General features: G+C 32.5%; 9 protein-coding genes and 1 pseudogene across 11 annotated transcripts in view; 5 read left to right on the top strand and 5 right to left on the bottom strand.

Annotated features, from left to right (window-relative positions):
• LOC122608978 (AT-rich interactive domain-containing protein 2-like) overlaps positions 1–3,249 on the top strand; it is a 3,362-nt gene extending 113 nt beyond the window's left edge. Inside the window, exons 1-2 of the mRNA XM_043782045.1 lie at positions 1–1,122; positions 2,246–3,249. The exon at positions 1–1,122 is cut by the window's left edge and continues 113 nt beyond it. Coding sequence (XP_043637980.1) covers positions 16–1,122; positions 2,246–3,073 — 1,935 coding nt within the window. The 5' untranslated portion in view covers positions 1–15 and the 3' untranslated portion in view covers positions 3,074–3,249. The remainder of the gene's footprint in view (positions 1,123–2,245) is intronic.
• A 2,011-nt stretch (positions 3,250–5,260) lies between these two features.
• Positions 5,261–9,516, bottom strand: LOC122586914. Its single transcript, XM_043758980.1, has 3 exons — positions 9,261–9,516; positions 8,637–8,804; positions 5,261–8,531 (listed from the first exon to the last, which is right to left on the bottom strand). The coding sequence occupies exons 2-3, from the start codon at positions 8,776–8,778 to the stop codon at positions 5,815–5,817; spliced, it is 2,859 nt and encodes a 952-aa protein (XP_043614915.1). The 5' UTR covers positions 8,779–8,804; positions 9,261–9,516; the 3' UTR covers positions 5,261–5,814.
• Positions 9,517–23,770: 14,254 nt separating this feature from the next.
• LOC122580176 (uncharacterized protein At1g76660-like) lies at positions 23,771–26,550 on the top strand. Of its 2 annotated transcripts, XM_043752460.1 has the most exons (3): positions 23,950–23,999; positions 24,983–25,099; positions 25,249–26,550. In XM_043752460.1, the coding sequence occupies exons 2-3, from the start codon at positions 25,082–25,084 to the stop codon at positions 26,347–26,349; spliced, it is 1,119 nt and encodes a 372-aa protein (XP_043608395.1). In that variant the 5' UTR covers positions 23,950–23,999; positions 24,983–25,081; the 3' UTR covers positions 26,350–26,550. The 2 variants fall into 2 exon arrangements, with proteins under 2 accessions (XP_043608387.1, XP_043608395.1); XM_043752452.1 differs by lacking the exon at positions 24,983–25,099 and having other exon boundaries at positions 23,771–23,999.
• A 6,480-nt stretch (positions 26,551–33,030) lies between these two features.
• On the top strand, positions 33,031–34,661 carry LOC122584984 (BTB/POZ domain-containing protein At5g41330-like). The gene has a single exon (XM_043757080.1). The coding sequence runs from the start codon at positions 33,138–33,140 to the stop codon at positions 34,563–34,565; it is 1,428 nt and encodes a 475-aa protein (XP_043613015.1). The 5' UTR covers positions 33,031–33,137; the 3' UTR covers positions 34,566–34,661.
• Positions 34,662–34,693: 32 nt separating this feature from the next.
• LOC122584985 lies at positions 34,694–39,007 on the bottom strand (annotated as a pseudogene).
• An 887-nt stretch (positions 39,008–39,894) lies between these two features.
• LOC122610121 (short-chain dehydrogenase TIC 32, chloroplastic-like) lies at positions 39,895–42,343 on the bottom strand. The gene is made up of 8 exons (XM_043783120.1): positions 42,120–42,343; positions 41,790–42,021; positions 41,382–41,461; positions 41,058–41,208; positions 40,865–40,943; positions 40,675–40,759; positions 40,548–40,594; positions 39,895–40,228 (listed from the first exon to the last, which is right to left on the bottom strand). The coding sequence occupies exons 1-8, from the start codon at positions 42,223–42,225 to the stop codon at positions 40,070–40,072; spliced, it is 939 nt and encodes a 312-aa protein (XP_043639055.1). The 5' UTR covers positions 42,226–42,343; the 3' UTR covers positions 39,895–40,069.
• An 888-nt stretch (positions 42,344–43,231) lies between these two features.
• Positions 43,232–45,395, bottom strand: LOC122601546 (short-chain dehydrogenase TIC 32, chloroplastic-like). The gene is made up of 8 exons (XM_043774303.1): positions 45,205–45,395; positions 44,854–45,085; positions 44,432–44,511; positions 44,150–44,300; positions 43,948–44,026; positions 43,749–43,833; positions 43,623–43,669; positions 43,232–43,537 (listed from the first exon to the last, which is right to left on the bottom strand). Exons 1-8 carry the CDS (start codon positions 45,308–45,310, stop codon positions 43,379–43,381), a joined length of 939 nt encoding a protein of 312 aa, XP_043630238.1. The 5' UTR covers positions 45,311–45,395; the 3' UTR covers positions 43,232–43,378.
• A 1,685-nt stretch (positions 45,396–47,080) lies between these two features.
• Positions 47,081–48,761, top strand: LOC122585549 (general transcription factor IIE subunit 2-like). Of its 2 annotated transcripts, none has more exons than XM_043757679.1 (2): positions 47,081–47,188; positions 47,774–48,761. In XM_043757679.1, the coding sequence occupies exon 2, from the start codon at positions 47,811–47,813 to the stop codon at positions 48,687–48,689; it is 879 nt and encodes a 292-aa protein (XP_043613614.1). In that variant the 5' UTR covers positions 47,081–47,188; positions 47,774–47,810; the 3' UTR covers positions 48,690–48,761. The 2 variants fall into 2 exon arrangements, with proteins under 2 accessions (XP_043613614.1, XP_043613613.1); XM_043757678.1 differs by having other exon boundaries at positions 47,081–47,203.
• Positions 48,762–54,744: 5,983 nt separating this feature from the next.
• LOC122586150 (short-chain dehydrogenase TIC 32, chloroplastic-like) lies at positions 54,745–58,174 on the top strand. The gene is made up of 6 exons (XM_043758256.1): positions 54,745–55,072; positions 56,465–56,696; positions 56,787–56,866; positions 56,946–57,099; positions 57,202–57,280; positions 57,703–58,174. The coding sequence occupies exons 1-6, from the start codon at positions 54,961–54,963 to the stop codon at positions 57,997–57,999; spliced, it is 954 nt and encodes a 317-aa protein (XP_043614191.1). The 5' UTR covers positions 54,745–54,960; the 3' UTR covers positions 58,000–58,174.
• Positions 58,175–59,302: 1,128 nt separating this feature from the next.
• LOC122586151 (probable aquaporin PIP1-4) lies at positions 59,303–61,232 on the bottom strand. The gene is made up of 4 exons (XM_043758257.1): positions 60,803–61,232; positions 59,902–60,200; positions 59,674–59,814; positions 59,303–59,581 (listed from the first exon to the last, which is right to left on the bottom strand). Exons 1-4 carry the CDS (start codon positions 61,125–61,127, stop codon positions 59,486–59,488), a joined length of 861 nt encoding a protein of 286 aa, XP_043614192.1. The 5' UTR covers positions 61,128–61,232; the 3' UTR covers positions 59,303–59,485.
• Between the last annotated feature and the right edge of the window lie 10,371 nt (positions 61,233–71,603).

The raw sequence follows: 71,603 nt of genomic DNA, 5'->3' as shown, positions 1-71,603 counted from the left end.
TCTTGATGTCAAAAAATGGCTTATAATTCAGAGTTGAAAAATGGGTCTGATTTGAATTTGAATGAATTCGAGATTCCGAAAAGCTGTAAAAGTGATGGATTGTTTGTAAACCAACATCATGATTTATATGTAAAGTTTGGAGGTTTGGATGGTTGTACTGATTTTAGTGAATTTAGGACATTGTTTGATCAAGTTCTTACATTTTTCTTGAAAGAAGTTTCAGTTAATAGAAATCGTTTTAGGCCTTTTCCGCCGAAACTTGGTGATGGACAAGAGGCTGATTTATTCAAACTGTTTTTGACAATTAGGAGAATAGGGAGTTATGAGTTGGTTTCAGAAAATAGTTTGTGGGAATTTGTTGCAAGGGAATGTGGGTTAGAAATCGGGCTTGTTGCGTCTTTGAAGTTAATATATATCAAGTATCTGTTAGAATTGGATCAATGGTTGATGAAGGGAGGTTTTAAAGATGATAAAATGGATAATATGGAAATAGGTGTAGTTGAAAAACTGGACCGTTTGTCACGTCAACTGGGAACATCTTTGATTGATGTTGAAATTATTGAAATTGGAGAGGGTATGAAGAAAATTGTGGGCACTTCGAGGTTTAATGGAAATGAGGACGTAATGAATCTTGAATTTTCGAGAATCAATGATGATGATGATGAAAAATTTAGTGAACAAAGGTGTGAGTTATCTCCAAAAGCTGTCAACAAAGTCGGATTTTCAATGGTCAACGACGAGGTCACTAAAAGTGAGTTAGCACCTGATAATGTAATCAAGAAAGTGGGACTTTCTGTAATTCATGATGATGATAATGTTGTGAAGAAAGTGGATACTAATATGCTAATTTGTATGGATGATGATGGAGACGACATTGTTTCCTTTAATGTCAACAATCAGAAAAGAAAGAGGGAGGAAGAATCTTTGTCGCTATTGGAAATGCTAGATTGGTTAGGACATGCCGCAAAAGATCCCAATGATAGAGCCTTTGAAATTTCACAAAGAAGTTATAAATGGAAGAATTATACGAATGATAAATTATGGAAGCAAGTTTTGCTTGCTAGACGTGCACTTTTTGCAGAACTTAAGGTTGATTTAGGCTACGATGCAAGTGGTTCACAGGTATAACTCATTCTGTCGTATATGTTCAACGTTTATGATCATTATTCCCATTTTAGGTTCTAATCTTACTATTAATCAAAGGAGTGTAGTTATTTTGCCCATCTATGATATTCTGAATTCTTATTTGTGTCTAGTTTATTGCAATCTGTCATGGGTAAGTCTTGGATTAATTACCTTGGTTTAGAAACTAAAAGTCAAGTCGGTCAGTCAGGTTTTGTAAATCCTAATATTGCTCAACTTTCAACTCACCAAATTTTAGAACATTAAAATAAACATATTATGTTGAAGAATTGTCACTTCTGTTTTCACCATTTAGCAAATTTATTACGTAGGTCCGTTCATACTGTGCTAAAGGAATTAGATATGCAAATCATTGGGCCGGCTTAAATAATGCATAATATCGAGAAACTGAGTAAAAATTCTGATCTTGGAACTAAAGTTTTTGTTTGGCTTAAAGTCCCTGCTTTATTTTTCCATCACCTTTGCTTTAGTTATTATGGTTAGTGCTGTACTTGTTCTGTGTATGTAAGTTTCTTTTGCTTTATGATTTGTGTGCATTCATATTATATAAAACCTACTTCTGCAAGAATGTTTGAATAGTTAGTATATGTGCAATGTAATATGTTACTGAAGATTATGAACCCTAATTTAGTAGTCTTCTGGCTATAAGTAATTTTGATACAATTTTGCATATAATATATATAGCAACCTGATTGTTTTCATAAATTAAGAATTTGCTCAGACAACAGAAATTATAAAAGTTATTTGGGCAATTAAGACCCATCACTTTTCATATTTGGTAATTATGTTTGTAAACACAATTTTTTAGATCTGTTATTTAACATTGGAATGGATTAGGATCTACATGTCGTTTCCCTTTTCTATGATCTACATATTTAACATTGTCTGTTATAAAAGTTCTCTTAAAAAGTGAACTGCAATCTAATATTCTGTTTTTGTGGCGCACAAGATATATATGAATAAAAGGATGAAATTTTTTTAAGTGGCAGGCTAATAAGCAGTTGTCTATTGTGTAAAGAATCTCCTTTGAGTACTATTTGATTGTTGTATTTAAGTTAAATTTCGACAAATTAATGCAACCTTTGACTTTTCAAACACGTAGAAAAAGAACCAGAGAATGCACCCTGCAATGTATGATGATGATGACGATAGAGTTCAATCAAGATGTGGTAGACGATCCGCTTCTGCAATACCAATCCCCTCTCGTTTGAAACGTCAACGAACTGAATCTGGAAAATTTTCAACAGACCGAATTCATGAAATCTTGGTACCGCAGGACCAAGATTATAATGTGGGACCACTTTATCAAGCCAAAGTACCAACATGGACCGGTATGGTTTTTGAAAGTGATCCCAAGTGGCTTGGTACTCGAATGTGGCCCCCACCTGATGACCCAAATGGAGAACACGAAAAGGACATTGTGGCAATCGGGCTAGGAAGGGAGAGCTCATGTGAGTGCGTGTTTCCTGGGTCTGCTGAATGTGTGCGGTTTCACATTGCTGAAAACAGGTTGAAAGTCAAAATCAAACTTGGCCATCTTTTCTATAAATGGAAATTTCACCAAATGGGCGAGGAGGTTTCGCTTTCATGGGAACCAGAAGAAGAAAAAAGATTTAAAAGTTTAGTTGTTAGGGCACGGTATGAGTTATCTCATAGCACCAAGAGCAGGCGTGAGATCATGAACTTATTTTGGAGAAAAGCTGCAAATATGATTCCTGCAAAATTGAAGCGAAATCTGGTGAGTTATTACTTTAATGTTTTTGTTATAAGGAGAAGAAGCTACCAAAACCGTGTTACTCCTAAGGAAATAGATAGTGATAATGACGAAGAAGAGGTGGGGTCCGTTGGTGACACATTTGGTTATGAAAAGATTCATGGGCTGTTGCTAAAATGCTCAGAGAATTTGCAGCGCACAGATCTGGAATCTTGATTTATACAAAAGTTGTTTTTTGTCATCTTCACTGTGAAATTTTCATTTAAGATCTTTTATACTAGGAATCTTAGAGTCATCACATTGGTTGATGTTTTCAAGGTTTTATAGTTTTTTGGTTAAACTACAGTAGAGTGGTTGAACTTGTTTTTAGAAGATGACATTTTTTTATGGTATATTTGGTCCCATTTTCTTTGTTAATTTACAGATAAGTAGATCCTTTTTTCTTCGCTGTGATGCAAGTTGAATATTTGTAGGCAATCGAAGTTCCATTCTGGATTTCTTTTACACTCATGAGTCAGATACTTTTCCCATCAAATTCTACTGAAATCTTTGAACCAAATGTATTCTTTGGTTTGATGACTTTCCATAAGGATGGTGATAGGATTATACCACCATGCACACCTTTTACACATATGTTGAACACAGTTATCTCTTGTCAGAGCATTGGTAACGCAAGTTCAATGAACGTTGTACAACGCTGAACCTCCAAGTGATATTACACTGTCACTAGAGGACTAGACATCAAAAAGAGCAACAAACTTTCTGGTATGTTAATTTCAAATTGCAGACAAATGATGTGTGGGATTAGTTTGCATTTAGTCATTTACTGTCAAAATATGACGACATAATATGGTTATGGATTTTTCTATATTCATATCAAGATAAATGTCAAATTGCAGACAAATGATGTGTGGGTTTTTTAATGTAAAAAGGTTAAAAATAAAACCAATTTTACATACATGTGATTATTTTATTATTATTATTTATTTTTTTGTGATGATGTTGATATTTATTATTAAAAATAAAACCAATTTTACATACATGTGATTATTTTATTATTATTATTTATTTTTTTTGTGATGATGTTGATATTTACTCAATCAAACATCAACTCATATGCAACTGACATTCAGTTGTCTTCATGACCATCAAATGTCACTAATATAATATGAGATTTAATTACTTCTTAGAGTTTAGGATTTAATTACTTCTTAGAGTTTCGTAATTTTATTTTTAACTAAATATAATATGAGAACTCAAAACTATAAACAAGAAATTGCATAGATGATATTCGAGATCACTTGAACGATCTCAAAATAAGTAGCAATAGTTGTCTGGATCTTTTTTTAACGGCCAACGAATAAAGCACGGCTACCTGGGATAATTCAATGTAGAAAGGCGACCCCATGCCCGCAAACGTAGACATCGCTAGATAACCCAAGTCCATCACGAGGCTCATGAGGTCCCAGCCAATGCTTAAACCCTTGACTCAACACTCCCTACGAAGGTTATTGGCAATTGTTAGGAACCTTTGTGTTGGTATTTTTATATCTAATTTTTTTCCAAAAGTGGGATAATTATTTTGAGATATATTATAACAGTACGGTAGACAACTTTTTTGAGACCGGAAAGTAGTATTTGTTTTTCAGGGACCTAATGGGAATGCTGCCAAAACAATGTATTTTTTTTGGTACATTGTCATTGAGTATTGACTTTCAGGGGGGAAAAAAAGTAAATTCATTTGCACAATTGAACATTGTCATTAGTGTTGACTTTTGGAACCATATACTTGACATGACATGAGTTTTTTTTTTTTTTTTTTGAACAAACATGACATGAGCTATTTGAAGTAGAATACTTTCACTCAAATTCCATTGTCACATTATGCGAGATTATCATGTTATGTTTCAGAAAATTCTGTTTTGTAAAAGTATGTTCAGAAATTCTGGTAGCAAGTTTAGTTCAACTTCATAGCAAATCATGCATCAGAAAGTAAAACTTCAAAGCAAAACTTGATTTTAAGTTTGAAAATCCATACCCTTCAAGTTAATTTAGTGATTTAAAATATTAAATCTTTTTACATCTAATAATAGTCATTTACCATTTTCTTTAACCTAATATTTGTTGCCATTGGTGTTAATTTTTGATGAATCAAGCTCCCTGTTGCCACTTGCCAGTGGTTGAGATTGAACAACTCTAGATATTCTACAAATGCCTCCATAAAAAAAAATCAGCTATGCTTGGAAGCTTAAATAGGTGAAAGATATTCATTTGAAAGCATTCTCACTTAAGTAGTTAATTTGGACAAGCTCAAATGACTAAAGTGTATTTCATGTTTTTAGCAGCCATAATCACATGTATTAACCCACTTAGTTTCCATATGGGATGGAAAAGGTCAATACAAAATCAAGTTAGATCATTAGATTTGAACTGGATATCACATACAGAAACTTATTTCTAAATGCCCTACGAACAAAACTGGAGGATATGAAAAGGGGGGAAGCTTTCCCCATAAACCATCGAAATTATTGTGTTACTTGTTGTGGTCGCTCCCAGATGGTGATGTCTGGTACAAAGAAGATATTGCAACCTGTGTTTCACGAGAAAGAAGGAACTGCGAAGCGCAGATTAAAAATATGCAAAAATAGGATAAAATTTCTGTAAATTATTTAACGAAAGCTCTTACTGTAAACAGCGTATAGACATCCTAAATTCGTACAAAAATGGTCAATCCAAACACAAAGTTACTAAAAAGGCAAAATAGTTATGTGAATCTTGCATTACCTGCATTAGACTTCCGATCTCCTTGGAACCCATCTGACGACAAAATGCAATCACTTACTAGAGAGATGGTGAAATAGAGCTGAAAATGCGGCTCAGATACTCAAAAATGGTATAAAATTCTCTAAATCCAGTAAAAATAAATAAAGATTTATTGTAAGAACTTGTGTATAACTCTATGGTGAAGTATGAATTTGAACATTGGCTAGAAGTCTAGTAAGTTTACTAAGCGTTTCACGTGCAGATACAGTATCAGGGTGATCCTCGCCACATATAGAAGTTCTAATAAAGATTGCTTTCCGAATTAGGTCATCCCCGATATCGAATTGTCCTCCTCTTAGCATCAATTTTGCCCTAATTTCAAGAACAGTTGCTCTTGAAAGGGCTAAATCTTGCCATAAACTAGGGTTTAATTGCGCATCAGTTTGAATCGGTTTCCAACATAAAGATTTATCCAACCATTTTTCCACAGGTGTCACGAGTGCCTCATCGGCGGCTTCAAGTGCATTGGTGCACAACCGCAAGAGTTCTAAAGAAGCAGTACAACGAGAAAACCGAATAAATGTTCTTATAGCAAGCGGTAAGATTACTTCTTTCACGAGAAATGGCAATTCTGCAGCTTTTGTCTCGATTACCACAGGGTCGGTCCCAAATCCCAATAACAGGAAGCATGCTGCCCAAATATGATCCGAGTTATGTACGATTGTACCTCGGGTCACAATAGTTTGCACCACGGCATGTGCTGTCCCTGGGGAGCTTCTTTTACGTGCATACATTTTAACCAGCTGGTTAAACTGTATGTAACCATCTTTAGTACAACTCCGAGCAAGGTTGAAGCGTAAAAGGACAGAACACGCTTCGGTTTCAGATTTCTTGTCATATAAAGAAGAACACCCACACGTTAATGACTGCAAAATCTTCCTCCATAGCCTAGTACGGTGATGTTTTTCTGGGATCCGTTTAGCGGCTACAGCCAGTAATGAAACCGGAGTTGGCCCAGGTGCAAACCAGCCACTAGCAAGAACCATTCGGGTTGCCAAGCTTCGTGGACCATCAGCATGGTCAAATATCGAGAAACAAACCTCAATTAGCTGCAAAAGAAACATATTTCGCCTTAAGGTATTACTTTCCCTTTCTCTTCCACTTGAAGGCATTCGGTTAATTGTTTCCAAAAGTCGACTAGGAGTGATCGGGAGCTCAGATAAAACCGCTCCAACAATAGCTAATCCTAAAGTCAACCTCCCAAGCTTTTCTTCAATCGTACGTAATGCGTCGATTTCAGACACTGCAACCGGGCGGTCATTTATGTTTCCTTGCATTAGAGACATCGCCTCAACACCTGATAAGTATGAAAGCCGTAATGGTTCCATATTAATCAACCGGGAGAGTCGTGTGGATATAAGTACATGAGTTTCTCCACCAAAACGAGGAAGAAGATCGATCACGTGTTTATGATCCCACCAGTCTTTCTCGGATTCTAAGTTGTCAATTATTACCAAAAACGGAATGTTTCTCATAAGCTCCTTTCTTATTCTGGCTATCGCAGTTTCTTCATGTTCTTCAAAGCTTTTTGTTCTACTCTTCTCCAAACCCGACTCAATCCCCACATCAACTTCTAAAAAAGACCATAAATTCAAGTAATTTTGTCGAATGTATCTGCTTTCACCCCCGATCCATAAAACCATTTTGTACCTTTGATGAAATCGATAGGCGAATTCAAGAAGTAACTCTGTTTTACCTATACCTGAGTCACCAGAAACACAAGCTATCCCCTTTCCGTAGACAACTTTCATAGCCCGTTTCCGCCTACCAGGTTTCGGTTTTGGTGAAAAGTCAGCATTTTGCATCTCGATTTCCTTCTCTGATTCCTTCCAAACCACTGGTTCTTTTCCTTTTCTTCTTCTACTTCTAGGCTCAGGAGTTTTTGGTTCTCTTCTGTGTTCATCTATTGAATTGCTCCTCCCCCAGTTATGAATCAGATTCTTTCGTCTTGGTCTTGCTTTAAGTTCAAAATAGTCCCGTTCCCTTTCCCCAATGACATCACCGAAAAGCATGAATTCAAGCTCAGAAAGTTCCTTTTTTCTCCCAATAAAGTTGTCATTCCGGGGATAAGGAAACTCTTCTTTCTCAACTTTTTCACTCCATTTTGTTAATCTATCGACAACACTTCTCCGGCCAAGTCTCAATGCCAAAAGGGTCACAGCACGAAGAATACAATCCCGCCATTTCCCATCACGGGCCTCAAGCTTCCATTCATCAACACGGGTCAACCCATTGACTGCGTCTTTCCATTCGTTTTCTAACCCACCATACAAAAGCCATAGCTCACCACCATGTCTTTCCCATGTCTCTCCTCGTCTCTCCACTATATCTCTAACAAGACAATCATCTGGGCCAACATCAAAATAAACCGGGACCAAATTCTTTTTACTCGCAAAGAATCTTAGCTCTTCAATTGTATACGGGTTTCTGAATGATTTTCTTGTTAAAATAACGACCCCAAATGTAGAGGCGTCCATGGCTTTCTCTACAATGTTATGCTTTCTAGAGTTTCTACATTTTGCTCTATCTGTAACGAAACAACTCAATCCTTGTACTTCTAAATCAGCTCTAAGCCAATTTACAAACCTTGACAGTAACGGCTTTTTACCATGAAATCCTATGTAAACATCAAAGCTTCTTAATCTTGTTGGACCGTAAGAGGTTGAGGGCGGCGTGTATGAAGAAATTGGGCTTCGTGGGACTTTCTTTGACTTTTCTCTATGTTCAAACGCCTCATTCTCATGGCAGGTAGCGTATAGCTGCTGATTGCTGGTGGAAACACCTGTTGAGGAGGTTATCAGCCGAAAGTTTTGAGGATCACTTGATGTACTTGGCGGGTGTATAGGCCCATCTGGAATTAAAACATAAATTTGTTCAACTATTTGAAAGTTAACAACAAGCATAAAATAGAATTAAAATTTGCGACAACTAATAAGGAAGTCAAAGTTTATAGTACCATCAGCGGGCTGCCAAGACAATGATGATCTCGGGGAGAAAAAAGGCGACTGATTTGCTGATAGAAAAACTGAAGATGAAGATGATAAATTCCTCAAAGTTGAACCAAGTCTAGAGCTTTCGTCTCGTAAATCCATTTTCATACAATCTTATAACTTATTCTAGTCATCTGAAAATGAACAAAATAATGATATGTATCAAGAAATTGGTCTAAAATGCATCCTAAAAGATACTTGCATACTCGCATATAATATAATACCATCATATTTCTGGCACAAAATGCAGGAAATTTAAAGACATAAATAATCATTCAAAAAGCACAACAATTTCCATTTGAGATTCATATATTTCTACTAAAATAAGAAAAAACAACTAAACATAAAAGCAAAAAACAACAAATAACATACATATAAAAATCAATATTATTCATACATATTTAAAGAAAAATAAAATTAAAACCATGAATAAGGTGCAAAGATCTTGGGGCAATCAAAAAAATTAAAGCCCAATGGCATTAGAGATCTAAAGAATCACTTACAAACACAAAGAATCTTGTAATAAAAAAAACTTAATATAATATTATTTCAGATCTGGAAAAACAAAAAATAAAGATAAAAATCCTTACTTGCTTTGTAGCCATGAAATATCATCAAATATTACTCATAAATATCGAAACTTTTTACAATTGTAACAAACCCCAGTTGCTCAATTTACATAAGAACTAAAAACTTAAAAAAAATCTTGAATCTTCTTGGTTTAATATGAGATAGTCAACTGTTACATCAAATGTATCAGTTTGAATGTGAAGATGGTGACAAGTACCCTAATCTTTTAACTGTGGAAAGTGAACTACCAAAAAGCAAGCTTTTGCCATTTTAGAAATAGATTTGAAAATTGACAGAAACCCCTTTTTTTAGGGAGTAAAAAAAGGAAAATAGATATTCTTTTATTAAAAAATTATTTAGTAGAGATTAAGTATTTTGGGTTTGCCTATTTTGTAAAACTGAGAAAAACAAAAATTTTGAAGGGTTTTTGGTTCACAGTAACCAATCAAGTTCAAACCAGACTAAAGTGTACTAAACCCTTGTTTAAGACCTATATATACATGTGTGTATGTACTATATGTATAGAGTAGGAAATAGAGAAATGTTTTGGGCTGACAACAGAAAGAAAAAGAGTGAAAAGAAATCAGAGGATTATGTAAAGTATAGGACCCAACAAGTGGACGGATCTGACGAGGTTATGGTTGTTTGTGTCAAAGGTTCAAACTTTTTTTAACATGGTTTGTATAGGATAAGTCTACAAGGTCAAACATGGTACTAATCTGTCTGTCATATTTATTTTTCAGTATTGAATCGATAGTGTTTGCTATATCAAAGTTTTCTGTTCATTAGAATTAGAAAAAATAAAAAATATTGTTGATACTCTAATAATAATTAGGTTAGAGTATATCTTATGATAAGCATTTCAAAATTGTATGAAACAATGGATAAGTTCTTACTTTCATAAACAATCTATTACATTGTTATGCCATTCACTAGTATTAATTCGCCACCCATGTTTGAATCTTTGCAAAAACATATTCAACCAGCCAAGGTTTCTGAGATCTCATCGCCAGGCAGCGTTGCAGGGTCACTAGCTTGAGAGAAAAAATTCCTCTATAGGACTAAGGGGTTCCTAGGCATTTACCCTTTTTTATAGTATAAATTCACCATTCAAGTATGTATTCACATTGATCCAATGACTACTTTATATTCTAAAAATTGGATAGTTAGTCTAATCTCGTGGTTGTAAGAAATGGATAGCAGTTTCTTATCGGCTCTTATTGATTAGTCTCACGTAATATTATGGTTAAAATGATATTGGATTGGATTTATAGTTTTATACCTCTTCAAGATTAATGATGTATTTCTAATTTCTCCATTACTAGGCTACTGTCGTAAGAAAATATAGCTATCGTAGTAATGTAGTATGTTTAAACGAAAACATATTAAGTTTTTTTGCTATAGGTTTTTTGAATTTGTTTTTTTAAATAATATATGCAATATCTTGTTTTTGGTCTAAAAATAGTAAACGGTCTTCTATATTTAAATGGGGTTAAAATCACCCCTTATCAGTCTAGATATTTTTAAAGAATTATTGAGAAATGTCTCCCATGTATGAAACTCCTTTTGGAGTTTTGCATACTCAAAATCTTTCGAAATATTAAACATGGGGTATGTGTTGTTTTTGGTGTTTGTTGGGTAATGAATGAGAAATTTAAGAATATTTGGCCATTTGCTATGAACATTATGGGCAGTCTTGAAAAGGTTGCCATCACATCTATAACTTATAATTGACTAATTATCATTTTCTCTCTTTAGGGAAAGAAAAAAAATCATGATTTGTCAAAAGTCAAGAGTGTTGGTGGACTAGTCTTGATTGGTAGTTTCAAATAGATGACGATTTTATTTTATAATGGCTTATTATAGGCTTTTTTTTAAAACAACGATATTATTGCTTATTTAAGATATTTAAGGGGTAGAGGAGTAGTCATCGGCATCCCGGCAGCATGCCTAGCCCGCTGAACAAACACCGGCGCCAACAAAACAGCATCCCGGCGGCATGGAGGTCGACGGGCTTTAAGCCCTGCGAGGGATGAAGATTTCGAACGTTGGAGAGGAGCGTGGGGGAGCGAATTGAGGTGGGGTCCAGCTACTTTTTGACCGTTGAACATGAATAAAATAAAAATAAAAATTTTTCCATACCTTTTTATCTATAAATACACTTCTTTTTTAACCAAAAAAATCACCAAACAAAAACATATCTTCACACTTCCACAAAAAAAAAAAAAAACACATTACTAAAAAATGGATTCCTCTTCCTCATCTTCTTCATTTTGTGTTCCACCGGAGTTAGATGATTCATCTACGGGGAGTACTTTTCAGTTTTTTAATCAAGTGTACGGCGAGCTTGAAGATACCGGCACCTTTTCCAACACTGTAAGTATATCGATCGAGACCTTGACGATCACACCTTGACGGTCATATCTCACGGCGCATGTATCGGCTTTAGACTTATCATACCTTGACGATCCAGCGATGCAGCCACCATCAGTTGCGAGTTTGATTTAGTTGTCTTCATTATTATGTAGCATTTTAGTTTTGGTTTATGTTGTTATGTACTTTTTAATTCATGTTTATGTAATGTTTAGTTTAATTTTAATGAAATATTTAAGTTTTTATTAAAAAAGAAGAAGTTTGATTAAATTAAATGAAAAAGAAAAAAAAAATTGAGAGGGTTGAAAATGTGCCATTGAAAATGGTTGGGAATGATGGTTGGGAGGGTTGAAAAGAAAAATTGAGTTGGAGGTATTTGATTGGTAGAATTTAAGAGGGATGAAATTCTGGGAGGCATGACTCCTCTCCCTCTGAACTTACAATATAAAAGTCACGGGATATATAATTTAATTTACTATATATTGTGCCATTAGATAGTTTTTTAAAGCTAATTTGTAAATAAGGACTTAAAAATATAATACTGTAAATATGCCTGATTTTTTACTATAAGTTTTACATGATTTTAAAGCTAATTTGTAAATAAGGACTTAAAAATATAATACTGTAAATATGCCTGATTTTTTACCATCAGTTTTACATGAATTTCGGTTTTCCATTTTTCTTCCATATTTGATTTTAAACATTTATCATAATCTTTTGTTATACATATCTTCAAATCTATATATTTTATTCACATATCTTGTTAATTTTTATAACATAATTTAAAGGTGAATTTTTTTATTTTAAAAATCTAACCTTTTTAATGTACACTAATAATAACTGTAATGACTATAATTAATGTTGTCTTATACTGTATATAAATATATTTAAAGCACATTTTAATTTAACACATTCATTATCAATGTTAGAGTGTTGATAGAAACATACCCATTTCACATTCAAAAATAGAACTCACCAACAAAAAGTTCCTGGATAAGGATCCTTTAAAGTTGAGATTAATTTTAAAGTTAAAGTTGGACAATCCTTAGCCTTAAAATGAATGGTCAAGATTTAAATATCAAATTTAAATCATGATCTTTGATTTTAATCCAAATGTTGATATTCTTTCAACTCCACCTATAAAATTGTTCAAATTTAAAAGGATCTTAATCCAAATTAAGTTCTCATAAGAAATACACATACAATATTAAATTACCTTAGAGGCTTACGTACGGTGCAATATACAACTTTACCCACACATATATCATTCTTAGAATTTTTTTCCTAACGGGGAATTAAATAATTAATAACTTGAACTTCGACCGAGATAACTTGATGGCTAAAGACTATCGACAGCTAGCCCAATTCAATTGAACAAAACCAGGCCCATTAGTCTCACAATCCGAGAAAAACACATATGTCCGCCCATTTGAAGACACGACCACAATTTAATAGCAAAACTCAACGTTTAATTAGACTTTAACTTACATTTCTTCAGACCAAAATCATTGTTACAAGATTCCATATCAATCCTTCTATAAAGGGCAATTCTTAGATTAATACTAAGTATTCAAAAAATAAATTAACCCCCAAAATCGTCAAAACACTAAAATATAAATTATCAGATTTTACAACACATTCGTGTCCAATCACTCTCTAAATTCACTTGAATAAAATAATACCAATGATAGTCCAAAACACTCTTTTGTACTCTTAGTTGGAGGCACATGTTTGCACATGACGCTACATACAAATGGATGTTTCGAATTCAACGGTTCTGATTTGTAATAATTGGAGATTGTTTTCACATTTGGTTTTCTCTCAAGTTAGCTTATAATCAAATCAATGTATTTGACAATTATATCATGCATTGTTGCATTGCGACTTACTATAATTACTATAACGTATGAGAATTGATATTCGTACCATTTTTTTTATTTATTTCACCACAATCGTGTATTAAATTATTGTATCACATGTTATATTTTAACATTGTGGTAAAGTATAAAAAACTATGATACGAATATCAGTCCCTATAATGTATATATCTGATTCAAACAAGGTCGCGTCTAGGTAGGTGTTAGGAGTATCATCAGTACGTGAACTATATGATTTGTTTTACGTAGCGTAAACTTTCAATAAAATATTATGGTTTCTGAAAAGCATTAAATCTAAAAACACAAAGTATGATCGGTTTTGAAAACTTGAAACTTGAGAGTGATTAATGTTGAATTATTGATAACTAAAAAGAAATTAAATGAGATATCTCATTAGTAAGTATTACTACATTATCTGAATCAAAATACTAAATACTAAAATCTGTCTCAATATTGAGATATTATAATATTGTTTTGATTCTATAGTCTCAATATTTTACTTTTTTGATTATTTGGAGGTGATCAAGACTAATACGAGTACTATTTAATTAACATTATGGATCTCTTTATAAGAAATTTCAGATGTTAAGTGTAATCTTGGAGATGATGGTCTTGAAAATGATCACTAGACATCTCAATTAGACCAGTAATATATATCTAAACTACTTGTAATATTTTATCTCCAGAATCATTTGAATAAAGAAATAACTCGTCTATACTCCATATTAAAAATTATATGGGGTTGTTGAAAAGTTTACAAGTTTGAAAGATTTTACTCTTTTACTCTTTCCCTTAAAACAAAACATAAATATCTTCATTCTTTCTTTCTCTCTCTAAAACAACACACAAAATATTATTCCATATGGTATACCAAAACAATACACACCCCTTTCGTGAATAACCACCGTCATCGTCCATCATCACCAACGCTCTGGCCACTGTCGTCCATGATATCCGTCGCCAGAAGCGGTACTAAAGGGGGGCAAGGGGGTCCAATGCCCCCCTCAAATTTGTTATGTATTTTTAAATTTTTTGTAGATTTTTTAAAATTTTCTATGCGTTTTTAACATTTTGCCCCTTTTAGATTTACTTTATATAAGTTTTTTAATTTTGCCCCATGTGAGATTTTTTCCTGATACCGCCTCTGTCCGTCGCAATGTGCGAGTACCATGTTCGTATACCTTTGCCAAAATGTAATTCATTATTAAATTACATACATAATAAAACTTTTGTGCAATTTCTATCAAATTTTAGTTATCATTTAATTTCTTCAAATTATCCCTTACATTTGAACTTTTTCTCCCTGGCTACATGGCATGCGGATGATATATATTGCATATTTGATTATCTTGTCTAAGTGATGGTGGCAATTGGCAAAGCTTCAATTATGTAAACTTGTCTCCTTAGTCTGATCATTGTACCACGTTCTACAATTCTTAGCTATCGACCACTATATCTATATGTTGGTATTACATATGTTCATATATTAATTAGTTCCTTCATTCTCGATTTACACCATTTTCTAATAGAAAATGATATTCATACTATTTATTTGATGTATCTATCACAGTTATGTATGACTGACTTGTACAGTCAGCTATACTGTTTGTGACTTGTACAATCAGCTATACTATTTGTATATAATGGTACATTATAAAAAAATGGTGGTACGAATATTAGTTTTTTTTTTCTTTCTTATTTTGCATGTGTCTTTCAATTCCACGGGTAAATGATACTTCGTGATTGACATGTACGTATGATGGTTGTTGCGATTTATATTAAGGGGTAAAAAACACGAAAATTTTAGGCCTAAAAATAACAACATCCAAAACTTTTAGCCTTGGTAATAAAAAACTCAGACTCCCTCATCTAAAATTCTTGAGTAATTTCACAACTTATTTTGTTCATGCGTTGCTCAAAATTGAGTATCGGTATATGGATCATTGGATCAATCATGGTTATTCATTTAATTATTTGATCAAATATCAACTATCACGGTACTCACGCAATGCCGCAGTGGTCGTGGCGGCGATGGTGTGATGATGGAGCGACTGTTGGTGTAAATATATAATGGATGTAAATGATTAATGAAAATATTTATAAAACAATAGACTAATAGTGAAATTTAACTATTAAGAACATTTTAGATAATTTCTTCTATGTAAATTTTATAGTATAGATATCTATTTTTGGCTTTTTGCTCAACATAATTTCTGTAACTTTTGTATTTTTTTTTATTTTTTTTGGCTTTTTCAAGGGTTTTTGAAATCGTAAATTAATGTCTGTGATAAAACATATATTATGTAAGATTTTTATGTATTTAATTTTTGAAATTAGAGTATGTGATAATACTTTATAAGTTTTAAAAATCACATTGTAGCCTGCGAATTTAGAAGAATATTCAAAAGAGTCGTCGAAAATATTCAACGTGGTTAAATACTTTACAATGGTCAAATAGAAAACATGAGTCAAACAACTTACCCAAACCCCTTAAACATTTATATCATAGTAAATACTCAATGCAATCGACGTGACAAAATAAAATCAAATTTGGTATGACATTAAACATAGTTAGATCATTTAAAATACCAATCGTTGATAATAATCAAACAATCAAGAATGGTCAAAGAGTTGACATTAATCAAACAGTCGACATTGGTCAAGTAGTTAACAATTACCAAACAGTCAACAATGGGTCAAAATCAAACATGGCTTAGCACATTTTTAAAAATTGTTGTAAAGTTAACAAACACAAGGCAAAACATTCAAATGTGAAGTTTAATATAACGATGTATGATCAATATATTAGAGACTTAGAGTTTAAATATGTTAAATTGGATTTTGTTGAAGTATTTAAAATGGTAGCAAAATAGTAAAATCTGTGTATTTAACATATATATAAAAAGTTTAAAATATATATTTAATATCTTATGTAGTATAGATATAGATACATCAATCTTCTTATATATATATATATATATATATATTATAAGACAGTTGAACTAATGACTTATTAATCAATCAAATCGTTCAATTTTATCAAATTGATTTTCGTTTATGTCATCATTTAGATTTACTACAAATTAAAAATTATAATAATCATTATCCAAATATATTATTATATTAGTATTTATATTAATTTGTAGAAAAAGTCTCATTAATTTATACTTTTTTTGTTTTTCATCAATAATTTACACTTATTAGTCCTAGATACTTAATTTATATTTATTTTAAGCCATCAACTTGAGATAATTTAATAAAATTTACAATCATTTAATTAATTAAAAAATTTCAACATATAAAATATTGTATTCAAAAAATTATTTCAAAATCTAATTACTTATTAACAAATATAAGATTACATTTTTATAAATTAAAAATAAATATATTTAGTTTAATATTTAATATAAACACAATTTAAACTCTAAATACATATCTCAAACATAATAACAGATGACGATATACAATATCATTATCCTAAACACAATATGATTCATAGAACATGAGACGATCACAAAACAAAAAACGATTTACAACAGATGTTACTTGAAACCTAAATTCAAATCAATATGAACTCCATTCAAGATTCATTCTATCTTTTGGTCAAAAAGGTACATAGTTTTCTCCTTTTTTATATATTAGCTTTGCGTATTAATGTTTAAAGTTACAGTAAGAGTCTTAATTGTTATCAAATAATATAAAAACAATCCTAATTGTTATCTAATTATTATAAGACAGGTGATTGAAAATAAATCTATGCGTGGTATGGGCGGATTGACTACGGCAAACAATTTCATCAATATGTCTCGGCTAATAATGACAGTAACGAACCTATGATTATTGTACTACAAGTTGTAAAATATAACACTTAGAACCGTATATAATTTAAAATTATAAGCTTTTATGACTTAAATGTATGAAGATTTAACATTGATAATATTGTAAATCTTGTGTCCAGTGTTGGACACAAGTCTAAAATCTATTTCTTCAACTAAACAAAAGCAAATATAAAAAGCAAATAAAGTAAGCAAAATCAATACGTGCGAATGGCAATTGAGTAAGCAGCAAATTGTGCATGCTCAGGAATCTGGCTGGAAAGTGGGCACTGAGAGGTCCAACAAGCACACGCTTTTCGCTCTTCATGCTCATCATCACGCCCACATTGAGGATTTTTTTAATTTAATCTAATATTGTTCCATAATATAGTTAATTTATAAATTAAAAAAATAATAAAAACTTATTATAATACATGATAATTAACTTTTAAAAACTGTGCAATTTGTGTAATAGATCCATAGTTATAAAAATCAATTTTTGCTTGTTTGTATCACTGCTTAAAACATTTTGTACCTTTGTTTTTCAGAACCATTTTTTATATTATTTTTTAATAGAAAATGATTAATCAACATAATTGGTGTGTCTAAAGATATGCCTAAAACCTTAAGAATTTGATATGTGGATTCCACTAATTCTATTTCTTAATCTTGCCCCCTGATTTTTTCACGTGTCATCATCTTACAATTAGGCACCTCTTTAGACATACCAATTAGGTTGATTTATCATTATCCTTTTTTAATTTTTTGTTAGGATGTCCGTTAAACTTAACAATTGAGTTGTATGTTTTCCTCTTCTTTTTTTAAACAATTATGGAAAATAACATTATTTTCATGAGAGATGATTCTCTCAAGTTGTCTAACATGACTTCTTAACCCTTGAATTAAAATTAAATGTCAAGAGACAAAAATTAACTTTGAATCTTGACCCTTAATTTTCATCCGAGGATCAAGATATATACAACTTGATCTATCAAATTGAAAACAACTTGAAGGAATCCCTTCCCTACTTTTATTTGTACAAACTATTGTGGTATCCATGAATTTACTTTGTTTACAAACCCCAATGTGACCAACTCAAATAAAAATTGAAATTAAACCATGTGATGTGATTCGACTTCACCTCTCTATAGGTTTATTCTTCTCTTGAGACTCCATAAGATGACAAAATTTTGATGGTATCAAGTTAGGTAAAAGTCAAATTAGTTAATTAAAAACTAATCATTTATATTATCATTCTATTCTATTTCTGATTATGTAATGTTTTTATGAATGTATTTGTGACATATGATAAATATGAAACATTGTTATATGATTAAGAAAAAGGTTACGATTTGCATAATATTTTCCTAATTAGCTTTGTAAACCATGTATAAGGACCAGGGGCGGGTGTTTTACCATTAACCTTTGCTTTTATACTACGTGTCTTTCATTGTCAAAATACTAACAAACCCGAAAGTTAACCGATAATTGAAACTGATTAGTAACTAATAAGATACAAACTGATTATAGGTTACCATTAACTGCCAGTTAGTTACCGATTATATATTTCAAAATAAAAATTGGTTAATTATCAGTTAACCTATAACCGATTATTAAAATATAATAGTATTATATTTTTATATTTTTTTATAATCAGTATAATACCGATTAACCAATTTTATTATAATATATTTTTATTTATTATTTTTATTATATATCTAACTCTTATATTGACACACAACTTCTCTTTCTAACCCATCCATATGATTTATTACAACCAATTCAATATAAATTTTTCTAACCCATCCATATGATTTATTACAACCAATTCAATATAAATTGATACTAGCCACCATCCATGGATTCCAGCCACCATCCATCGATTTATAAGAACACTTATTTTATGTCAATACCCAAAATCCCAAATCGATTCTAGCCACCATCCTTTTCTTCATTCAATCATGATCATTACAAAATCCTTTTCTTCATTCAAATCGATTACTAATATTCACAATAAACATTAACAAAAAAACCCAAATCGATTATTCTAAAGTTGCTCAAGATTGATCATTTTCTCCATAAAAAACCCTCACAAAAAAATCTCAAAATTTACAACTCTATCTCTCTTACTTAATAGCTTTACAATCAACAAATGGCTTGTTTGTGTTCTGGTTGGTGCCTTGGTCTGCGTACTGATATTATTCTGCTTATTGTTTTTGGTTTGTTTAATAGTAAGCAGGCTAGTTTTCTCTTGAAATATGTTGCTCATATTTGTTCTTGATAAGTTGCTAATTTTTTTCCCCCCGTAATTTCCAGTTTTCAGTAGTCCACTGTAATTCGAACAATCTACTGCACAGGTTAATTTTAACCTATTTTCGGTTAATTGGCACCGGTTAACCGGTTTATATTAACCGAAACCGGTTATATAAGTTAGAGTTTTATATGTCCTAACTGGTTTTTACTATTTCAAAAAAATAACCAGTTTCGGTTATTAAAATTAATAACCGAAATCGATTAACCACTTCTTGCACCTCTATTAATTCTATACAAAGATTGGAAATTAGTTCACCTTTCATAAAAAAGATATTGAAAAATATCCAGCAACTTTTAATCGTCTATAATAAATTTATATCTCTTACTACACGGTTCATAATAACTATATAAACCATGTATAGAGTGGGTATCTATATCCATGGTAACAATTTCTTCTACTTGTAATTAAGCAACTAAGCATCTAAGCATTTAAGTTGTAAGTTGTAACACTACTCAGTTAGTCGGTCCTCATGAAAATTATTAGCCAGTGTTGTATAAGATGATATAGAGAGTGGCCCATTAACATTTTTGACATAAAAACCAAGGCCCAATATGCCATGATCAATTAGTTTCAAGAATTTGACATGAATTAATGGAACCAAAATTAATACGTTATAAGTAATAGAGTTAATGACATAAATCGTTCCCGTGGTTTACTAAAATAGTCACCTTTCGTCCTTAAAAACCCAAAACTTCAAGGACAGTCCTTTATATGAGGATAAGGTTCATGTTTGGTCCTTTGACTATTTGACCGTCACCTTCTCTCCGTTAAACCCCCTACGTGCCTCCCACGTGAGGGGTATTCTAATCATTTTTACTCTAAAGGACGAAAGGTGACTATTTTATTAAACCACAGGGACGATTTATGTCATTAACTCTTTACAAAAAGATGATATTTTTTCATCGTTTTGTTTCACTTATTTAATGCCTAGATATTTTAAAATTAAATACATATATACACATACATAAACACAATAATACATATATCTCTATTTGAAAATCAATTTATCTAATTTCATTCATCTATTCAAATGAAATGACTGCCATTAATCAAAGGCAGCGAACACAACAAAAAAAAAAAAGAATGAATGAAGATGAGCATACCACCACTTTCCTGCAAACCACCGCTGGGTTTTTTAGGCCATTAGACCGTCGAATATTTCAGGCCATCTGCTGTACATATCTAAATGGTGACGACGGAGATGGGAGGTCGGCGTTATGATGATCGGATTTCATAGATATAGGTATAGATCTGGATATAAATATCGTTTGGAGGTGGGGTGCGGTGGTCAGATTAGATATATATGGAGCTGGATATACATGGTGACAACAAAAGATACAGGCCGACGGTGTGGTGCTCGACGAATGTGCGAGCACAACAACATGTGGGTCTCCATTTGCGGCTGCCAAATGTGGTGTGGAGGGTCGAGTGGGGGGTGACGTTAGTGGTGGTGATGAATGGGTCTGACGAAGTTGGTGATGAGTAAGGATGACGGTGGTGGTGAATTGTGAGGTGCCGACGGTTTTTGGTGGTGTGGTGATTAGCGGTGGCGGTAGTGTGGGTCTTATATGGTAGGTGGTTTTTCCAATGGGGTGATGTAGGCGTGGGGTAGGTGTTGTTGATGTTGATGTCCAAGGTGTGGTTTTTCCGGTGAGGTAATCGGAAACTCCAAAAACAGTTTCAGAAAAATGTACAAACTGTAACTTGGAGAGAGAGAGAAAGAAAGAGAGAGAGAGAGAGAGAGAGAGAGGGTAACAAAATGAGATATAGAGTATGTATAGATTTATACTTAGAAAGAGATAGATACAGATGTATAAATATATCCATGGAAAGGTTTAAAGAGATTGGAAAAGAGTCAACCCATGTATATTACATTTCTATGGAAAAGAGTCAACCCATGTATGCTCACATTGCTTCAATGTTTAGCACCTTTTTGTGGGCTGGTATACCACCACTATTATTTGACCCATGGTCCTAGCCCTCCTCTACGGGCCTCTTAGAGTCTTACCCCTCTTAGGTATTCTGACTCACTATGAAATAGAGTCAACCCATGTATATTACATTTCTATGGAGTCGATCTGATGTAAGTCCATGCCTTCATGGGCTTGTGTGGTACACTAGAGGTGCCAATTCACTAACAAAAATCAGAAAGGTTCCGAGGCCTAATGTGCTGTTAGTATGACTTTTAACATTTTTTTTGTTGTTGTTGGAACTCTTTTCAAATTAGAAAGGGTCGCCACACAATATTGTTGTGTGCCACACTTATATAAATTTCGAAACTGATGTAGTGCGGTATCTATCAAAATACCAATGTCATATGTACCGACTTTATACGTATCCTAAAGTATATTTCGTTAGCAGTTTGTAGTTAAGTGGGAAAAAGGTCAACAATAAGCCAAATTCACAATTAATTATTCTTGGCCCTAAATAATCATTATCATTATTACATATATAAAAGAAGACCACAACAAGCTTGAGTCGAATTTGATCTCATACATATACAAGTTTTACTATTTAAAACTTTAGTATTTTTTATTTGTTCTGAAACAAGATATGGATGGACAAGTTAAAAAGTTCCAAAACGGGAATTAAACCTCGAATCTAGCTTAGGACGCATCATGATTCCCAATAGGTCAAACCTATCATTAAACTTATACAACTCTATCTCCACATAATAATGTATTGGACAACGAGGAGCGTAAGCCCACCAGGCTAAAAAAAGTCAAACCCGACCAGGAAGTATTAGCGGCGACGTCGCCGCTAATACTGTGGGCCCCCATGTCTTTAATGGTAAATCTGACAGAGAAAAAAGCGGGCCCAATATTAACGACGATGTCGCCACAAATGCTTGGCCGGATTGATTTTTTCCCTAGTGGTGTTACCCTGTGCCTTGGACAATGACAAGCTAAAAATACATATGGACATTGTCAAAAGGTATTTTTAGTGGTGGGTAAGTAGGACCAAGTTTACACCTAAACATGAAAAAGGAAGGTGAGCATGAAAGCCGTCAAACAGGTGGGATGAACACACGTGCACCCCATTATTCTACTCCCTTACCGTGCAAAGTCTTCTTTGCTTATATTCCAATTAGTTAAGTTAATTTAAAGTTTAATAACAATTAATGATTTTAAATATCCATGAGGCAAAATGACTAACATACCCTGTTACCTTTTGCTTTTTAGACACTCACCCCTTCACTTTTGATATATATAAGTTATGGTACATGATGATCGATATAAGAATCTCAACATTATTTTTGCATCATTCATTATATAGTACGAGTAGCTCTTTTAGTTTTAAACTAAAAGATGTAAATTAAATTTGGATGACAAAAACGTATGATACGTTATATGGTTGCCAGAGTGTGACAACTATACTGCTTGGACGAAGTATGTTGCAAAGAGTGATTAAAGTTGTTTCCCAAAACATATTTGTATATATATATCAAACTTGAAAAACTTTTTAATAGAAATGTTTAAAGTAAGGTAATTTACGAGAATATGTACATTATACAACTAGACATTGTTGAAAAGTACATTACACAAAGTAAATTTATTGGTTTACATAAAATGATGTTTTTGTCATAAAAGAAACTATATCACACAAATTGAATCTTGTTAGGAAGTATATTACACAGGTTGAACTAATTTACAAGTATAGAAGTATAGTGACTTGTTTGTTAAAGAAACACATCACATAAAATGAACTTCTTAAAAAGGTACATTATATATTGACGATTTATAAAAAATGATATACATACAGTAATAATTACATACTTACACATCACATAAACTAATATATCTCACTTTTAAGATATAATTATATACTTATCCAAAACATGCTTTAGAATTGCAATGCATTAAAAACTTACACTTTAAATAAATATGTAACTGTGTATCTTAAATAGGATATATATGTAATGTAAATTTTCCTATAAATAATACTACTCGTAATATAATGTTTTTGGGCTAACATATTGAAATCCGACTGAATCACAAGGTCACATACGTAAAATAACAAATATTACAATTAACCCCCCTGCAAATCTAAAAAGATCACCTTTTTTGACGTTACATTCCAATTGCCATTCCCAACGATAAAATCTGGTTAAGTCGTTGCCGTGTTTGACCCCCAAACGCGAAGATACATATACATACATACATTCATTCATATACATACACTTCACGCACAACCCATCAAAATTCTTGAACAAAATATTCCAAAGTTTTCACCTTTTTATCTGTATCCATCTATTATTATTATTATTATTTTTCAAGAACAATGAGAGGTGTAAATAATACAATTGATACAATTAACGCCGCTGCATCAGCTATTGCATCTGCTGAAAATAGACAACCCCATCAATCTTCTTTAAATCAGGTATTTTTTTTTTTAATTTGGAAATTTGAATTTATTATATGATGTTAGGAAATTATAAGATCCGGGGTTAATTTATATAAATCTGATATGTTGATTGTTTAAGTTTTTTGTATGTTTAATCATAAAGGTGATTAATTGTAGCTTGTTACTAGTAATTTTAATGGAATTGATATTTTAGGCTTTATTGATTAATTTGGTTATATTATTAGGAGTTTTCTAATCATCAACTTATGTTGTATCCGTAGCCGTTAGGCCTAAGATTAACAAATTCTTAATTATGATGGTTATTTACATATGTTTTAGAATTAAATGGATTTCTTTTGATCAATTAATGTTAATGTTAGTTTGATCACAAGTTGTTAAAATGTTTGTTTGTTAATTAACAAACAAAATGTACATTATAACTTTTTTGTGTTGGTATATTGAGCTAAAAATTTATGTGAATCACAATCAAATAAAAATCCGTTAAGAGAATTCGTATGATGGCGTGTTATTTTTTAACTGTTGAACAAATGAACAAAATCTTATGGTATGTTTTGATGTAGAAAAATTTATCTTTAGTTCAGAAAATGTAAGAAGTCTTAGTTTTAGGGTCTAGAAAGCTACTGAAAATGTTGAGAAAGTGTGTATTTGTTTTGTTTTTCTAGTTTTGCAAACACGCCGAGTTTCCTATCTTAGAATAGGAAAATAGAAATATAAGAGTCGGTTTTCAGAAAGAAATTTGGTTATATGACAGAAAGGTGTGTTCTTTGTTCTGTCAAATTTTTTCTTCGATGGATTAATAGGAAAACATTTTCGATTTAATGAGTTTTCTTTTTAAAGTTATTTTGGAAAATGCCCCCATCGTCTGGCAATTAAACACACCATTAATAGCTGGGCACTTCCTTTCAACTTCTGTTCACTAGTGTGATAATTTCCGCTAATGAGTTTAAAAGAAGAAAAAGTTTTTTTAACGCTTTTTATGACAAAGGTGCTTTTTACAGGATTCTGATTACAATTTATGCTATGTATCGAAGCTATATGAATATTGGGATGGCAATCTTCATGTCTTGTTTAATAGCTTTCTGTATCATTACAAATGAATGGTGACTATCTTCTATGTAAGTTCTGCTATTAGCCATGTTGTGTCATTAGCTTCCCAGAAACAACTTTAGATCAAGGATTATTGTTGAACTGTACTGTAATTTACATTTCTTGGTTTTTTATTAGGTATTCTATTTTATGTTGATTTTGGTCATTTTTTCTACAGAAACGAAGATGGGGAGGCTTTTGGAGTATTTCTTCATGTTTTGGATCTCAGAAGCAAAATAAGAAAATCGGGCATGCTGTTTTTGTTCCTGAACCTAGTTCATCAAGAATCGATGCTCAGACAATTCAAAACTCGACTCAATCAACTACTGTGGTGCTTCCTTTCATTGCTCCTCCATCTTCACCTGCATCTTTCTTTCAATCAGGACCACCATCTGTCGCCCAATCGCCTAGTGGCTTACTATCATTTACAGCTGCATCATCCGGGATGTATTCACCTAGTGACCCGACTAACATGTTTGCTGTGGGGCCTTATGCTAATGAAACACAGTTGGTTTCACCACCAGTGTTCTCAACATATACCACCGAGCCATCAACTGCACCATACACACCTCCTCCAGAATCGGTTCATTTGACTACACCGTCATCACCTGAGGTGCCATTCGCTCGTTTTCTTGGTTTGGCTAGCCAAAATAGTGAAGTTGATCGAAAATTTTCACCATCACACCAAGAGTTCCAGATGTATCATCTGTATCCTGGAAGCCCAATGGGACAACTCATATCACCCGGATCAGGTGTCACCAATTCGGGCACCTCCTCTCCGTATGGAGATATCACTTATGGCGTCCCCCCCTTCCTTCACAACCCAACAGGTGCAAAGCTCTGGCCGACGGGCTGGAAATCACAACAAGAATCCAGGGCAACGACGCCTGATCCTTCCGGGCACGGGTCAGTTCTCGACCGTCAGCACTCCGACGTGGGTCCGCTCACCCATTTTCCGAATGACGATCAGCATATGGTTAATCATAGAGTGTCGTTTGAGATTACACCGGAAGAAGTTGTTAGATGTGTCGAACGGAGACTTACTGCTGATGCGGCAAACGTGAGAGACAGTAGTCCTGATGATGCGGCAAAGCGTCATAGATCAACAGCCACCTTTGGATCCGCTAAAGAGTTCAACTTTGGCAGTACTGATGGGGCAGAGTTGACTTGGTGGACCAGTGATGAGAAGGTTCTTAGCAAAGAAAACGGGCCCGGGTCTGAGCCTGTTCCCAATAAGAACTGGGCTTTCTTTCCTATGATACAGCCTAGTGTCAGCTAACTATTCAGTAAATCCGGAAATATTCTAATCCAAAACACTTAGCAGGTCAGATTAAAGTAAAGATTATTCTTCTACAAAGGTTGGCTAGTTGCATATAATTATGGGGCATATTGTTTGTTGTTTTTAGATATAATAAGTTTATGTACAATTTATGGTAATCATTTCAAGATTAATCATACAAATACATATATTTATGTCTCATCTAATTTTCGATCTGACGCTAACATTGACCCTAACTCGACTCTTTCTTCTTTGTATCCTTTACGATCAACTCGTATGAATTATCTAACAGCTTGTTCTAATCTATGCTTTGATATTCTACTAATATGAAGTACATACTTCCCGAAGTATTCATCCTCCTTGTGTGGAGATTGTTTCTAGTTCCGTAGTTCGTTGAGGTCAATGAACAATATTGAAGCCTCTACCAAAGCAAGTATAGATTTAGCCTGTAGAAGGATATTACTATTGTGTATAAGTTTGTTAGTCTTTGTAATAATAATTTCGGCCTATATGACCTTCTAATTTCTAAACGTTAAGTAGTTATGCAACTAATATTATTATGTTAGCAAAAATCGTGGATCAACCTAATTTTGACACTTCTTTCCTGGCCAATCCTGATGATTTGGCTTGTTACTTTGGCTCCTGATGATTTGGCTTGTTACTTTGGCTTCTCAAGACTGGGAGAGCAAACTCTATAGGACGTAATCAGGAATCGAAGATGTTAGACAGTTATCCCTTCTGCGGTTCTGCCTTCCAAAAAAAAGTAGTTGGAAAAAGTTCAAAAACAAAAAAGAAGTGGTTGAAAATTGAAAATAACAACAGTACTAATCGAGTTTATATCGTACATCAATGTATGTTACACATGTATCATGTGCAAATGTTGTAGGGCAGACTGTATATTGTGCATGTATATCATCGAAGTGTCTAGAGGGGTGTTTGGTATGATGGAATGGAAAGGGGAGAAAGGGAATGGAAAAAACTTCCCTTGTTTGTTTGTGACGAAGAAAGAGAATGAAAAAGGAGAAAGAGGAATCAATTCTATTCTCTTCATTCTCTACGAATTGTAGAGAATAAGTGAGAATGGAAAATAAAATTTTTTTTTTTTTTTGAAGATGTTATATGTAATAAATATATTATTATTTAAAATTTTATTTTTTATATATATTCATTCTCTATGGGTACCAAACAAGGAAATCCATTCTCTTTCTCACTATTTCCATTCTCTATGATTCTCTCCTACCAAACACCTTATAATTTTTATCAATGTTTCTATTATTATTAAGATTATAGAGTTACTGACTTTTATATGTGTGATAAAAAAAATGAAAAAAATTATTAATAAGAAAAATGCATAATTTATTTGGAGATAAAAAAAATATCTTGAAACCGTGGAACCGGGTAAACCGGACCGGTTTACATGGTTTGGTTTGGTCTGGTTAAACAACATACTTGGTCTGGTTTGGTTTAATATATGTTGAAACCGGGAATGCCGGTTTGGTTTGAGATTTAGTCAAAACCTAACCACGAACACCCCTAGCTAGAAGCATATTGGTTTTTCCCTTAAATATATTGGAATAAAAACCTTGATTTTTTTTTTCTTTCTTATTTTCCTATGGCAACCTTGGATCCTCATTCACTGTATTGTCTAGTGTCTACATATTGTCTAGTGTCTACATATTTATTTAAGACAAGGTTAGCAATTGATTCAATAGCATACATTGATATAGTGATATTGGTATAGTATGGTTGTTGCCTTGTGGGTAAAAATATATAAAAGAATAATAGTCGTAATAAGTGTTGTAGGTAATGAGGTTTCTATTTTCAAAGGCGGTATCAAAAAAATCATATAGGGGACAAATTTAAAAAATTCGTAAAAGAAATATAAAATGGTTAAAATGTTAAAAACCTATAAAATTCTTTTGAAAATCGATTTAAAAAAAAATACATGACAAAACTTAAATTTTGAGGGAGACATTTGCCCCCTTTGCCCCCCATGTGATACATTCATTGCCTATTCCCACCTCATTTTCTCTATATATACCCCTCATTGTATAACAATTTTCATATAATATATAATTGTCTATTGAATAAAAAAATGTGTATATAGAAAAAATTTTTTTTAATGGAAACCGATACCCGTCAGTCGTTATAAAATCTCTTTAGACTATATTATAAACACATAAAGATTCATTTCGTCTACGATTAATAAAAGGTAATAAATAATTGTTTAACAAAAAAGTTGGTGATTGTCTACTATTGAATGATTGAATCTATAATATTGGTCGCATATTTTGATAATCAGTAAACGTTTATATAAAGAGAGAATTTTACTAATAGTAGCCTTTTAAGTCTATGAATAACATGTAACATCTTTACTTCTCTATTTTTTTTTATGAAAATGCTAAACACTCATTTTAAAAATAGTTATAAAAAAGTTACATTGAAAATGACACAATTGCTTTAATAGAAAAAGTTATTAAAAATTACTCAATTTGTCCTTAAATAACCAATTTACACCATAAAATTTTATTATAATATTTTATACTTTAAACTCTTATCTTCTAACATATTTCAACGTATACCACTCGACACTGCCACCAGCATCAATATTCGGCACCATCAACACCCGTCGCCCTCATCACCACCGTATTGTGCGGGCACCGTGCTAGTAATATTATACATAAATATAACCATATTTACGTCTTATTTATTGGGAGCTATAAATAGGCAAAATAGCATAGTCTTATTAGTCCATATCTGTGTGTGTGATGCAACTGTGCCTTATGTGAATGTGGTTCGCGTGATAAAATGGAAGTAAGAAAATAAAAATTCTGGAAGGTCAATTTCGTCGATGCTTCCTCTTTAACCACCGCACAAGAAACCTTTTGAAAAAAGTGTTTATTTAGAGAATGGGCCTAATATTTTTCCATTATGTCATTGTTTAAGATTAGCGCATATCACTAAATTATTTATCCGTTATCTAGTGGGCCTAATATTTCATCATCAGTTTGTTATTTGAATAAGAATTTCATCAGGTGGTAGTTTCCATTTTTTTAAGAAGGTAGTTAGTTTTTTTTCCTTTTAAATGTAATCCTTTATTGAAGTTTAAGCAGTAGAAACTTTTATCTATTTTCTAGGTTTCCAGTTTACCCTAACTCTGTTATCTTCATTTTATATCAAAAGGAGTACATATTTATATATATATATATAAAAGTTCTATCAAGGTAGTGGAAAAATTAACGCATTTTTAACGCTTTATCAATGTGTACTTAATAGGGTTAATTAAGGTACTTAATAGGGTTAATTACTTTAGTAGGGTTCTTTAGTGTATATGTATGAATTGTGTATATATATATATATATGTTGCATTGATATTGGGATGGTAGTTAATGAGGTTAATGACCATGTTGATGAAGAGTCTCTTGTGAATTGTAGAGGTTAGGGCTTTTATTAATTTTTTTGTTATTCTCTCCGTCCCATTTTAATTGTCATATTTTGACTGGTCAAGTCTTTTTCTTCTAACTTTGACCGTAAATATCTTTGTTTCCGTCATATATTAATTGATGAAAGTTATATCAATGAAAAGTACATTCAAATGTCAATCAATTCATATATGTTATATTAAGTGTTATATAACAAAAATACAAATATTTACAGTCAAAGTTGAAAAAAAAGACTCGAAAAGTCAAACTAGGACACTTGATATGGGACGGAGGAGTATTATTTATGATATGTTATATATAATAAAAAAGTTAAGGTATAAATCAATTCTAAACCAATATCATCTCTCTTTATAATGATATCTTATTCATATCTTATTTTGTCTGTTAATAATGTTTTAACGTTAATGGGTATTAATAATATGATTTATATGGGGCTAATGTCTTGTGTATTTGTTACCGAAGACCTTTGGGCTATCTCATTCCGTTTCACTGGTATGTTTTATGTGATTGAATGTTAATAAGTCACCTGAGTGTAACTGGCATACAATTTATGGGTGGACTGTTCGATTGAGTGTATAAAAAGGGTCCCGGGTTATTGTGTTGCTTTTGCTCTCATATTTCAGTTTTATCTACGACATTGTTTTTTTTTTCATGCCACCTGCAATAGTATTTCACATTGCCTATTTACTATTATGTAAAGGTGTGATATTTGTTTGTTTATTATAGTGTATTGCTTTGTATGTACCTCTTCTGATACCAAACATGAGATTGAGATAAGAAGCCATACATATTAGGACTATGGTGGATGGTGCTAGCGTTGTCGCGGTTCATGGTAGCCCGATAGAAAATACCAACACTTGACACACATCATCATCAAATGTAGTGAAGACCGATGCACCAGTATCACCTCCTGCGATGCCGGTGAACGCAAGATGCGACGATTGTAAGTTTTGCATGTGCATGTTTGCGTATATAAGATACGTTATTGATTTTAATCCTATGTTGTTGTATATTACTTTTTCAAAAATTTATACATGTTTGATATTATCTGTCTATCATGGTATTTTGTATTAGCACGTGGATGATTACGACAATGAAGATTCGTCTGTTGGTGGCGTTGACAACAGCACTACCACTACAACACGATCAACAAAGAGATGATATTATTAATGTGAATTAAGTATTTCCTGTCGCATTTTCTGAATTAATTGCAATATTGATTGGCTACTGTGTTATCAGGTTTTTTTATAAAGCGTGAAGTGGGTTTAGTATTTCTAGACGCATTTTCTGTATTCGTACACAAATGTTGATTGGTTGCTCTCAACCGTTCTTGAAGTAGTATAATTCAAGTGCTTTAGTTATTTGTTTACTTTTGTTCTTGCCATGACTTAAGAGAGCATTTCCTTTTGAGTTTTGAAATTTATTTACGTGATAATGGATTACTTAAATTGCATTGGATTGGATTGTACAACATGTTTGTGAATTGAAGTTGAATACGGTTACGTTATTTGGCAAATAGTTGGTTTTGTAGGTGGATTTGACTCTACATATGTTGGTGCAGAATAACCAACATGTAAGATTGTAAGTTTACTTCCAGCATAACATCTTATTTTTGAACTTCGTTGGATACTTTCACGTACATTGCCATGTCAATGTTTTCTAAATAATTAGGGGTTATGACAAAGCTGCTATTAAATGCAATGGAAAAGTCGTTCTAAAAAAAAATGCAATGGAAAAGAAGCAATATTTTTCTCTCTTTCAACTGAAGTCAACAAAGGAATGTTGTGATCGGGTCATGCATATATCATAGATTTGGCAATATGGGCGAGGTGGTCACTCTTGGATGTCAAAAAGTTACATTTTTTTAACAATGGGAAGTGAGTCGGGTTGGGTTTGTTTTGTCGACACATGGTTCTTCATTTTTTAGTCATATAGGTATCGATGTATAGCATAAGTTATAAAACCTATACCGTAATAATAAATCAATGGATCCAATCAATTTTTGGTGTTTTAAGCATTTGAAATTTTTTTAGATGACTTTTGGCTAGGTTTGGTTGTGTGATATTTTCATGTTTTTGGAACAATTGTACAAGTTATTAAACTAATCGTGTAAAACTTTTTTTTCATATTTGTTGTCTTAGATTAGGATTTGTGGGTTTATGGGTCAAAAGTTCCTTTTAAGTTTTGAATTAAAGGTGTTTTTCATTTATGTTTTATATATGTGTTTCTAAGTTGATATTTAATAAAGTTGTCCACGTTCATACATATAGTGTTTGATAAAGAAATACTCAAGCCGTGTATCGCACGAGACTTCACTCTAATTTAAGATACAATTATGATGAAGTGTATATATTGATAATGAAAAATGGAAAAAGTTAATAAAAATAAGTTGGTTATAGATTAAATTGTGGTGGAACTATGAATTTGTTTTGTTAGTTATAATGATCCTGATCGCAAAGGCAACAAGTGGTCTAGCAGTAAAATTCAATGCTACTTTGTCTTACTATTAAATACCTTGTGTTTTATACTTACAAAATATGAAATATTAAAGGTGATGGGGGACTCAAGGCTTAATATTTTGATCTTTGAGTGAAAACATAATGAAAATGAAGCTGAAAAGATAAAAAGATAAAGTGAAAATAAGAAAGTATGAAAGTAAAAGTAAGTTTATATAACTAAATTAGTGTATATATATACATATATATTTTTGGACCGGTCCGGTTTTTGACGGTTAACTCTTTGCTCAAACTGTTAACTGGACCAAGGAACCCGGTTTTTCAAAATTAAACCGTCGTATCAGACTTTAACAACTCAATCCGACCAAACCAATCCAAATAACCCGGTTTGGTCCGGTTTTCACGGTTTGACAGTTTGATGAACACCCCTACTTCTTCTAGCAGTAGGGAAAAAACATGTTTCCTTAACTCCCCTATGAAAATCACATGTATTAATATAAAATCTTTCCACCTCACAAAATCATGAAAGTATGCTGCTACTTGTTACCCCTATATTTAAATCATAAAACACGAGCTATATAATTGCCACCAAAAGTTTTTACCCGTTTCACTATATGTTGAAAAATACTTTCAAAGAAATTTGATTCTAATAAAGTCAACATAACCTCCCAAATATCTGGTCTACTTTGGATCATAAAGAAACAAACTAGAAGCTATCTTTTGTTGACCAATGACCATTATATTTTCCATTTTCTAGAACTCCAAAATCCAAACCATCCCTACAAAACCAGATACAAGACCTCCATTAACAATCACCATTTCAAATCTTCAACCTTTTGCCCAAAACGTTGAGCAAAAATCAAAACCTTTTCACCATTTTGACATAAAGATGCCACCTTTTACACAGTCAAGCCCTCTCTCAAATGGGTTTTCCCAAAATCATCACAAACTTAACAACCCATATCACCATTCATCCAACAATGTTGTCACCATTGATGTTGGTGGTCAAATCTTTCAAACCACCAAACAAACATTAACTTTTGCAGGATCAAACACCATTTTTTCCAATCTTTTTAATTCTTATGATCATATACCTTTTATTGACAGAGACCCTGATCTTTTTTCAATCCTTCTTTCCGTTTTAAGAACCGGTTTTCTCCCATCAAAGGCGAAGTCATTCGATATCCAAGACATAATCTTTGAAGCAAAGTTTTATGGCATTGATCACCTTCTTGTTCAATCGGACTCGAACCCGTCTCAATTCGAAGCCTTTAATCTTGAAAAATCCAAGATTTTGAATCTTGGTGGCAGAGATTCACCATCTGTTATTGCCACATCACCATATGGGTCAGTTCATGTCTCTCATGGTAGCAAGATTACATCTTTTGATTGGTCATTACAAAGAAAGTCAACAATATTGACCCAATTCACAGCTATTGATTCCATGTTATCTTTATCATCAAATGTAGTTGCAGCAGGTGCTACTGATTTCTCTGGGTTGCAAATTATTGATCTTGATTTGGGTTATGTGAAACAGAGTTTGAGTTGGGAAAACATGACTAAGTCTAGCTCAACTGTCCAAGCAATTGGGAAATCCCCTGAGTTTTTATTTACTAGTTTTGAATCGGGTCGTAGGAACTCGAATTCGATCATGGTTTACGATATTAATGATGGGTTTAGAGTTGTATCCGAGATTGCGAAAAATGAAATCTTTGGTGCTGATCTTGATTCTGCAATACCATCAACTAAACTGAATTGGCTTCCTAGTGTTAATCTGTTGATGTCTGCAGGGTCTCATAGTGGACCATTAGGGGTCACAGGAAACATCAAGTTTTGGGACATAAGATCAAACGAAATCGTGTGGGAAATAAACGAAAAAGAAGATTGCTTTTCTGATATTACAGTTTCTGATTCCCTTTCGGCCGTTTTCAAGATTGGTATAAACTCAGGAGATGTGTCCTATATCGATTTCAGGCACATTGACAGCGATAAGTCATGGAAGTCTCTTGGTAGCACTAAGAAACCGACTAACGGAAAGAAAGAAGGGCTTGGTTGCAAAATCAAAAGCCATGGGAACCAAGTGTTTTGTAGTAAAGAAGGTGAATTGGAGGTATGGTCTGAAGTCTTGATGGGTGGCTTGAAAACCGAAATCGATGGAAAGGATGAAAGAGTGTTTAGAAAAAATCACTTAGGAAGGACAAAGGATATGGGAGGAAGCAGGGTTACAGATTTGGGTTTTAGTGGAAACAAAATGTTTGTGACTAGAAAAGATGAACAATGTGTTGAAGTTTGGGAAAGCTCAAGAAAAGGATTTTGATTCTTTGAGCTTTTAAAGTTTATTCATTCATTGTATAGAAAAGCAAAACAAAATGTTACAGTATTGGTTATTCATTCAAAAGACATTCCTATATTATTCCAACCTAGTTAAAATAACTGAATGCAGAATCACTTGGAGCTTGTCAAACCTAGACTAAACTCCCACAATTCTTTGGCCAACTTTACGTCATTAGCTCTTGCCGATGGTTTTGCCACATTACTATTACACTGCTGACTCCTTTCACTTGTGGATTAGCCACATGTCATGTTGTGGCTGCTCCCTGAAAATATAATCAAATGAAACATACACCAGCTTTAAACTAGATCAAAACTGATTTACAAACCTGTGGAACATCTTTAACTAAGTACTGAGAATGGTGTTACAAAGAACTGTACCAAGAAAAAAAAAAGTCAACATACGATGTTTAAAGCTAGCTAGTTTAAGTTAACATTGTATGATTGTATACATATATACATACAACCTGAGAATATATAAATGTAGCAGAATATTTCCGTGCCAATGAATCCAGGATGTAATGAATTCGCGGTTATGTTGATCCTTTCCTCCTGATGGGTCAATACGTGACATCAAGTAAATGGAAACGATAAAATGATCACATTAAACATAAAAGTAAAGGGAGAAAAAAATCGCCTTGAAAAGCCTTGCTAGCTCATTAGCATTAAGTATATTTAGCCAATTTTGATAGCCCATAAGCATACACAGGGTTATAACTGCAAAATACATTGCCCCATAAAATTGTATTGAACCGCAGTTGTTCTGTATAATGGCTCTATGATTTGGAGACATGTGGAACAAAGTTAATTGTCTCGTAACAAGGTTGTTTCAGTCGTGCTTATGAATCAGTTAAATTTGGATTATATATTCTTTCGCAACGAGTACAATGGTTAGCTTATATAGCAGGTTAATTTTGATCGAATTACTATTCTTCCTTCTGTCTTTTGTTCATATGATGTAATCTTACATATTATCAGACTAGTCTTCAGGCTATAGTCTCACAAAATATATATTCAAAAGTGAAATATAATAAATAACAAAACAGGTGAAAAATAATAATATATGAACAAACCAAATTTAAAAGAATAAATAAGTCATAATCAAACTACAATTGACAACAAACTAAATTAAACTACAATTGACAACAAACTAAATTAAAATAGATGAAAAATAACAATAACATAACAATTCAATATCAAATAATAAACAAACACGAACGAAATACCAAAAATAAAATCAAAGTGATATAAAAAATCTTTTTTTTTTTTTGGAAAATTTATTGAACTTAATTTGTTTATTAAAGATAGGAATGAGGGAAATAATATGAATGAGAATGATTAATTAAAACTTAGGTTAGGTTGTATATATAGTAATTATTTTAAAAAAGTAATTGAATGGTAACTGTATATACTAGCACGGTACCCGCGCAATGCTGCGGTGGTTGTAGTGACAACAATGTAGTGGTGGGGGCCATTGTTGGTGGTGGAGACGGCGTCAAGTGGTGTAGATAATTGATGTAAAAGGTTAATAGAGATATTTTGAATAAATGACTGACATTGTAATTTAATCATTAATGGTTTTTTAGATGTTGTTTTATTAATTAAATAGTATAAAAATATAGATTAGGTGTATAGGGAAATTAAGATTAAGAAATAAAGGTATTTTTAGTATAAAAAAATGAGAATTCAATATGCTTTGTAAGGGTTTATAGATTATAGATTTATAGATATTTATTAAGAGAGTTTTAAGGATATTATTTAAAAAGATTTGGTTTTGATTGAAAAAAAATTATGATAATGTTTTAAATATAATTATCTATTTGATAAGCAAATAAAAAATAGAAAAAATCTAATACTATGTAGTAGATTTTAGTTATGGTCAATGTTTTGAAAACCGGACCGGACACTGAACCGGCCATTCAATATTTTATAATATTTTATCGGTCGAACCGGTCGGATCGGTTGGACCGGAGTTGAACCGGGAATAAAAAAGAATATACATTTTATGTATAAATAGCGAAATAAGTTTATCTTTTACATAAAATAAAATAAATTCAATAACAATAATTTATAACATTATTTCAAAATTAAACAGATTTAATTATAGGGGAATGATATATCTACAACAATGTAAGCTTTACGCAGTTGTAAACTGTGCAGTAAAATGTATACATTTGTTGTAGATGGCTAATAATTGTTGTAGATTTATCACTTCTCTTAATTATATAGTCCGTAATTTATGAACTTTTAAGACTCATTTGGTTCAAATGAAAATGAAATACTAAGTATACGGTATATATTTATATTATATGCATACTTATTTTTAATATTAATTTTAATATTAGGAGTGCTTACATTTGAGGTTACATACCACTGTTTTTCAAAATTATTACCTCCATAATAATTATGAACGTGTTTGTGATGAGGACCATCTGGCTCAAGCTCTTGCCCAAGGACTTTCTGAATTTATTTCTTTTTTCCAGGAATAAGATATATAATGGTTGTAAAGAACCTCGTGGTGATAAATCTTTTAGTTGTTGGATTTGTTCGTATTTGGATTGTTAGTTGATTTGATATTTGGATTGTTGTTGATGTTTTGGAAAAAAAACACACACTCATTAAAACTCAATTTGCTAAAACCAATCAAATCTTTACAATGTGATAATGGGACTGAATACAACAATCGTAATTTTCATACTTACCTGAGAATACATTCAGATTGCGGAATATTTCTGTGACAATGAATCCAGGATGTAACGGATTCACAGTTATGTTGATCCCCTCCTCCTGATGGGTCAATATCTCACATCAAGTAACCGGAACTGATAATATTATCAAATTAAGCATAAAAGAAAACTTTTTTAAAAAAATCACCTTGAAAAGCCTTGCTAGCTCATTAGCATGAAGTATATTAGCCAGTTTTGATAGTCCATACTCCATAAGCATACACAGGGTTATAACTGCAAAATACATTTACCCAATTAAATTGTATGAAACTGGAGTCGTGCTGGACAATGGCTCTTCAATATGGAGGCTTGAAGAACAAAGTCAATTGTCTTACTCTTGCAGCAAGGTTGTTTAAGTTAGATGTGGCATTTTGTAACGGGTATCAAACTAGAAAAGCATAGCTTATGTAACAGGTCATATGAGTTGAAAAAGGTAATAAAGATTAGCAAAAGCATTATATATGCCTAAAATTTTCCAAGTCATTCTGGACAATTTTATTTTGGGCAAACCTAATCCGTTGCCCAACCCACCCAATTTGTCAGCGCTAGATTTTATGACATGGTAACCTTGGAAAAGAGCCCGAAGAATTCACATATCCTCATTTACCTTGATTTATTGTTTATGTAATCAGAAAAAGTTCCCTTGTAAGATCTGCTATGACCTTCAGATGATACGTTGACCATTGTTCCTTCTGTCTTTTGTTTACATGATGTAATCTTCATCGTCTCTAGCAGTAGATTTGTCAAAAGGAAATGACCTGACAACGGACAATGTTTACTAAATAGTTCATTTCTTTGCAACAAAAAGCCAAATCCAAATACGATAGTTTAATAATTCACTTACAGAAATTTGAATGCATCCAGACCTAAATGATTAGTTGCTAGATGTAGTTCGATACCCTCCTTTGAAAGCGTGAATCGTGGTGCCAAAACTCCTGCATTGTTACTTACAGCACAAAATCCCAAAGTTTTATTTTCATATAGTTTTCGATACATCAATGTTATAAATGTTTGTATTGTATGTAAATATTTTTCTTACATTAGAATGTTCAGGGGAAGACCCGAAGAACAATATCTAGCTGCAAAATCCCATACAGATTCTTGAGAGCTTAGATCTAACTCCATCACATCAACTTTAGCTTTAGGCGTCTCTGTAAGTATAGTTTCTTTAACTTTTATACTTTTTTCTGTGTTCCGTACTGCCATAACTACGTGTACCCTAAGCAAGGCAAGGACCCGAGATGTCTCAGCACCAATGCCACTTGTAGCTCCTGATTACATATGCATACTTTAAGCCACAATTTACGATGACCGGGAATTTGCCTATAGCTAATCCCCCATATAGAGTTCATAAGAGTGTAGGGAATAATGAACTATTAGATTGCAGCAAAACAACAGCACAGCCAGAAAATCTACTAAAATGAACGAAGTTTATTTAAGTTATTATTAATTTATAACACTTTGTTATTTGCAAGCTTATTGTTCCACTAATAGATCATTATTTACAAGCAATTAGACCTCCATATTTAACCATGCATCATACGGAGTAATAGTTGAAATAGAATTTATATAGTAGTTAGATAGGAAGATGTATACCAGTAACAATGGCGGTAAGACCAGATCCATCGACGCCATTAGTAACTTCCTCAGCTGTTGAAGAAGCTGAATATTCCGATTCACCTTTTCTTCCGAATATCAACATTCTTTCCAACTTACACCAGATGGACGTTATTAACAATCCGATGAATTGGGTTGTATGTACGTGGTTTATAATCAATACTCGTAATATTTTGTTTGCTATACTTAAGCTGCTTATGAACCGTATTTAACATACATAATTACATGTTATGTTTTCATTTAGTATGTTAATTACCTAAACATAATATAACACTCTATCACATTTTTCATTAACACTATTAGGGGGGGCTATGACAGGATCACAAGAACATTGGTTCCCCTCCAAATTGTTGAGTCATTTTAGAAACTCTATATACAATTAAATACATGAATTTTAGGATTAAAGTCTGGTTAATCTTATAACAAAAAAGTGTAAAAAATAATTTTGAAAGTAACATGAGTCTTGTACATTCCAAAACTTGATGTTGGCCGTTTGGTTCAAATATTTCAATGGAATTTGGAAAGGAATTTGAAAGTTCTTATGTTAACCTAATAAGACAAGGAATGAATCCAAATTCTTTTCCATCAAATTCCATTATAACTGTTGAACCAAATGGCCCCTTAGGGCTTAGGGTAACCGGCCAGTATGCTTCAGTTTTAATGGCCGAACCCGATTTTATGAACAGGCTAGATCCGTAAGAATTGTCTAAGGTTTAGACATCTAGTAACCATCCGTGAGGTTAATGACTAAAAAAAATAGAGAATTAGAGTATTTTGTATTTTAGGTGTGTGAAGAAATTTGTGAACAAATCAATGTTTGTTGTAATGCATAACTTATAAACCGAGAAAAACATAACAAATTTAGTAACTGATTGTATTTTGATTTTTGAGTTGTCTGATACACTTTTGAAAAATAATGTAGGATCGACCGGTCACAATTGCCATATATTGATGACTATGAAAACAATGATATACTAGACAATTTGTGCAATCTTGTATTAAACGGAATTGCAAGTATGAACAATGTAGATAACAGGTTGCGAAACCTTGTTTGCTATCTATCAAACTACACATAATACATCGACAAATAAACTGCCATTAATCCAAACTTGTTTAAATAACTGAACAGCGAAGTTTTCATTAAGAGCTAGCTAGTCAGGCTCAAACTGAACTCCCACAATTTCTTGGCCAACTCTTCATCTTTCGCTATCCGAGATGGTTTCACCAAATTACTGTCAGTAAAATAATTACCCGTGATGCCTTTCACCTTTGGATTCAAAGCTAAATAGCATGTTGTCGCCGCTCCCTGGCAACCAAAAATGAGTAAACTACCACAAACCATAGTCTAATGATAAAACGGCTAAACGGATGAGGTATTTCCTGTTCGACTTAGCTGGTGATGGTGAGCCATGTTTTTGACTCGGATCTAAAAGCCTAACTGGTTGTTTTTTTTGCTGCCAGTGGCTGGTTCCAACCATTGGTCACCCCCAAGTTATTTGCCTAAGCCAGGATTTGAACTTGAGACCGCTTGTGAGGAAACAAAATACTCCTTGCCATGAGACAACTTGGAGATGGTTCATGTTTTTCTAATGATGAATATAGTAAATCAAAACTAAAGTACCAACCTGTGAAACATCTTTTATGAAATACTTCAGAATCACGTTGCAGAAAACTGTGCCATAAAATAAAAGGTTACTGAATGATCTTTGAAGCACGTTTTACTCAACGTATGTTGCAGGATGGTTTACATACCTGAGAAAATACTATGGCCACGAAAAATTTCAGTGGCAATAAATCCGGGATGTAATGAATTAGTGGTGATGTTCACCCCATCCTCCTGAGTAACATAGGTCATGGGTCAGTATAATGTAGTATATGGGAACGGGACACACAAAATGGTCAATGAGATTCATAACTTGCAACAGAAAAAAACAAAAATCACCTTCAAACGCCTTGCAAGCTCATTTGTGTGGAGTATATTCGCTAGTTTTGATACTGCATAAGCATATATATGACTATAACTGCAGAGCATTTCAGTTTGAGTTAAGCCGTGGTTCTGTTACAAACGTCTCTGATTTGGAGTGCTGAGGCATGATGTACATGTCTTTTGCATAAAGATTGCCTTTTTTCTTTACCTTGATTTATCATTTATATGATCAGAGAAAGTTCCCTTTCTCACTAAACGATGACCCTCAGATGACACATTGATTATTCTTCCTTCAGTTTTTTGTTCATACGAAGTAGCCTTCATCGTCTCTAGCAAGAGATTTGTCAAAAGAAAATGACCTGACAGAATTAACCGAAGGATTATGTTCTTATGAAATTGCAAAAACAAAAAAGAAAAAAAAAACAATGTAGTTTGCAAAGTATGGGTACCTCTAAGAAGATGTTTTTGTTGAGATAAAAGCTAAATACATTGATTTAAGAAGTCAATAATCACAGGGGAATGTATAACACACCTACGTGATTAGTAGCGAAATGTAGCTCAATTTTCTCCTTTGAAAGCTTGAATGGTGGAGACAAAACCCCTGCATTGTTACTTACAACAAGCCAAAACTGAAAGCTTTCAGCTTTTCGCATAAACAAACTTATATATGTGGTAATTACTTCGACTCGTTGAGTCACGAATTGGCAGCCTTTTATATGACCCAGATGTCACGGGTCATGTGTCAATGGCTTTAGGTTGATTTATCATTTTTCATTCTTAATACATACAGACTACTAAAAAAGATATTACTACTCTTTTTATAAGAAAGTCTTCAAAGTCAACCGAAACAGACCTAACCCACCCACATTCAGCAAAAGAAATATTCCATACTTGGACCCATCAGTTTTGACTTTGTCAGCCTATCATGAAAATTTCTTACATTAAAATGTGCAAGGGAAGGCCCAAAGAACGATATTTGGCTGCAAAATCCCTTACGGATTCTTGAGAGCTTAGATCCAACTCCATTATATCAACTTTAGCATTAGGTGTCTTCATAATTATAGCTTCTTTAACTTTATTGCATTTTTCTGTGTTTCTTACTGCCATAACCACATGTACCCCGCGCATGGCAAGGACTCGTGCCGTCTCAGCCCCAATACCGCTTGTTGCTCCTGATTAGTTGCATATACACACATACATATGTTATTTAAGCAACAACTCACTATATATATTTATATATATGTATGTATTCTTTTTGAGCTCAATTTACCAGTGACAATGGCAGTAAGACCCGATCCTTGGATTCCATCAGTAACTTCCTTTGCTGTCGAAGAAGCTGAAAATCCCGATTCCCCTTTTCTTCCGAAAATCCACATTGTTTGGCATTCAAAGGAGGAGATTTGAATACGAAACTAATGGAGTTAGAGTGTTGGGTATATTCAGAGGATTTATAGATGTTAAGAAACCAATGAATTGATGTGTTGCTTATATCTAAAAGTCCTTAGCTTAGCTTATCATTTATTTTTCTTCTTTGAACGGCTGTTGTTAGCTTATCAACTACTTTTTTTTTTTTGAATGGCAGCTTATCAACTGCTTACCTTAAGCCTTGTTTAGCAAATAATCCAATTTTTTTATTATAATTATAAAACTATGATTTTTTTACTCTATTAGGCAGCCGGCAGAGTCTGACATGACCATTTTAATAGAATATTTGTTGGTTACTTGGATGTGTAAAGTAATTTAATCTTCATTATTCAAAGTTAAATATTACACGCCATCTTGCCATTTTTAAAATGATTCAAATATTTGAAAGGATAAAATCTCCAGAAGAAGTAATTTCATCTTCATAAGTTTTGTTTAGCTATACATTATTAACTTATAAAACTTGGTCCACAAACAGGTTTGTATATATTTTTCATGTAATGTTGTGTTGTTTAATGTTTATGACTTTATTATGGTAATAAGGACAGCTTTCTCACAGATATTAAGAAAATGATAAATTTGAAAGTAGAAAATTATCAAAACCATTCTAGCATTCTTTCTTTCAATATTTTTAATTTAGTCAAATATAAAATCAAAGTAATCTTTTAATGATTTTCACAGGGGCTATAGACAAGAGGAATAAAGTCAAATAGTTTAAACTGGGATTTAATGAGATGCAGCAATTTTGAACAATTATATTTGGCTAGAAGTGTTTCGGGCCAATCTAACCTTTTGCCCAACCCACCCATTTTACCATCATTAGGTTTTTTATGACTCTGAAGAGTCATTATTTTTTTACTTAGTAAACAGAAAAAAGCTCTTCTGTAAAATGAACGATGACTTTTAGATGATTAGTTGATTACTTCCTTTGGGTTTTTTTGCATCTGACAGAGTAGCAAGTGTAAAACCTTTGTTTCGCCATACATCAAACCACACATATATAATACATTTAGAAAAAAAAAGAGTGGCCACAGGACAACACTATTATACTAAGAGCAACACCCATACATCAGCAAAACTTATTAAAATAAACTCAGAGGCTCAGAGCTAGCTAGTCAGACTCAAACTGAACTCCCACAATTCTTTTGCTAACTTCCGATCTTTGGCTATCCAGGATGGTTCCGCCAAATTACTATCAGAAAAATACTCTCCCGTTATGCTTTTCACCCTAGGATTCAATGCCAAATAGCATGTTGTTGCCGCTCCCTGAAAACCAAAATGAGTAAAACAACTACAAACCAGACTGTTCGATGATGATAATACTAAACCAAAAGTAAAGTACAAATTAAACCTGTGCAACATCTTTCACAAAGTACTTCAAAATGGCATTGCAGACAACTGTACCGTAACGAAAAAGGTTAATGAATGATCTTAAAGCATACTTTTCTCAATGAACGTTGTAGGATTGCATACTTACCTGAGAAAATACTAAATCCGCGAAAAATTTCAGTAACAATAAATCCAGGATGTAATGAATTTGCCGTGATGTTCACTCCCTCCTCCTGCACAATATGGTTAACTAAATATGCCGTTATCTGACATCAAGTAATTTTGATGCACAAAATGGTAAAATGAAATACAGAACTTGTTGAACATGGCAACAAAACCAAAATCACCTTCAATCGCCTTGCAAGTTCCTTGGCATGAAGTATATTAGCTAGTTTTGATAGTCCATAAGCGTATATATAATTATAACTGCAAAGTACATTGCCATGTAAACTCATATTAAGCCTTGGCCCTGGTAAAGTATGGCTACGGCTTGAAGAGCTGAAGCATGAAGTAGATCTCTTTTGATAAAGATTTTTTTTATTTATTTACCTTTTTTCATTGTTTAGTTGATCAGAGAAAATTCCACTCCTAACAAAACGATGACCACTAGAAGAAACGTTGATTATTCTTCCTTCTGTTTTTTGTTCATAGGAAGTAACTTTCATCGTCTCTAACAAGAGATTTGTCAAAAGAAAATGACCTGACAAAAGAAGGATTCTGTTGTAATGAAATTACAAAAAGAAAGAAAAAACAATGAAGTTTACTACAAAGCGTGAGAATTTCTAACAATATGATTTAGTCGAAATAAAAAACTAAATACATATAACGCACCTAAATGATTAGTGGCGAAATGTAGCTCAATTTTCTCCTTTGAAAGCTTAAATGGTGGAGATAAGACCCCTGCATTGTTACTTACAACAAAACCAGAGAGTTTTCAGTTTTCGGCACAATTCAATAGTTTAGATATTAACATACTATCAAAATCAAATGTATATAGGTGGTGAAATCGACTCATTTAGTGATGTATGGACAGCTTGTTCCGGGCCATATGTGAGGGATGTAAGAAAAAGAGTAAATGTATTGTTTAACACATACAACCTACCAAAAGCTGTTATTTTCTAACAAGAAACTCCTTTTATATATGACCTGACCCGTTTAAAGGTTAATAATACTTTTTTTTAAATGTTTGGAACCATTACCCAACCCGTCTGACCCATCAGTGTTATTACCTTATCTGTCATATACTTTCTTACATTAGAATGTGTAAGGGATAGCCCGAAGAACGATACTTAGCTGCAAAATCCATTACGGATGCCTGAGAGCTTAGATCTAGCTCCATTATGTCAACTTTTGCCTCAGGTGTTTCTCTAAGTATAGTTTCTTTAACTTTATTACATTTTTCTGTATTTCTAACTGCCATAACTACATGAACTCCACGCATGGCAAGGACTCGTGCTGTCTCAGCGCCAATACCGCTTGTAGCTCCTGTAAACAAATAGTTACCTTACGTATAAATTATGTTATAGCGTATTATTATTAATTTTGACCCCAATAGTCGAAACTATACATTATTTAAGACGGAGGAAATCACGCAAATTATATACCAGTAACAATGGCAGTGAGACCCGGTCCATGGATGCCAATAGTAACTTCCTCTGCTGTCGAGGAAGCTGAAAATCCCGATTCCCCTTTTCTTCCGAAAATCCACATTGTTTGGGATTCAAAGGAGGAGGTGATGATAAGAAACTAATGGGTTGGAGTGTTGGGTATATCAAAAAGTTTGTTCTGACTTCTGATATCGTGGTTAACAAGAGTGTTTTATAAGGGCCAGCAGCAGCCAACTTCTTTTTATCTTGTCCGCACGTAACCATATATCATAGATTTTGGATATAATCATACTAGTATGATATTACTCTAATAGGCTGCCAAGGTGTGACATGTCCATTTTAATATTTGTTGGGTAGTTGGAGAATTGTAACTAGTCCGTATTTTATCCCAAGTAACAACTTGACAACTTGTGCAATATTTGCAAAAATAGAAAGGTTGATAAATAAATGAAGATATGACGATTTTGATGGAGTACCAACGGGAAGGGGCTCGATGGGTGAGACCTAGGCCACACCGGGAGCATCATTCTTGGCTTCCCTTTCTCCTTACAAAAGACACTCCTTCGGCTCCTTCACCCTGCTCGGATCTTTCTCATTTTTCTTTTCTCGAGTTCAGTGAGTATGGTTGTAAACAAACTACCGACCCATCATGGCTCTGTCCATGTTGAGCATGACAATATCAACCCACGTCGGATCTACTGTAGTGGATGATGCCAACAACATGTCGACACGCTTGGCCCATTACGCATCTCTCATAATCTTATAGTTAGTAAATTAGATTGCAGACTCCTTTTTAAATTTTATGTTTTTAGGTTAATATTAATCGATATGGGTTCAAATCCTCTTGTGAAAAATATGTTCTAAAAAAATGGACAATTGAGTTTTAATTAGAGTTGGGCATATGAAGAGTTTTGGCATATCAAGCTTTATGTATAGTTTTTTTTTGTTTTTTTTTCACATGCTAGTATCAATTTGAATGTTTGATTTAAAAGTATGAAAATTTAAGTATAGGTTTCATTTGATATTTAGCTTATAGTTATCAAACATTCAAATCTAATTAAAAATAAATAAACCTACTTAAGGAGATGAGTTTCAATTTTGATTTCCATTTCAATTCTAAATTATGGTCATCCTCGATGCGATAGTGGGTTTGAATAAGTTATAATGATAGTTGGATGAAGAATAATTGTAAACAAAATTGGTTTTTTTATTTTTTAAAAAGATATTTTTTTTTATTTAATTAGTTAGCTATTTGGGATAAACTTGAGTTTTATATTTTATGTATTTTATTTTAATAAAATTATTATTTTAAGAAAAAAGACTAAAAGTGTAATTTGATGATGGGAAACAAAAAATTGTAAATCATATTATAATACGGGAAAATGATAAATCCTCCTAATCAATCCTCTTAAAAATCCTCATAATATATTTACTTGTTAACACATGTAATCCACTAATTTTCTTTTCTATTCTCACCCCCTGATTTTCCACATGTCACGTTCTTATTAATTAGAAGGATTTTTAGGCTAAACAATTAGGAGGATTGATCATTACCCTATAATACGTGCTAATTTAATTAAAAGAGAATTTGAGAGTTGTGATTGGGTTAGATTAGTTGTTTTTTATTAGGAATTTAGATTAAAGATTAAGATAAGATTAAGGCTAAAATTATAAATAAATTATAATTATAACTATAATTAAACACATGCCCATAGTGATTTCAATAAACCAAACGCTCAGCGAAATCTTAATGAAATTTTGGAATGACCGAATTAGGAAATCTATTTAGCTAGGTATTCACATGAATGGGCCTTAAACTAATTAAGCCCATTAAAATAAGATATCCATAAATGCCGATCAATTTTTCTATAAATAGGAGAAACGTAGCCACCAAAATCACAAAGCGATCGCTGTGGAAACCCCATAGAATTGAAAAAACTGCAGCCGCGTGGTGACCCGTCGAATCAAGAATTCTATTCAGGTTACATACGCAACTGTATGTAGGCTGCTGAATTCATGTCCAAAATTATATATTTTTCCTAATAGTTTATGATGTTCAAAATTAGGTATATCCTAATTTAATGTATATATATTCACACTTTTTTATAATTTGTATATATTTATTTAGGGTTTCTTGTTTAACTTGAAAACAGAGGAAAGAATGTACCACAATGTAATACACAAGCTAGTTTTTATGTATATTAATAATACATTAATTGTATATTTTAATGGAATTGGGTATTAGCCTTAGCTTCATGTTGTATTGTATTACTATCCAAAAAATTTGTGAATGTATCAAGACAGTCATCACACTTTTGTGTTTTTTATTTTATTTTATTTCAAATTATGCATATTTTGTGAAATTGTTGATGGGATTTAGATGCTGCTAGGTCATGCACTTGTGTCGGATTTTTTGAGCCGTGGTTTAGGACTCGATATGTTGTAACCTATATATGCTCTGCTTGATCATAGAGAACGATGACGATTTGCTTGTTTAGGTTTGAATGAATTTCTTGATAATTTGAGTGGTTTTTTTTGTAACACTTGCTTGATCATACACATGTAGTTTGGTGATCAAGTAACCGGGTCCTATCGATCATATAATGGGTACATTGCAAGAAAGATTGATTCTGTTCAACAAACAACAAGAGAAATGCCAACTAGATGCATGCTTGGTATCAAACATTAAAACCGCGACAACTACAACAAGACCTGCTAGCAACAACAGCAGCTTGTCGAAAGCACCTGTTCCCGGGGCTAAGTTCTCTGAAGAAACGGAAAGGTGGCAACGTATCCTTAGGATAAGGAAGAGTCCTGTTGGAGTTCAAATTAAAATAGTGATTGATAAACTGTACGAGTCAAGAAAATCCTTTACGGCTGAGGAAATAACCAAAGCAACTGATGTTGATGTAAAAGGCAACAAGGAGGTCTTTGATAGTTTGAAAAACAACCCAAAAGTGAATTATGATGGAACCCGTTTCTCTTACAAGCCGACCCATACTGTGAACGAAGACAAGAATGCACTTCTTCGTTTGATAAAAGAAAAGTGTGTGGAAGGTGTGGAAGGTATAGCAGTTGCTGAACTTAAGGATGCCTACCCAAATGTCATGGAGGACTTAAAAGCCCTAAAAGCTGACAAACAGATTTGGCTACTATCAAACTTGGATTCTCGGCAAGAAATAGCCTACCCGAACAATTGTGAAAAAGATATAATCAAGGTTCATGATGAACTGAAAAAACTATTCAGGGGGATTGAATTGCCACAAGATATGGAGGGGATCGTGGAAGACTTGGAAAAGCATAGGATCAAGCCTATGACAAATATCAAGAAAAGGAGAGAAATGGCTCAGAATTGTAATGTGTCAAAGACAAAAACAGAGAAGATCAAGAAGAAGAAGACCGGCATCAGTAAAAGGACAAAGCTCACTAATACTCATCTTCCTGAACTCATTGATCGTCTTAAGCAAGAGAACTTTACGTAACTGTATATTGTTGATACACTTTGGTGTATGCATCTCTTTTTGGAAAATGCATGGATAAATTCGATTGAATTAGCACCTGATGAGTGATGATGATATCAATATATATCATATACTCCGTATATATAATATAGCCCATGAATCTTTTATTCGAAACTTGGTGATGGTTTCGCCAAATTACATTATGTGTCACAGAAACCGATTATTTTGTAGCAGGGTTACGACTTTTCACAATAGCCACTACAAATTAAACTCAGTGGTTATCTACACAATTACTGTATATACAATATTCATGTAATGATCACAGGTCACTATAAGAAATAGAAGGATTGTTACTGTTTTCTATCATTGCGTAATTCAAAAACATACTGGGCAATACTAAAAAAGGATGTCCCATGTTTACAAGTTACAACTCTTTGGAAAACTTAAAATTTACAAACACAACCACTTGTTTTGACCATCGTGAAGCCCGGGTATACTTGTTCTGACAAGATGCTAAAGGCGTGTGGATTAATGAATAATTGAGAGTATTGGAGTTTAATTTACTAATCCATGTGTGTCAAATCTAAAGGATCACTTATGTAATTAGGTATTTGAATTGATCACTTCTGTAAATCAATGGTGTATACTGTATAGTGTCAAATCTTGAAGTATATGACTCCCATGTCTAAAAAAGGGTATGGGTGGGAGTCATATGGTCCCATGTACTGTCAGCGTATACCACATAGATTTCATGTCTGATGACTCATCATTCTCACACATGGATCACGAGATGTCTTTGTCAAGATTTGAACTTATGTCTTGCGGTCTTCATTTATTGGCCCATATAATCACATAGTGACGGTACGAGTTGATCTATGATCAATTGGTTGACTCAATGTCTATCAATATACTAAAACAAGATTGATGCATTGTTTAATCAATACGTGACGTTTAATTCAAGTGACACCTATCCCTTTTAAATTTATTATCAAAAATCCTTTTATAGATATAAATATATGAAGTGTGAAATCTAGTTTATAACAAGATCTACGCTAACTAACAACAACACGCTCTTGGGCAGTGTACTTGTTCGTATATAGTATAGCTAACTGGAAAGACCAAGATTGAACACAAGGACTGAGTGTGTGCACTTAAGGTTGGTAAAATGTAAATCAAGTAAAAGTTTAGGTGTAACCGGATTGTCACTTTGCTTTTTTTAAACTGAATAATTGACAAATGAAAGGAAATATACTCAACCAGTTTTAGCGAGAATACGAGAAAATGGTTTTAATGATTAAAAAGTCATCTATGTCGAATCCCATCCACAAGAAGTGTAGGTTGGATATAAAGTTTAGCTTAGAATTCATTAATGTTGGTAACAATAATCGTGACAAGATAAGACAGAAACTGATACCACCAACGTTTGTAAACTCGACTAAATGACCTAATCAGTCATTTTCCTTGCAAAAAGTAATACCACCAACCAAACCGACTAGTTTGTTCGTTTATTCAATTAACAATTTTATCTTCATGAAAAACACGTGGTACCACCGACCAAATCAATTTTTATTAAACCTTTGGAATAGAATACTATTTTCCCGTTTGTCCAACGCTGATTTGGAAAATATATCTTGTTCGCCACTTCTGGCGTGTGGGCATCAACACGACATACCACGTACATATATATATAAATCATGTGCTTTCCTAGATCACATATCTTCTTCCAGTCGTCTTCAGTAGAATCATTGTGCTTGAAAACCTCCACAGATTTTCCATACCTATCCAAAATCACTAGTAAAAGATGCTCATGATCACATTTCATCAAGTAGTATTGTGCCTCAGATTTGCAACAATTTCGTGGGGCTTTGGCTTGCAAAATCTTCATATATAGAGAAATCTTCTAACCCCAAACCTTTGAAAATAATAACGTCTCCGGAGTTGCACAAGGCATAAAGATCCCTGCCATAAAAGGTTGGAAAGCGAATGGATGTTAGATCAACACCCAGCCTAAACACACACCATGCATTATGTTTGTACCCGAGCTACATAGTGGGCGTGAGCATGCCATTGTCCGTCCGTTGTAAATCCAACCACCATACAATATGGGGAAGTAGGTGGTGCTGAGAAACATAAGCCTTCTAAAAAACAATCCGGGTCTGGAAGCTTACGCAGATCATTTGTGAAGGGGTTAAGCAATACTAGGCACTGATATTCGATGCTAGCTTTCAAACAACACCCAACCAAACCTGGAACAATATTGTATTATACCCTCGGCAATTGATGAAACTTGCGAATGTTTTATAAAGTAGTTGTCACCCGCCCAATATCGGATCTATAAAAGTAAAAATGTCTCGATATGTTTCTACAACCATCAACCATGGTGAAACCAATGTATAATTCCGCAAGTCTGTCTCATTACCCCATTGTATTGCCGGTGCTAGCTGCTAGATAACACTACTGTTTGCATGTAGCACGGAATTGAAGTTCATGTATTAATTCCACACCGACCAGCACAACACTCCATAATCATCGATCTCTCCAAAACATTTATAAGCAGGTGAGATTCATTTGTTTTAACCTCATCATCCTCTTCTTGTTTAGAGTAAATTGTGGCTTCTCCATGATCATCTTAATTCTAACCTAAACAGTAGTTTTTCTTAAAACATTCTCTGAAAAACAAACATAAATTAACTAAAAACAATACCCGAATTCCCACATTGACACATGGCTAGTTGAGAGCACTGGAGAAGGCATGGATGATGGGACTATATATATTATTATGGTTGACATGATATGAATACACTGAGTTGTCCATTTTGCCACGAATATAACCCCCTAACTCCGAGGCAATTGCAGGGTTATAAAACATCGAGCGATCACGATCAAGACTACAAAAAAGATGGCGTCATGAAGGTCATGTATTTCTTCCCACATGCATCTTAGTAGTCGTATCAAAGTCCTTAAATCACTCAGGTTTCCAACTTGGAATTACATTAACAAAAACCAACATTTTTGAATGACCTGCACGCAATTAAAACATATGGCAATAATGATATAAAAAAGTTGAGGCATCTTCCCTATGAATCGTCCTTTAAAAAAGACTACCATTTTTTTTTTTTTTATCTTATTAGAAGAATCAAAACCTGTAACTTGTTTTAAATACAGATTAGCGTGTACTCTAAGATTGTTTCAAAGTTATACATTTAATGAAGTCGAACGAGTAGCAGTTCGAACTGAAGAGACTTGATTATTGTCAAACCTTCATACTTTTGGTCCAAAAATACTAGACTTTTATCCGAATTATATAGTTTTCAATCAAATTAAAACTTGATTTTAATTCAATACAAAAAACTAAATAAACTTACATGAATTATAAAAAACATTGATATAATAAGGTGGAAAAGTAGTAGTAGTAGTGTACGATAAATAAAATAAAAATTAAGCTTAAACAGATAAGATAGAATTCATTCATACCTCAAACAAAACTTCGACTGATTGATTGATCCATCTCTCAATGCACTATTTTGATTTAATTATTAATTATTATGAGAAATGATTAATCCTCCTAATATAATAACTTATAAATCCTCCTAACTTTTAGATGAGGACATGTGAAAAAATCAGGGGTGAGAATAGAAAAGATAATTAGTGGTATCCACATGTCACCATCTAAAGCTATTAGGAGAATTTTTAGGCTAATTTGTTAGGGGGATAAATCATTTTCCAATTATTATAGGGTTTGGATTCGTGAAAATCGACATATGATTTATATATAAATATAGGGAGGGGATTCCCTCAAGTTATCCTAACATGACTAGTCATGTTAGGACAATCTTGGCCTTTGGATGAAAATCAAGGGTTAAGATTTAAAGACCATCTTTGAATCTTAGGCCTTGATTTTTAATCAAGGGTTAAGATTTCCCTAACTTGAGTCAAGTTGAAGAACTAACTTGAAGGAATCCTCTCCCATAAATATATACAAAGCATTAACTGCTTTTTATAATAATAATTATTAAAGTATTATTTTGAAAGCAATTTAAGGTTGAATCATGAGTTGAGGACTGGTTTCCAATCGGAAAGACCCACAATTTTGTATTTAGTCCACTGTATTTAGAATCGACCAAGTTGCTCGAGAAAATTTACTTAAAATCGACCCCAAAATTTCCAATGTTGTGGAGGAGTAATGTAAAATAAAACTGTTGATACCATTACTGCTAGACTTTTGGAATATTGATATTTTGTTGGACTCTTATGTTGACCCATTTACTATGGTGATATTTGTTGGAGGAAATAAAATTTCATGTTTAGATTTTGCTACTTATATAAAGTTATGGTATTTATAAAATTTGTTTATAAAAGAGATAAAATAGAACAAGGCATAATAGTATGAAGCATGAGAAATGAAATAGTAATGATGATGGTGAAGTTTGGTTTGTCATATTGAAAATGATAAAGAATTAGAGTAACAGATGCGTGAGCTAGATGATACATAAAAAAAAAATCAATAATGCAGTTTGACTGCAAAATTACTCGATTTCTGGATGTATTTGGATGTGATTAATGGTGAAAGCATATAAGGATCTCTTATCAATAGTCGCAGGGAATTATACTAGATAAAATCACATACATAGATTAAATGAGATTAAATGGATGATTGATTCTTTAAAAATATAATAAGTATTATGCGGGGGTGGGGATTCAGACCGATAAGGGATGTAAGAATTGCCCTTAATTCGGAATGCTGAAATAGCTTTCTCGAGAGCCTCTGGGAGGTCGAGGATTCCATCCCATGATACTCGAGAAGCAGAGCGTCGTATCCCAGAGATTCTACTAATACATCGTATAACGGGTCCAGACTTGAAATTGTACCAAAATGGAATGAGACAGTCATTCAAAAAATGAGAAAATAAAATAAGGGTGTCAAGACATCTGTATGACCAAGATGGCCCTCGGTTTCGTGGTACTCATGGATAAATCTCACGAATTGGATCTAAGCCAAACCTTACATAAAAAATAAGCTATGAATATAAAATTACCAAAGTAGTTCTTGCTATACATATAAATGGTACTCCCCAGTGGCGCGGTACAAATTATTTCCCTTTTGAAAAATGATAAATCCTCATAAAAATTAGCTTAAAATTCATTTTAATGGTGGCATATGTTATTCACTAACTTTATTTTCTAATATTGTCCTCTGATTTTTTCACTTATCATCATCTCATTTATTAAAGGGATTTTTAGGTTATTTATAGCCGTTGCTTCATGTTCACCTTCCTTCATAAGAATATGCTAGGATTAGTCCGGATCTAGCGTTAGTGTAATATATACCATCAATAGGATGAACTATATTTGAAGGAAGACATCTATTCAAGTCTTTACTTAATTCGATATGCGTAGATTCGATTCGAAGAAAGAGATTTTTTCTTGTAAGAACATGGCAAGCTACATGAAGTCCTTCGGAACTAACAAGCACCCGGAAACACTAGACCAATAAGCTAGATTTCCCCCAGGCTTAGTTTCTAGTATGTGTCCATATTAAAACATAAATATTAAAACCAGGACATTCATACATTCATACTGTCAGACTAAACACCTTTTTTGAGTCCTTCTTGATCTTTATAACCACGTGTAGCCTGTGCGAAAGAAGCCTAAACTGGAAAGGTGGGATCGAATCTATCCTAAAAAAGAAAGAATTATCTTTTATCTCCTCAGCTCAGTAAGATATACTTGATTCGACTTTTGGTCATTTCCCATGAAAAAAAAAAAGAAAAATTATAAATCCTCCTAACCAAATAGCTTTAGTAATCCTCCCAATACATTAAAAATGTGACATGTGGTATCTACTAATTCTCTATCCTAATTTTGCCCCCTGATTTTTATACATGTCATCATCTCATAGTTAAAAGGATTATTAGGCTATTTGGTTAAGAGGATTAATCATTTAAAAAAAAAAAACTAGAATAAAAAACACAGCCACATAAACGAGGTCCAAAATTTCAAAATGTAAAGTGCGTATCGACATTTTTAATGTTTACTTTTCCCACCAAAGTTTCCATATATTATCTTTGGTCGTTGCGTTACGCGGGCGACCCACCCACCTTTTCTGTAAAAATGTGTTCCCATTTTATTGTAATTTATATTTGTCTTAAAACTTTTGTAACTCCCCTCTCTATATATCATTAGTTCATCATCATTATCAAAAAGTTCATCATCATTATCATCTTTCTTTCTTTCTTGTAAAACAATACACGCTTTACTCTGTTTGTGGAATCAAGAAAAAAAATATATACATATGACGTGGATATTTTCGATATTTAAAGGGGCATCAGGGTTTTCAGCAAATTCAAAAGCTGAAGATGTTACTAATGGAATTGATGGAACTGGTCTTACTGCTGTTGTTACTGGTATATTATATGTATCCTTAATCTCTTTCTTTGTTCTGTTTTGTTGTGTTTCTAGAGATCTTTGTCAATGGGGTTGACTTGTAAGTCCAAAAGTTTGACTTTGCTTTCAAGTTTTTATCAATTTAATTATATTGTACAACAATTTTGCTATATATATATTGCATATATGAATGAATTGCTAAATGCAAATTTGGGTAATTTCAAGGCTAAATATGAAATTAAGATATGATGTATATAACGTGCTTGATTTAAAATTGTTACAAGTTTCATAATGGGTATGTGTTGTTTGATTTTTCTTAAAAAGACTAACTATTAAAATACGGCTAAGTTCGTTAAGTCTTCTACAACAAATTAGTATGGTATCTGCGTAAAAGCGAATAGTTTTTGGCCATTTAGTTCCTTTTGGCGGTTTATGTCAATTTTAGGATGGTGGTGGTGTTAGAGGTGTTGGAAAGAAGGCGATGTGGTTTTATATAGATTAAGTTGTTTTCTTGACAATCATTTTAATCTCTTTCGATCAATTAGAGAATAGCTCCAGTTGAAACCTTAATTTGACTAAATAATAGCCAGAGGGGAAAATTTGGTTTTTAGTTGACCACTCAAGTAGTGATAAACATTACAAAATTGTTATTTTATCGACTTCCTAACCCACTCAACTATTGGGCTGGCCAATTACCATTACCTGTGTGGACTATTGACGCTAACTACTAACAGAATTTGAAGATAAGCTTTTACATTTGACTTAGCTGACTTTACTGTATTCAGACTTATTTGTTTTGACCCATATTATGTTCACAGTGGACTATATAATTGTGTGCAGACAGAAACAAGAATACTTTTATAACAACAGAAAGTAGCCATTGCAGAGCTTGTAACAACAAAAAATATTAGAATGTACCAATTTCGTGATCAGTTTTACATTTGCCTACCTTTTCCAACATAAAACTCTAACTGTAAGTTCGTCAACGGTAATTTTGATTGAGGGTATGAGTAAGATAGAGATGAGAAATACTTAGTATTTTCGTGAACTTGTTCATAGTGCATACTACCTTCCATTAGACAGCTGTTGGTCCTTTACTTTCCATTTAATCTGATTCTGTAACCAAGTGGTTGTGTGACAATTAGATTCAAAAACATTGCTGAATTTCAAAGAAAGTCAAACATCATGGATCTCACACAAACGATTTTTAGTCTGTGTTTTTACTTTGATAATACATATACTTTTGTGAGATTATCAATTTTATATCGGTTTGCAAACATGATCACGCTGAAGTTTTAATAACAAATTTATGTTAAGTTTTGATGGTGTCATTTGCTAATCAAACTAAAATATATGGTGTTTTACAACTATTATATGGCTAACCTGACAGACAATATCTATGTGATTTTTAGGAGCTACGAGTGGTATTGGCTTAGAAACAGCCCGTGTACTTGCCTTACGCGGGGTCCATGTGATCATGGCAGTTAGAAATGTTGAAGCTGGCCAAAAAGTCAAAGCAAGCATTTGTGAGAAAATCCCAAATGCAAAACTCGATGTGATGGAGTTGGATCTAAGCTCACAGGCATCTGTACGACAGTTCACATCTGACTACATTTCAAAGGATCTTCCTTTGAACATCCTAATGTATAAAAAGTTTCTTTGATAAAAGTTTAAAGACTTTAATATTTGAAAGCTTTTTACTGACTAATTTTGTCGTCTGCTTTATGCAACTAGTCTCAACGCAGGGATCATGTCTACTCCATTTACTCTTTCAAAAGACAACATTGAATTGCAATTTGCGACTAACCATATCGGTATGTTTGTGTTTTGTAAATGCAGTGCAGAACCATAATTAAAATATCTTAATAAGATCATGTTTTATTTTTGGTTTAGGTAATTTCCTTTTGACAAACTTGTTGTTGGATACCATTAAAAACACTGCAATTAAATGCCAAAAGGAGGGAAGGATAGTTATTGTTTCTTCAGAGCTCCATAAGTATTCTTACAGTGAAGGAATTAGGTTTGACAAGATTAACGACGAAAAGAGGTATTTTTACATAGAATTATTAATATACTATCAGTAACTGATACACCCACATATGAAATGGAACCCAAGTTCACATTGTATTTCGTTGGCCTTGATTTTCAGCTATAGTGCTTTCTATGCTTATGGGCAGTCGAAGCTTGCTAATGCATTGCACGCTAAGGAGCTAACAAGGCGCCTCAAGGTGAATTTCTGTAACATTTTTTGGTTGTTGATTAATTAAGATGTGATACAATACTTCAGTAATAAGAAATAGGGTCATTGTGTAAACAGACGAGTACCTTTGGTGTAATTTTCTTTTCCTAGGTTTCACTCCAAAAAAACCTGGAACTTGCAAAAACTATTAAAGTGATATAGGTCTTGGGTCAAATCATCTGACGCTCATTACTTATGACCAAGTTGACTTTGTTTTTGACCTGGACTGAGAAACTCACTACGTGTGGTCAAGGTTGAATGTTACCTAAAATCGTAAATTTAGAAAGTTTGACAATTGTTATGGGGGGAAACTAAACTTTACCCCAGAAAAAAGTAGTGTATTAGAAAAGAATAGAAACACTTGATTTTCTGAGCTAGCCCTTAAATTCACTTTTATCTTTGTAAAATCAGGAAGAAGGCGCAAATGTGACTGTGAATTCGTTACATCCTGGAGTTATCAAAACAAATCTTACACGTAACCAAGGGGTTATCGCCTCTGCCTTCAGCCGGATACTTTTCAGTTTCATGAAGAATATTCCGCAAGGAGCTGCGACTACATGCTATGTATCATTGCATCCACAAGTGAAGGGCGTTAGTGGCGAATATTTTGCTGACAGTAACATATCAAAAACAGGCAAATATGTGGATGATCAAGAATTGGGCAAGAAATTGTGGGAGTTCAGCTTAGAGTTGACTCAACCAAAGTAATCAGGTTACAAATCCTTTGTGAACAATCTTTTCGTTACATTGTTGAGCATCTTTATAGTTTTTGTGTTGTTTGTTGGCATGTTGGCATAAGGTAAGGTAAATGGAACAAGGATAGATGATGTTTGTATGAGGATTGTATCGAATGAAAGAGTAAGTTTGTATTATAATTACCAAACATGATTAGTCACTTACTCTTATCAAGACAAATTTAGCTGTGTTAATTTATATATGTCTAGATAGGACTCAAATCATGTTAACTGTAACTAATAGAAATACAAAATCAGCCTGCTTTTGTAAATCGTAAGGTGGTAATCTCTCCAGGCTCTTTTATAACCTACTTCTCATATTTCTGAAAAGTAGGTTTCCCAATCTTTTACATCTTCATTTAAAAAGCTTCAAGTTTTAGGTATGTTATAGATACCATATCAGAGTTATATTAGTGTGCCTCAAGTATTATAAGTTGAATTGGATGTGTCAGGAGGTGCAGAGTGCAAGCTCTGATAATTGATTAAACTCTTGGAACCAAAATAGAGGTGGTCAAGGGGTCCCCGGCCCTTGCACGGTTCTAGGGCAGCAGCTCTAAACAAAAAATGCATTATCATAGAAAGTAGAAATCAGCGACTGTAATGACAAGCTGACTTAAGTTGGTGGCATCTATCATCAATGTTTTGATGCAGATCAACAGCTAATTTTGTGTCAAAAACAAGATACATTTTTCAATCATTCCAAAGTGATATTTGTGATAGCATGACAGAATCAAGTGCTAGTTTTTGAAAAAGTGATTATATGATCCACAAGTATAGCTTGTTGGCTATACATTTGTCAGGGAAGCCCTAGTATGTTGGTTCAAATTAGCTGTTTTTGAAAAAGTGATTATATGATCCACAAGCCCTAGTACGGTTGTCAGGGAAGCCGTAGTATGTTGATCATAATTTTGTATTATCAAGTTCAATTAGCTGTTTTGGATAAGTGATTATATGATCCACATGTTATATGATCCGCAGAATCAAGTTCAAATTGTTGATCCACAAGTATAGCTTGTTGGCTATACCTGTAAATTACGATTATATTCACTTGTATGATTTTGTAGCCATAAGCTTTTTATAGCTTGTTGGCTCACTTGTTGGGTTGTCAGGGAAGCCCTGGTATGTTGGTTCATTGCATTTGACAACCCAAAGTTTTGACTTTTTGAGTGCAGGTTGGGTTGTGTCCGGGTTGAACCCACTCCTTAGGTTGGCCGTCCTATTATAGCACTCCCTAACACGAAGTTAAGTAGAATATAAAGAAAATCACACAACAGATGTCTCAAAAACATATTCTTCCTTGCATGGTCTTATAAAGTTTTTAACAACAAAGAAGAAAGTAATGAAACCCCCCCTATTGGGTAAATAATTTACACACAATCATTAACAGCGAACGAACAGAAAAACAAAAAACTCCACATTGAACACAGAACAACAATCCGTACTTGAAGAAATAAAAGAAACTAAGATCTGCTCTTGAAGGGAATGGCTCTGATGACGATCACATGGTACACGGCAGCGAGTGCAGCTCCAATGAAGGGACCAACCCAGAAGATCCACTGCAAATATTAAGTAAACAGTAATCAACAAATTTGTAGATTAAATTAGTGAAATAAATGTAAATGAATTTTTTATGAAATGAACAACATACGTGGTCATCCCAAGCGTGATCCTTGTTGTAGATAATCGCAGCTCCAAGACTTCTTGCAGGGTTGATCCCAGTTCCGGTGATGGGGATGGTAGCCAAATGAACCAAGAAAACCGCAAACCCAATTGGAAGAGGAGCCAAAAGCTACATTAAAACATCAATGTCAACATAATTAGTTCGAGTTCGTCATGTTTTTATTTTGTTAATCTATAAGGGCAAGAGTATACATACAGGAACATGAGAGTCTCTGGCACTTCTTTTGGCATCAGTAGCGGAAAAGACAGTGTAAACAAGAACAAAAGTGCCAACAATTTCAGCACCAAGACCTGATCCCTTGGTGTAACCATGGGCTACAACATTGGCTCCACCACCCTGTGTGGTGAATCTGGCATCACCCTGGAATCCCTTGACCACACCAGCACCACAGATGGCTCCAAGGCATTGCATCACCATGTAAAATAATGCCCTGGTCAAAGACAGCTTCCTTGCCAATAGCAAACCGAATGTCACGGCTGGGTTAATATGCCCTCCTGTTTTATGTCAATGAACAACATGTTTAATTATAAATCCATGTAAAGACTAAAGGCTTAAAATCTGAGGAGGTTTTGTGAAAAAGGAGAGCAAACAACCAAACATAGATCTTTAAGATAATAGGAGGATACAAAGTAACATGCAGTCAAGATTCAGGAAGCACTACTTAGTCATATACTAAGTGACATTTTACATTTCTAATCATACATAGTTAAATATATGAACAACAAAGTGACTTAAATACACCAAGTCGCCAAGATACACACTCTTTGTGGGAATTTGAGTAGGTAACTTACCAAGGATTTACTACTAGTGATACTACTAAGCTGCAGACCCAGATCTAAAGTAGTCACAAATTACTTGGCTTAAATTTAAATAAAGGTAATATCTCACTTTAGAACACTTAAAGCACACTTGAAGGAGATTTCAAGAAATATGGCAAAGACTAAATTAGCAAGTACTAATCACTAACCATAATTTTAACATAAACCAAAATATCACCTCAAAACAACAAAAAGCACACTTCATACAAAATTTCAACTAAAATATGAAGAAGAAAAAAAGTAATAGTACTAAGGTGAGAAAAAATAAAGATATATACCTGAGATACCAGCAGTACAGTAGACAAGAGCAAAGATCATACCACCAAAAGCCCAAGCAATCCCTTGAATACCAACAGTCCCACATTTAGTTGGAGATCTGACCACACCCATAACAGTCAATACAGATATATACAGAAACAAGAAAGTTGCAATGAACTCAGCAATCCCAGCTCTGTAAAAAGACCATGAGGATAGCTCCCCTGGCTCAAACAAAGGTGCTGGTGGTGGCTCCTTGTAGTCCCTGTCTTGAGCTGATGTCCCAATTGGCTGCCTTTCTGGAAACTTGTTTGCTCCTAGCTTCACATCTTCTTCCTTTCCCTCCATTCTTTTTCCTCAAAGATGTATACTTTCTTGGTATATATATAGATATAATTCACTCTATGTTTTTGTTTTGGAAGAGGTGTGAGTTTGTGAAGAGAGAAGAATATAGAAGAGGGTGTTTTATAGGTGAGGAAGTGGTGTTGAAGTTAAAAGATTAATGGGTGTTTGGTTAGTTTAGTAATTTTGTGATTATGGAATTTAATGATTGGTTAAAGATGATAATAATGTTTAAGTATAAGACTGTTTTAATTATTCTGGAAAATGGTGCAGAGGGATGTTGTTGACAGATTCTGAATTGTTTGTTTGTGTCTTTGTGTTATTATCCAGTACAGAGTGGCATCACATTATTGGTTGTCTTATTGATTGATAATAATATGTCCAGCCTTTTTTTTAGAGGATATCTTTTTTGTTAATAATTCTTGAAATGAGACATCTTTATAAAAAAAAAAAAAAAGATAAATTATTATCATACATAAAGAACAATACATGTATACCACATTATTTTGATCTATGCTCAAAAAAACAAATTATACCACATTAGTTAGTATATTTATCTCAAAAAGGTGGGTTGTATTGATATAGTCGTACAGTAGTCATATATGGGGAAGGATTCCCTCAAGTTATTTTTATAATTTGAGTTAAGTTGGGGATATTTAACCCTTGATTTCTCTTGATTGAAAATTAAAGGCTAAGATTCAATCATTCAATCATTATTTTTGAATCTTGACCTTTAATTTTTATCCAAAGGTCAAAATTAGCTTAACATAAGTTATGTTAGTCTAACTTCAGAAATTATAGAACAGGAGGAAATGAAAGAAGAGGACAACGTATGCATGATGGGACCATTCAACCAAACCCAAAACAAAGAAGAAAATAAAAAGAAAAAAGCAACGAGTGGCTGTGGGCAATTAGCCGGTGCTTTTTCTGACCGTTATTGATAGCGACTACTCACAATATACACACATAATAATATTTGCAACGGCTATCAATCAAATTTTTCATATTACCGTTTTATCCTTTTACACCTTCTACATTCTTCCACAATACTATGATAATTTCTTTTCTTTCTTTTTTTTCTGAAAAGCAATACTATGATAGTATGATTGTTGTTTCATTTCCTTTTTCTTAATGTTTAAAAGTTTTGTATCATGAATATAGCATGTTTTCAAAACTCAACTTATTAGACTTATATTTATTTTTGTATATACTTAAATTAAATGTTTGTAAACCAATACCAGTACCTAGTTTAAATAGGACATGTAGTATGTATATGATCAGAGCAAGCCAACAAATAACGAAGTTCATGAAGAAAACTTTCTTTATCTATGATTTATATAAAAGATTTTTTATGCTTATATTCGTCCATTTTAAAACCGTGTACATAAACGATTCACCTAACATTCACTTCATTTACTTCTTACAGTTTTAACATGTTTAATTAATACATTACAGTGCAGTGGCGAAGTCCGGATTTAGACTTTGAGGTCGCCGAACAGTTAACAAGTTAAACTACAAAATTCAATTACACTAGTTTGGTGTTACCAATTGCCCTAAAATCAAATAAAATACATAGAAAATACAAGAAATATAGAGTTTTATAAACGGTGTGAGGTTGTCATAGCCATCCTTAACCACCACATAGCTCATCCACTGTTACTTTAAATAATGTATCACTTCTTATTTTATATATATATATACTTTATCCATAAGGGATGGTAATACAAGATTGTTAGGTATCTAAATTTATGTATGGAATAATCACATATTATTTTTTTAATCCATAAAATTTATGAGGCCCAAACATTTATTCATTAATAAAAATATTTTTAAAAAAATTATGTGAAGGGTTTCACACCTAAGATTAGATGTCAGACAATCTTATATTCACTTTTCCGTTATCCATATCATACTTTAGTAAAAAAATTTATTCTGTGGTCCTTCGGAGTTTGGACAATTGGACCCGACCCAACAACTGTATGCTGAGTTTTTTCTAATGATATATGGTGTAGCACATGTTTGTATAAGAGACTAGGATGAAAGTAAAAATAGTTTAATCCACAGATAATAAGTATCGGAACTTACTGTATAAGAAAGAAAAAATTAATAAAGATTCATTCTTGAGATTTAGCCCAACTGAATATTTAATGCTCTTTTTGTCTTTCGGCCAAATGTTGGTCACGGGTTCGAAACCTTTGAAAGGCATATTGGGAAGTCATTGCCAATGAGTTGGGGGCATGTGGGTTTTCTCTGACATTTAGATAGTTTCCCCCAGAACGGTTGTGGGACTTCCACTGCCAGTCATGCCCTCGGATTGACTGTGTTGGTGCCGTGGTCGATCTCTACCGGACGATGAAGAGGCAATGCCGCTGAGTCCAATCACCACTACTGTTAAATATATATATATATATATATGGTGACAATCAAATGAGAACCAGATTAAAATGAGAACAAAAGAGAACACTTAAAACTACATTTTGATGTATTAAAAGTCCATAAAACTGACATAGTGCACAACTAATTATCATTATTTTAGTGTTTAACAACACATTGATCCGTCAAAATCGAAAAAATCACGTTTTTTGTTGGAAGCATCATTTTGATGAATATGCATCCAAGATGGATGCACAAAACAAAAAACGTGATTTTTTCAATTTTGACGGATTAATGTGTTGTTAAACACTTAAATAATGATAATTAGATAAACACTATGTTAGTTTTATGGACTTTTAATGCATCAAAATGATGTTTTTAAGTGTTCTCACTGTTCTTATTTTAAAAGTGTTCTTATCGGAGTGTTACCCTATATATATATATATAGATAGATAGATAGATAGATAGATAGATAGATTGATCTTGCAAACTTGGTTTAAATTGTAATATGATAGATAAGTAGATAACTGAATATTTTACTTGAAACAAATAAACACCAATGAATCTGAAGGCTACCGGTTGAGGTCAAACTATTTTTGTCTTGGCAATTAAATGACAAGAGCTTTAAATATGCTATTGTACATGGACAAAAATAGTTTGCTATGATTAATAATTGTACATTGGGGTCGACATTGTTTCATTTATTTGTTAAATTGCATTTTTGCCGACGAAGTAAGACAACATTAAAACTTTTGGTTGCGATTTATCATTTCATAGAATTTGTCAGAGGAGATTCACGTATGGATTGCTTCAAGTTAGTTAACGAAGAAGGGATAAAGACATGTTTAGAGGCTACTTAGAGCCATTTGATACATGTGGTTGCGGTCAACATTACAACACCGCAATGACATTTAATTTTAGGGTAAATTACAAAAATCATACCCGATGTTTGTTTGAAATTACACTGGTCATACCTACAATTTAAAAATCACGCGAGACATACCCATCGTTGTTAAAAACTTACACTGACCATACCTATCGCTGACGGTCATCTATCAGGCCGTTAAGTCAAGTCACGTGTCATGCAGGTGAGGTATCAAAATTGTAATTTCGAGTATACTTCAGCTATCATTTGTGTAGTTTGCCTTAATAAAAGATTATTAAGAATTTTAGAGTTTTATTTATACGTCAATTATTGACTTGGGTAGATATGAAAAAGAGAAAAAAAAATTGAATTACGAAAAAAAAGTTTTTTTTAATGAAAATTGTATCGAGAAAAATAATTGTTACAAAAATGCATTTATTATTATATATGTCATTATTATTTTGTTATATGTGTATAGTGAATATAACAATGATGAGAACCAAGAATACCATTAAAGTTTTACTTTTGTATTATTATTATTATTATTTTATTTTTTATGATCTATTCTTTTTGATGAAAACCTATTTAAAAAGATACAAAACAAATTTTTTTTTAAAAAAAAGCAATATAATTTTTTCATATGTTTTTGTCATCCTCTCAGATTATAGGGGTAAAGCAAAGTTGAAGACTCGTTAAGGTTTTAGAATATTTCTCAAATTAGCAATCTGTAGCATTTTGGATTTGGAGTTTCAGGGTTAGTCGTTAGTCTAACCTTAGAATTTATAAGCATAAACCTGTATCGTTTGATGACATCCATTTATAAACTTTTTATTTTGAAATAGGTTTTTCAAATATATATATATATATATATATATATAGTAAAAAGATAAAATGAGAACCAATAAAATGTCAAGAATTGTGAGAACCTTTTTAGATAAGGATAATTTTGTACTTTAATAATTATATGACAATTAATACTAATTTAATTTCTTGAACCCCTTAAATATCTCCATAAGTTATGCTTCCCTATTTTTAAGATAACAAGATTAATTAATTTTTTCCCACATTTGTTTTGTTCTGCACTCTTAAAAACTTTTTTTTTTTAACCTGGTAAATAAAAGTTCAAAAGATTTAACTTGATTAAAATGTAATATCTATAGCAAGAAAAACAATTTTTACGTGTTCTCTTTATAAATGGTTCCTAATATTGTACTACTAATGAATAACATGCTAAAAATAAATTACAATTTGACACTTTATGTCTCATCGTTTAATAAAATCTTAACAATTATATAATATAAAGTTTTAAACGTAAATCACATTAATAATTTATTAAAAAGTGTATTACAATTTATATACATATTAAGCCATATTTTATAAAATTATTTACGCGTGAACATCATCATACACAAGTTGTTTACATGTGATCATCATCGTACACATGTATAAATAAAAGTATACATGTAAACATCATCGTACACATGTGTTAATTAAAGTTGTCTACATGCGAACACAATTCATATATGATTTTTTTAAAAATACACTAGCAAACTTTGTAAAAAAAGATAAATTGTACGTATACATGTGTGAACATGTTCATGTACATGTGTACTAACCAAAAATTTATAGTTTCTAAAAATGAATTATTTTTGTGATTTTTATGTTTAAAAGTTAAATATAACAACCTATTCATAAATCCTATATTATTATTAATTAATTTAATAAAGTTATGTTATCAAATATTAAAATAAAATAAAAAAATGTATACGTAACGATGGATAAGAGTCTTCATCTTGACAATTATTAAATAATTTTGAAATCAAATAACTACTTATATTAAATGTGGGTGCCGAATTTTTTGGAGATTTGTTTTGGAAGAGACGGTTTGTTTGTTTTTTTTTTATTATTATTAATTTATAATTCCATGTTTACCCTTTTATATTTAATAATTATTTATTTATTATTTTAAATGCATATTAATTCCTATCCATTGATTAATCTCATCTAATGGTTTAAAATAGTTCTCGCAGTTCTTGACAAATATTTAGTTCTCGTAATAACCTAACTCTATATATATATATATATATGGGTTGGGTATTGTAAAAAAAGTATTAAAATAAAAAATAAATAAGATAAAATCTTGACCTTTAAATCATGATTAAAAATATGAGCCTTTAAAATTTAAGTTAATATCGTATTGAAAAAAAAACTTCATTATGGTTCCGACTTGCTCAATGCCCTGACAAAAATTTCTCTTAAGCGTAGCATAAACATTGCTTGCATCTAATGAACATTAAATCTTGAAAATTCATTAATATTTTGAAGTTAAATTTGAGACTAAAGTAGCTAGTATAAGTTGACCAGACTATATATTAAATTGAATGCTATAGTTACGTTGCACGAAATAAAGTGAATGCAATAATGCAAATAATAATATCATTAACACAAATATTATAGAGATATGAAGTCAATATAATACTGTTCATTAGGAATATTACAACTTAATTTTGGTTTTTATTCTATTATTATCACTAATGCTAACCTGGGTGGATAATGTAAATAATTCTACATTTGTTATTATAATCTAAGCCTATTGCGTAAACCACTATAGCTACTCAATGCAATTAATTACTCCCTCCGTCCCATTAAATCCGTCCCATTAAATGTATTCATTTTTATTTTGTCAAAGTCTTTCTTTTGTATCTTTAATCATAAATATTATTTATTGCATTATATAATATTTGATAAAAGTTATATTCAATGAAAACATATTGAAACCTCTATCAACTTATATAATTTTCATCAATTTTATACATTATAAATAAAAATATTTAAGGTCAAAGTTACGAAGCAAAAACTTTGAAAATTCAAAAATGATCACTTTTAGTGGGACGGAACGAAGGGAGTATCATATAGGAGAAAAACAAAACTCAGATAGTGAAAGATTTGATATTTCAATTTAACCGGCTTTTGGGTTAGCTAAATAGTCAACCAAATCGCAATCCAAACCATACGATTCAGCCCTATGTTACTATTTGGACCAAATGGCAACACATTTGTTCCTATTTGCTCTCTTTTTTTTTCTTTTTCATTTTTATTGCTAATTTGCCATGACCTTCTAATAACTAATAAAGGATGAATCATTTCGAACAACTACGGAACAATTTATATACATTACAGTATTTGGCAAAATATCAAACAGATATGGATTCGTTAGCCATTATTCATAGTCAAGAATGTTGTTTCTAAAATATACATAAGTTGAGAATGGGTGAATGACCAAGACTTGACTTATCTTGCAAATTGTTATGTTTTGGTTGATATTATAGATTTCATTTTTTTTAAACGACGTGTTAGTAGGTTAGTGGTATTACATTTTATACTGTTACAAGTTTTAAAACTTGGCCGATAAAACATAGTTCCAAATTAAATAACTAATAATTGTTGTTGAAATTAAAAACAACTTATAATTAAATTTTTGTTTCGATATCACTTTTTAAAAGTAAAAGTATATTGAAAAGCAATGTAAGTTTGATTAGAATGGATTATTATCTAACATAACAAATTTGTATCTTTATACAAGAAGAAAACATTTTATCATAGATATTTGAAACAATTAATGGATTGAAATTTTTTAAAGTTGAAGTTATATTTGTTGGTAAAGTTAGAGATCTTAACTATCAGATTAAAATCGATGATCAATATTTAAAAATTAAAATTTTTGAATCTTGACATTTAATCCAATTATTCTATAGTCAATATGCCTCCTGCTTTACTAGTAACGTATTTTCAACGATCGAAGATCGCTATCCAAGATAAATGTACTTCAAAATAGTTTCCTCAGAAGGAGTAAGAAAACACAAATTGAATACAGTACTATTTTTGAAATCTACTATTGTTAATAGAAGTTTTAAACAAATTGAAATCTACACAAATTGAAATCTACTATTTTTGAATACAGTACTCTTTTGCTAGCTAGATGTATTAATCTTGAAAGTTAAATTTATAACATCATACTAGTGCTTTAAACAGGGTAATATAATTTATTTTTTTTAACATTCAAATCGAAATTTTATTAACATGAAGCTAGCGAGTAGCTAGAAGAGTACAAACGGTATTACACGAAATTATAAATTAAAGAAACACCATTTAGACTGGTCGATAATGGGCTTTGAGGATCTATTAGAAAGCCAGAAAAAACTTATGGTTTTAAGTTATTTAGTAGCATATGAGGGGGTCTTGTTTGAAAAAAGAGTAATATAAGTTAAGCTCCACAATTTTCGTTTCCACTTTTTTTTAATCAGCATCATAAATTGAGTGCAACTACCAAATTTAAATAACTTGCCCAATTTATTTAAATGTGAACGTATATAAACTCTCAAGAACAATGATATACATTGCAAATGAAATTCTAAGACGGTTTAGATTGAAATGGAAACCAAAGTTCTTACATATAGTAGATGGACAATCATAGTTTCCTTTTGACTATGACCCAGGCTACATAGTAAACATCAAAATATATAACTATACAGATTCAGAGAATAAAAATTTAATAACTTAGGATCATATTATCTTCAATTCCATGGTAGAAATAATCAAAGCAAAAACTATATTGAAAGATCTGTGGGAAGATTGTAAATAGATCGGATTGATGATTACATGTAGTACTAATTGTTATGGGATGTATGTGTTAGTATTACACTATTACGGTTTGGGATTAGGATCAAGAATCGTGTACATACAAATAAAATTTAAATAGTGACCATTTATCTAATAAATTGACAAATAAACAAAATTACTACTTGTAAGTTAAATGAAGGTGTCACAGGTAAGCAAAATTCCTACTTGGTTATTGTAGCAATTTTTTTGTGTTGTAGAACACTATCTCAAATTTTATTTCATTTCTACAGGTCAGTTTCGTACAAAACCAAACAAGAATTATTGGTCTTGGTTTCTCATACGACCAATTGAGCAAGTAATGAACCGAACTACATTTGTGATTTTTCATACATGTATTGGGTTATCATGACAAAGCCCAATGGGCTATTTGGCCTCGGCTATTATTCAGATTTTAGTGACTCATCAAAAGGCCCAAGAAGTCTAGATTTGAGATTTCAGCACTTCCATGTCCATCAAGAGTTTTTTTTTCTTTTTTAACGACATAACTCTACCTCCTACGTACACGTATGCCTAAGATTACACAAGGTAACCAAGTAACTACGTTTATCGATATTTTAGAAAACACGGAAACAATTATACACCCACTAACTGATGTCTCGTGCAAAGGCGCTACCAGAAAAAATTTCCAAATGAGGCAAACTGAAAACTTATGAAAAATAAATTTAAAAGAGGGCAAAATGTTAAAAACCTATAGAAATTTTTTAAAAATTAATGAAAAAATTAAAAATACATGACAAAATTTAAATTTGGAGGGAAGCATTGGACCCCCTGGTCTCGTGCCTCGGGGGCATTAGTTAGCAATTCTCTACTCGTATTTTGAATGGATACAAATATAGATGATAAAGAAGTAAATGGATGTGGATATAGCAATATTTGATTCACATCGATCTGATCCATTGACATCGTTAATTGCATGTCTTATTTAAACTAAAAGCCTGTGGTCAAATGTTCCTTGTGGTAAATTGCATGGAATGATGATCGATTGTTTATCTTAATCACACAGTAATGTGTAAATTAGACATGACACTACTTGTACCAATTTTATCGGATTGTAAGATAACCCATTAAACAACCTGACTCATTTACCTTTCTAAAACAGCACATAATGTTTTGTTGCGGGTAGTATTTTAGAAAGCCAACAATATCTAGGGTCAACAATAAAACTATATCTATATTTATACTTCTATATTACTATATAAAAATTATAACCCCTATGTTGAAAATTTACAAAAATGGGACATGCGAATTGACCAAAATATTCTTAATGAATTAAACACCATCAACCCTTAATATTAAATTACACCAGTAGTCTATTATATTATAAAATATATTTACTAACCCATTTAAATCAAATACTTTTACCTACACCAATAGATGTCGCCACCACCATCATCGTCGGTTCGCCGCCACATTGCGCAGATACCATGCTCATAAAAACTAAAGTTTTCAGAGATGACAATTAAGTTATATCCTTGTTAAAAAAAAATTGAAAAATGACCAAATAATTTTTGTGCAAAGAAAATTATTGGGTGGGAAGAGCAATACGACGTCACATGCAACGGCAATATTTCTTTTCAAGATTAAATCAAGCTTTAAATCCTTTATGTTCAACTTGCATAGTTGCATGTCAATAGATCCTTAAATTTTGATCAACTATGCTCACATGGGGAAGGATAACGATGTTTTAATTCCCGTTCTATGAGGCAATATATGTAGTTTTTATTTTAAAAGTTAGATTTTGTAGTGTGGTAAAATTCATTCATAGTTAAAAATATATGAAGAAGTTACTTCATATATATCTTCCCATTATACGTAATGATAAATAAATAACAAAAAATATGTGATTGGTTGTTTATACATATTATAACATTCATAATTGTATATGTACGTAAATAAAATATAATTAAATAATGCAGGCAATGTGTTGAATAAATGTCTGAATCAAGAAAATCTAAAGAATAAAAAAACTTAAAAAAGCAATATAATAATAAAATTTGTAAAAACAACAAAGATATAACAAACCTTAAGGACAATTTTTGTACTTTACCCAATATATTATTGTTGTTACTAGCAAAGTTCAATCCTCATAATTTGTTAAAGTAAATATTTTTGTAGACAAACAACATATCAATATCGATTCACGCACCAACCCATCAAAAGTGTAAAATGACAATACTTACGGTTTTTTATTTCACCTAATAAACGGTCATGTTCCAACACCTACTACACATGTATGTTTAAAAAGTTTTTAAAACTTTTATATGAAATTGATTTATTAAAGAGATAATGGAAAAAGTAAAAGGTAAAAAAAAGGAAAAAAGTTCAAAAAAAAAAGAAACTAAAAAAAAAAAAAATCTTCTTTCCCTTTTCTCCTTAAGGTTCATTCTCATTTAATATTAAAATGTTAATATGTGAGAGGATTTTTACCCAACTTAGGTGTGTAATAACCCCACACTCACTTTTCTCATACATATATATATATATGGGAAAAGTGAGTATGAGGTTGTTATGCACCCAACTTGGGTGAAAAACCCATCACATACTAATATTTTAATATTTTAAAT

Source organism: Erigeron canadensis, chromosome 1, assembly GCF_010389155.1.
Source record: "Erigeron canadensis isolate Cc75 chromosome 1, C_canadensis_v1, whole genome shotgun sequence".
NCBI classification, from domain to species: domain Eukaryota; kingdom Viridiplantae; phylum Streptophyta; class Magnoliopsida; order Asterales; family Asteraceae; genus Erigeron; species Erigeron canadensis.
The sequence above is the reverse complement of the archived record's forward strand: the minus strand, read 5'-3'. Positions and strand labels throughout refer to the sequence as shown.

Bases quoted from the DNA above. Each gene is read 5' to 3' on its own strand.
- LOC122584984 (XM_043757080.1), top strand. From the start codon at position 33,138: ATGCCACCTTTTACACAGTCAAGCCCTCTCTCAAATGGGTTTTCCCAA.
- LOC122586914 (XM_043758980.1), bottom strand. From the start codon at position 8,778: ATGAAAATGGATTTACGAGACGAAAGCTCTAGACTTGGTTCAACTTTG. The intron at 8,532-8,636 runs GTACTATAAACT...TTTTAATTCCAG, and splicing joins GTCTTGGCAGCCCGCTGATG to ATGGGCCTATACACCCGCCA.
- LOC122586150 (XM_043758256.1), top strand. From the start codon at position 54,961: ATGACGTGGATATTTTCGATATTTAAAGGGGCATCAGGGTTTTCAGCA. The intron at 55,073-56,464 runs GTATATTATATG...TGTGATTTTTAG, and splicing joins TCTTACTGCTGTTGTTACTG to GAGCTACGAGTGGTATTGGC. The intron at 56,867-56,945 runs GTATGTTTGTGT...TTTTTGGTTTAG, and splicing joins ATTTGCGACTAACCATATCG to GTAATTTCCTTTTGACAAAC.
- LOC122580176 (XM_043752452.1), top strand. From the start codon at position 23,901: ATGAGAGGTGTAAATAATACAATTGATACAATTAACGCCGCTGCATCA. The intron at 24,000-25,248 runs GTATTTTTTTTT...TTTTTTCTACAG, and splicing joins ATCAATCTTCTTTAAATCAG to AAACGAAGATGGGGAGGCTT.
- LOC122610121 (XM_043783120.1), bottom strand. From the start codon at position 42,225: ATGTGGATTTTCGGAAGAAAAGGGGAATCGGGATTTTCAGCTTCTTCG. The intron at 41,209-41,381 runs GTGTGTTATACA...TAATTCTGTCAG, and splicing joins TTTCGCTACTAATCACGTAG to GTCATTTTCTTTTGACAAAT. The intron at 40,944-41,057 runs GTAAAGAAAAAA...AATGCTCTGCAG, and splicing joins CATATAAATGATAAATCAAG to TTATAGTCATATATATGCTT.
- LOC122586151 (XM_043758257.1), bottom strand. From the start codon at position 61,127: ATGGAGGGAAAGGAAGAAGATGTGAAGCTAGGAGCAAACAAGTTTCCA. The intron at 60,201-60,802 runs GTATATATCTTT...GACATAAAACAG, and splicing joins CTGTACTGCTGGTATCTCAG to GAGGGCATATTAACCCAGCC. The intron at 59,815-59,901 runs GTATGTATACTC...GTTTTAATGTAG, and splicing joins CCAGAGACTCTCATGTTCCT to CTTTTGGCTCCTCTTCCAAT.
- LOC122585549 (XM_043757679.1), top strand. From the start codon at position 47,811: ATGGGTACATTGCAAGAAAGATTGATTCTGTTCAACAAACAACAAGAG.
- LOC122601546 (XM_043774303.1), bottom strand. From the start codon at position 45,310: ATGTGGATTTTCGGAAGAAAAGGGGAATCGGGATTTTCAGCTTCCTCG. The intron at 44,301-44,431 runs GTGCGTTATATG...TTCTTTTGTCAG, and splicing joins TTTCGCCACTAATCATTTAG to GTCATTTTCTTTTGACAAAT. The intron at 44,027-44,149 runs GTAAATAAATAA...TGTACTTTGCAG, and splicing joins CAACTAAACAATGAAAAAAG to TTATAATTATATATACGCTT.